A 65,045-nucleotide genomic window follows, 5' to 3' on the forward strand; every position below is an offset into this window, starting at 1 on the left:
GTGTTTGAGACGTGTGACAGTGGTGTAATTAAAATCCCGAATCAGTATTCACATTTATAAGGGCGAAATCATAACATAATCATTACAATATAAAGAATAAACATTATGAAATAATTATCTATATGCGTAGTGATGCAATGTTCTGCCACAGCTGCAAAATAAAACAAATAGATTATCAGTGGTATTAGTGGGTCTAGATTTAGTAGACACAAACATTATTGAGTAAATTTTGCCACACGCCTTCTGACCCTTTTACGATATAAAAGCGATGCTCTCTGATAAGACATGCAGTAAAATTTAGGCTATCGTATTTTTGCTTATGCGGGGAGCATTCGAAAAAAAATCTAAACGTAGGTATTGGCCACATAAAATCTGCGCTATTGCAGCTCTTACCAGGAATAGAGAGCCCATTGATTACATTCTTCTTTTTATTCGTTTTTATCGTTTTCCATTTCCAGAGTCTAGCCAATTGAAATTTCAACAGTCAGGTCTTTTTGCAGTTTCCCATAACGTTCATCTATTGATTTACATAGCGTACACGAGCACTTTTGTCGATTCGTTTGCGATTCACGCCTTATTGACGTGAAATCATGTGCTCAAATATGTCACGCAGTGTGAAATATCTCTTGGACAGGTCACCAACTGGCGAATTTAGAAAGTCCATCTGGCAGCGATGCGCGCAGGGTGTTTCCCTCACATTTGGTATCCTAGAGCCTTACGCGTCCCGATGATCAAAGCAAGGGATTAACGAAATAAAATTAAATGCAGTTTGGGTCCTACACGGCGTCCGGTCCTCCCTCTCTGCTACGAACGGACGGATGGGCGGGCGAACAGGAGCATCACAGCCGCAGCAGTCTGCATCAGCATCCGCAGACAAACCATGTGAGGACCCATGTGCCCAAGATTGCAGATGGCTCTCACAGGCCGGGATGGGCTCTGCGATGAAGAACAGGACTGCATGCGGACTTCGTGCGACATGCGTCAGATTTAAGAGTGCGAATGTCCCGCATATTATCAAGGCAGTGACGGAGAGAGGTGGTTTTGCTATAACATTGATAGCTACTGCGTAACTTATCACGTTTTTGCCATGCGTCAAGTTATGTAATAGCCAAGCACTGTAATGTACTGACTAGATTTTTGAACAAAAAATGAGTAGTGAGGATTTTTTGACAAGGTATTGCATTATTTTAAATCTTTACTAGGTTTCAGGAGACACCCAAGTTTCTATTGGATTCATAAATTGCAATGAAAGGAAGTTCTCGCTGAAATTAACGGTTTGAACCTCATCTATATGGAGGTCAGAGGTTATGGTGCACATACACTCTTGTATAATAAATTCATATTGTCTGAAGAGGGTATCATTGGAAAGGGTATAAGTGAGTTGTTGTGAGTTCATTAGATTAGGTAACATGACTCCCTCCTACTGGTCTCTGGTGCTTGTTCACAAGTTGCAGTGATTGTGTCTGTTCGAAGTCACATTAATGATAAAAAATTACTTTTGCAGATGATGCATTGAACAATCTGGTGAGATAAAAGAAAGTAGTCAGAATGTAAAGCTCCTCCCTTATCACTAGTGTGACAAATCAAGATTTAATCTTATATTGTTTTCATCTGCAAATGATGATGGTAGAACTCTTGCACTCATGCACACACACACATATAACCTGCAGCCTGCACCTGCATTTAAATGTGTTTCAGTTTGATTTCTGACTTTACTATTCTATTTTTTCCATGGTAAATCTTATTGTTTTACTTGTTTGCCTAAATACTATAGCGAAACTAAAACATCACAATCACTTCACATTCATCTCCGGTTCTCTAATTCTCTTGTCACTCACCGAGGCTGAAATTCTCTTCAACTGCCCAGAGCAGCATGATGCAGAAAGTAATAGTCCATTCATGAGAAATTACATCATATATCCAAACTGCTAGTCCAAGAGCCCGACAGGTGGACCGTTTTCAGCACACTGCAGGGATGTAAGGGTATTCTCAGTGTTGTTAGTGTGTTATCCTACTCCATGTGGCTCTGGTTGTGAGGTGGAGCTCCATGTAGAGTTGATATAGGCCAGGCCTAGAGGGGAGGAGTCTGCTCTGGGTTTGGTATAGTCTGTCCGTAATTCAGACCCACATGTATCAGAGTCCACTGCCACCACCTCTCTGTCATTCCCTCTTACAAATCAAAGCTGCACTTACATTTTATTTATTTCTGGCCCAGATCAAGCACAACTTAATTTTCTGCAGCACACACTAAAACATATTCTCCAATCTTCCTGACAGGTTGCTGGTATCTAAACAAACTAGCATGTTTAAACTGTAATGCAAACAGTCTTGTATATCTGTTTATTATTTATACTAGTATTCTACAGAATCACTAGTATTCTGCAGTATTTACATCTGTTGATCGATCTGAACGGGCGGCACAGTGGTGCAGTGGGCAGCATTGTCGCCTCACAGCGAAAAGGGCCTGGGCGTCTTTCTGTGTGGAGTTTGCATGTTTGCGGGCGTTCTCTCCGGGTTTTTCCCATGGCCCACATGCATTGGTCAAACTAGATTGCTCGAATATATATATTTATGACCACCTGTAATGTAAAGCATCCGTTTCCTCCTCATACAATTGTTGCACATTGCCCACTTCCATTGTGCCTGCAGGAAGGAAACATGTTCATATAATGACACTATTTGTGTTTGTGTTTTTCTAAGTTTTCCCAAATGTTTCTAACCCACTTCTGCAGGTCTGATGTGAGGCCCTTCCACACACCAATTAAGTAAAGGAGAACTTCTCTCTTCCTGCATCAACACAGATGTTCAAACACTACTGCTCCCAGGCAAGACAGAATTAATGCATGAAGGAACAAATCTGCACACATGTCCAGGTCTCCATTATAGCCCACTGGACAGACCATACAGACTTCAGCTATTTGAATGATTTGCTAAGGAAGAGGGGATATGAGAAAACAGTATCATCATGTACAGTATTCATGTACTGTATAGTGTGCTTTGTTTTGTTTCTGAGCTGACGCCTGCTCAAGTGTAAAGTACAGTATGTTTACAAAACAGATGAAACATAATTTTCTCCGATGTGGAGGAGGATGCTATAAACAAACCCTAGTGACATAGCCAAAAAGTTTAGCAATAAATATTCGTTTTTGGAGAACAAAAAGAACGCAGTGTCATCAACAGTGCTGCAGATCCGAGGTAGTTGAGCTGTTTTACCAACACACCTGTGTTGCAGCAAATCTGGAAGCAACAGAAAGAGTGTGACTAAGGCTCTCTTGCTGTACATGTGTGTGTTTGTATGAGGATTCCTTCCTATGATGTGATGTAACCTGTTTTGTCTGCCTCCTGCTCTCAGACAGACAATGTAAAATTCTATCAATCTTCAGGATGGATTGCAGGGAAGTTATTAGGTTTGGAGATAGAGATATATTTGGGTGTTTGCTGGTGATTTAATAGGATCAGAAACTTTTGAATGTGAAGATTTTCTAACAGTACGAAACGTACTGTTAGAAAATCTACTGTTAGACGTAACAGTAGCGTACTGTTAGAAATTCTATCCTGTATGCGCTGTGTTTAAAATTGCTCAGGAGGTTGATATAATATATGTTAGGTCCAGGTCAGATGTCCCAGTTCCTGACAGTGTATTTTTGGATGGCAAAACCATGAACTAATCGGATCTAAGTTTGGCTGTAGCTTCAGTTAGACTAGAGAAGCATGTCTGCGCAAATATAGACACCTGAAATTATGGTCTTATCTGTGCTGCTCTTTTAGTTATACACTTTCTATATTTTCCACACTATCCATGCATCCTTTAATTAGAATAACATCCTATGTCATCAACAAGATAAAAAAAAATATTTCCATATTTCCACGCTTAGCAGGAGTTTGACCTTTCCTTAAGGAGTAAAATAAATCTAGGTCTGATCACGTCATGGCATCATGGTCATAAAGTCATAAAGGGTATAAAACAAGTTCGAACCTTCCCCCTAATTTCGTCCACAAAAGTGGCAGGACAAAGACAGGAGAATCTCACAGTTCAATTTCTGAAAGAGCCATAAAGTTGTTGCAACATTGCAACAAGGACATGCTGTCCAACATTACGATGACGACAGAGATAGGCAGCAATAGATAGACATGAGTTAGGTGTCAAAATGATGAGTGTAATGTCTGTAATGTCAATGTGTGGTAACTTTACTCCCATGCCTGTGTCATTTGTCTCTCTTTTTACTGTCTACACGGTCTCATTACTCATAATATTTGGATTTCAAATAAGATCAAGGACATCCTGTGTGGTTATTATCAGTCCTCTGCTTTGTGAACATTTCTCATAACTCTTTTTTGTCTCCCTCTGTCTGTTTTTTTTTTGTTTTTGTTCCCGTATCAGATGTTTCCGCTGCTAATTATCTACATGTTTATAATCAAGCTCAATGAATCACTCAGTAGATTTTACTCTGGTGTTCTTTGTGAAGGCAAGTGTGTATTTGTCTGTGCTTTTGTGTATTTATGCATGTCAAGGTCATGTTGCTGTTTCCATCTAGAAGATCTGTAACTATTTTAAATTATGTAATGCTATTTCTCTCTTGTCTCAGACTTTCTTTCACACAGACATACAGTATTTCCATTTGCTGACCTTCTGCAGGTCTTGCTAGTCCCCATCAGCTGTGGCACCCTTTATTTTGCATCGGGTAGCACTGCTATGATAAACTGTATAGGGCTGGTTGGTCTCTTTTCTTACAGTGGGTTCCAGCCACAGAATAGCAGCACTCTCCATGAATCACGGCTAAGCCTCAAACACAAACACATTGCACAGCGTGCTGGCCTCCACTACTCCCCAGTTTCCCATCAGCTAACCTGAGGAAAACTACAGAGAGGTGGCTTGTTGATGTGCAGCAATAACGGCCCTGTGTGGAACACAGCAAGCCGACTGTATGAAGACTTTGGCTGATCTAGTTTAACTATCACTGGTATCAGCTCACCCTCTCTCTAGGATGCATGCAACTGCATAAAATGGTTTCCAATGCTCTGCTTGGATTGGTTATTTCCTGATCTATAGGCTGACATCACCAGGCATCTGTTGCATAAAAAAGGTGCGTTTTTGAAACAAAACTCTCAAAATGAGCTATATTGTCATTTTGGAGGTTAATATACCTACCTGGAAGAATTTTTGAGCCATAAAGTAACTGTGATAGCCTATTGACTGACCCATGTAAAGTAGCAATCCTTAACCTGTACTACAATGGAATATTGTGATAGTGCAGCAAGTGTCAAAACACCTTGCAGGCCTTCTGCACTGCATCATTCATTTATCAAGGGACACTGAGCTGAGGGTTGTTTTGCAAAAACATGTAATCCTGTACCGAGGAATGCTACAGCTCCTAGACCAATTGAGGTGTACATTCATTGGGTAATCTGGAGACCGCGTGTGTGTGTGCGCACGCAAGTGTTTTCCCAGCTGCACCACATGCTCCACAGTATCCACAGTACACTCCAGTGTGAGCTGATAGCTTGGAGCTCCGTTTTTCGGTGAATAGGTCATTGCAGTTCACTTCATCTGTGCTCCTCTGCACTGTTCAGAAAAAGGTATTGCATAATAAAAAATAAAATGGGTTTATAGCTCTTCTTTGCATTTGCTGAACACCTCTTTGCAGCCTGCATAACTCCTATCAAGAAGGATTAGATCGGGAGATTGGCTAGTGCAGAGTTCACCCAAAAATCCCTTTAAGAGCTTGTCAGAATGTGGGATAGAGGGAATGTATCATTCTCCAACGGTTATATAAGAGTGGGTGACAGGGACGACCCTAGGGTTATTTGGTGACTTTAAATTGAACTATGGGTCAGCCAACCTGGTCATCCATTATGAATTAATGGAGCAATATTGACTTATTGTGATTTAAGTGTAAGGCTCTTATCGTCATAAAATTGCCAGGCAAGTGCCCAATCCAAATTTCAATGACTATTATGTTTATAATGACCTCAACAAATATTCTTATTCAGTAGCCTCTGGACAGGGCAGTATTATAAACAACATTCTCATACTTGACATGAGACAGATAAGACAGAAATCAGTGTCCGTTTCTGTTTAATTGCATAACTTGTCTTAGTCATACATGAGCAGCTCAACTCTGTGAGCATGTTCCAAACTGTAGGAGCCGTGAGCCACCGGTGTCTGATATGGAGTTCACTCGTTGACTAAGGTACAAACACGGGGTGGTCCAGCTTGAGAATGCTAGTCACCCAGGATGAATTGTCTGTCACAGATAAACACCCTTTTTAAATTGGCTTTGGTCTGGTAAAATAAGAGACCATGCACCAGCTGTTTTAGACGTTCCTAATTTTAAAAAAGTGACTACAGTGTTCTCACCTTTAGTGATATCAAATCTGAAGGTGAATGAGCACGGTGGGAAAGCCAGAGCCCAGGGCTACGTTAGCATGCTGTCCTTCCATGTGTGTGCTGTTCTCACTGACTGTGCATGAGCAAATATCACCTAATCCCGTTTGCAGAGAGGAGAACATTTGTAGCCTAGAGACAAGTTTAATGAATAAATTTTACTTGGTAAACTACCATTGGAAGGGCCCCTGTTAAATGGAAGATGGTTTACACAGACAGCCAAAAGAGAAGCATGAAACATGCTGTAAATCATGTGGTCATTTAAATAAATGGACTGTGCTGAGGCTTCAGATGTTGTGTGTGATGGGAATTCATTCTCTAAGGTACTAATAAGGGGTCTGACAGAATGAAAACAGTGTAATCAAACCTCTCTCTGTGGCATCAGGTTGATGTGTGCAGACAAGCACAGCATCTCCTGTTTAGAGGTCAGCACATCAGAACACTGACCTCAACAGACACAGTCCGCACGATGATGCAACAGAGACAAACCTTTAGTGATGTCCAGCAGCATCGGCACACACCCCAGTTGTTGTGTAATGCATCAGCGTGGACAGCACAATGTCTAAAACTACTAGTGGTGTGTGAACCATTTTCATCATCTTTATTAGACTAATATGACAGCGGCATGTACAGTGAACCTGAGACTCATTTCCCTCTCTCCTTTAAGTGCTTTTGTTCTCATGTGCACCAATGAGCAAATGCTTTTAATCTGCTATGCGACCCCTCAGCTTCTATAGCTTTGTCTGTTGCAGCGTAGTTTTAGTTTGAGAAGCTTACGCCTGAGCACTGTGAGAATAAGAGGAGCTAAGATTTTCTGAAAAATAAAGTGGAGTGGAATTAAAGGCTGATGAAACTAATGAGGGATGTCTTATGGGGCAGACGGGTGTTTAAACCAAGGACACATGTCATAGCTACCAAGAATGTGGGTTGATTCCTCTGGGAACAGCTGTTGAGGAGGCATGGGATCAAACTCAGCATTACAGAGCATTGCCAGAGGAGAATTAAAAGAAACTTTATGGAACCTGGATATGATTAGTAAATATGTCTGTGTCATTAAGGCCATGACTATTCCGCACAACTTTCCATTTCATCATGTTGTCAGTGGGAATGACTAAGCTTGCAGGGATGGTGCAACTCAACATACTGTTACCATCATCAAAAATGCATCAATAATTACAATAGGAATGCAAAAAGTATTGTGTTTTAGTGTTTTGCAGAGACATAACGTGCGCTGAGGATTTAGTGGCCTGCTACTTTAGAGTTCAGTGAGTTTATTTTAGAATATGTGAGGAAGTCTTTAAGTTCCCTGAGGAATCTGAGTCCTCAACAGAATACACTGCCCTTCCCTCTCAGGATGGCTGTAGGGCTTGAAACACATACCGCTGGCATTTGTCAATGCAATCAGTCATTTGTCTTTACTATGGTGGGATTGAATTATTTTTAATGGTTAGTTGTAAAGAATATTGTTTGTAACCTAAATTATTTTGATATACATTTTAATGCCAAACCCCATTCACTTCTCACAAGGAATGAAAGCTTTGATAAACTGTTGTGTGTTCTAACTCAGTCTTGACCCAGTTTGAACAGCCCAATCACACAACTATTTCCTTCTGTGTCTCCACTCAAGTTCTATGTCACATTTACTCAAAGTGGGTCAGACCCAGTAAATGAGGAGCCCAAAAAGGAGGCTACACAGCAGGAGAAACCATTTCTCCCCATTTCAGGTATGACAATAGTGTGCCTGCATGTGAGTGTGATATCCATGGTGATCGTGATTTACAGTCGTGGACAGATGGACAAGCAGATGCATCTATTTGGCACACATGAGATCTCTGCTCTCCCTGCCAGTCTATTTACCTATTTGCACAACACTGTGGGGGGGTCTGGGTAAGTAATGTGAGAATAAGAGTCAGCAAAATGTTCCAGAAAGCCTAAAAATGAAAGCAGGAATAGAAACAAAGAGTTTTAGGGGGTCAATGACACAACCACAGCTGGAGTCAGGCCCCAAGAGCAAATCAGACCTGCAGTGAGTCAAGTTGCTGTAGGTGCCACATGGCCGCATTCCACCTTTCTTGCTTTTCCACAGTCTGTTACATAACCAGCCGACTCAGCATTAACAGCTATGATTACAAAACATTTACAGCAAAGAGCGGAGTATCTGCATACACCAGAGCAGTCTGCACTTATCAAATGTGATGTGAGTCTGCTTCTCACAGACACCTACAGCATTCTGAGAGTGATGGGGTGTGGAAGGGTGACTGTTACTCACCTTCCTGGGGCCTACAGGTGGGATTTTATTGTTCCCCATTTGCCCGGGGGCCTGTTTTAAGCAGGGAAGAGGTCAGGTTGAGCACAATCTCTCTCTCTCTCTCTCTGTGATTTCATAACTGCTTTCCAATAAGATGCTGCAACACACAATCAATCAACAACTAATCAAAGCAGACATTAAATAAAAGCACCACAGTAGTGATCTGTGTTACTGTATGGTAACCATGTAATAAGATTTATTCTACAGACCGATTTATTCTAGAGAGCTCTGTGTACCAGCAACTTGGTTCAATCAGGAATGATTTAATTAAAGTGATGTGCAAATGCAAAGATGGTACATTAGGCAACATACATTAGATGAAAGAGTGGGACAGACATAAGCTTTTTGTTTGCGAACCCTAGTTTAACTGGAGTTTATTGTGGGCTGTGAGTCACTGCAAGCTCTGAAATATCACAGACTGAGGAGACTGAGCAAGCACCGAGCACACGCCTGACATCAGCAGCTTTCGCCTGCCCTCTGCTCCCTTTTCTTCTTACCTAACATGTCTTCTAATTCTCAACCTTTGAGTTGTTTCCCGTCTCCTTTTACTCAAGATACACATCCTCTGGTTAATATGTATTCAGTTTGAGCACAAAAAGCAAAATCACGCTCTGCACAAGCAAGTTCAAATGACTTGGGTTTTAATGATTTTAAGTTATTTGGAAGAGTGAAGATCATCAATGCATTGCTCATTGCAACGTAGAATGACATGTTATGGTTCTGTTTAGAGCCCATAAACCACACGCTGCCAATGTGGAACTGACCCGTTTGAGACCATGTTTCGCCAAACTTGGCCTCTCATGATGCGTTCGATGCCAAGCTTGTGTCACACGGAGCGGGAGCGGTGTCAGGTCACTGTCTATTTTATGTGTAGTCACTTGTCCTATGTTAAACATTTCTTGAGATACTTCACTGGAGTTGTTGTTCTGCTACACATGCGTTTGCATTTACAATATAATAAGCAATGACTGTGATTAGAAATGATTTGAGAAGGAACAGCAAACAACTCATTACTCTGAAGCAAGATAAGAGGAAATAAGAGAAGACGTCACCGAACATAGGTCAAGCCTTTTAGAAGGGCATGAAGATATCAAGCCTTTAGCTGCTATCTTTGGCCTAATAAACGCAAATGTCACATGCAATGTAAGAAAAAAAGGGTTGGTAGATGAAAAACAAACAAACAACAAATTTTTAAGGCAGGCTTTGGTTCTGCAGAAGCTGTGCCACAGAGGGTGACCTTGCTTGTGTTTTTTAAAAATGTCTTTGTCTGTTTTTGGAAAAGCTCAAGTGTAATCTGTGTACAGAGCGGCTCACAGCTGAAAGTAACCCGTTGTTTACAGATTAAGCCCTGTTTCTTCAGCAGAACAGGCTGACCCAAATCGTTAGGGTCAGAACGGATAAAAAAAGAGATGATACTCGGGTTGCTACAGACGCATTTGTGTGCATGAACAATGCACACCTGCTTGTGCGTAGAGGAAAATGTTCCTGCTCGCTGGGCCAGTGTCATGTGTAAGTGCGAGGATCCCATGGTGAGAGTCGAGTATTGTGTTTCTATTTTATTTATTAGCCTCTTATATAAGCAACAGCAGGAGGACAGGACATACTGAGACCAGGATAAAGGGCAGCGAGGTATGAAATTGAGTCAGGGTACACTGAGTGAGACACTTAAACGCAGTCGCTTTCTTAGGCTAGAAAATGGCTGGAAGTGCATTGCATAAAAATGAAGGAACAAAAAATGTAATAGTATAGTCATAATAGCGTAACAGTGATTCTTCTTAAAGACTTTATTTGTAAGCACTGTAAAACACAGTACACACTGAACATACCTGCATCTGGCTCCAGCAACTAATGTGACCCCTGACAGGAAAACAAAAGGATAATGGATGAAAATTAAACATGAAATGTAAAAGAGTACAGGAACAATAACATGTTGTAAGTTTCCCAGAGGAAAGAACAATAACAGTATTTGTTTAATAAAGGTAATAAGGTTCAAACCCCCACCAGAGCACTTGAGTAAGACACTCAAGGGGATGGGTTAAATGCAGAAGAATAATGAGTTTCCCTGCTGTGGGATCAATAAAGTTCATCTATGTAAAGTAATACTGTATCATTATGTAATATAATTAAATAATATTTACACGTAATGACAGTGAAAAATGAAAAAGTGTTTATAAGGAAACCACTTGGTTAGTGTTTACATGTTATTCATGGCGCCTCCTATCCTCTGGACTAATTACCAAAGTACTGTATGGCGACGCCTGAGATTCAGAATGTGTGAACAAACACCCCGCTACAGTAGGAGCTTTCTTTGCAGGCTGGTCACTGGGAGCACTGGTGCAGCAGGGAGCAGCAGCTGATGTGACACTGTGAGAAATACAGGACAAAGGCTTGGCAAGGGTGAACTGCTGCAGCCCCCCACCCATGTCTGATCCCCCCTATTCAGCCAGCACTGCCCATTTGTAGCTGTGCCTCCACCTCATCCCTCCCCACTCCTCGCCTTTGGAATTGGGTTCACATAACCCACTGCAGCCTGAAAAATCACAGCGCACCACCACTGGCTACAGGTCCTCTTCCAAGGCAGCGGAGATGCACAACATTCCCACAAAGCAGCAATAAACAGCACATTTAAAGTATACATGAGCATGTGCACTACTAGGAAGGGTTTTACTACATACGCACGCATGCACCAGCCTGTTCTAGGTAAAAGCTAATTCTGAGTAAAAGCTACTGGGTGCAGCTTGCCTCCAGGAATTAGAGGCTGACTAACAATAGGCCTCCATCCAAGCATCTTCATTATGAATTTTCAGGGAACAGAGCTCTAAACTCTAAAGTGCTCCCATTCCACCATTCAACCATGTAAACAACTCTAAAGAGGGTTTCTACACTCTCCCCCTGCACTGACGGTGAAGTCTGTGGCCATGTCATAGTTTGTGTGTGTGTCACAGAAAGGCCGTTGTCAGGAGAGAAAATGCAGACATTTTAACATTTTATGTAAGTCTTACTTAATCACATTGAGTTTTACCAGCGTTGTATTCTGGGTGGCTACAGCCAGTTCTGCCTGGTTGGGGCTGAGGGTGGAAGGGTAGCAGGGGGAAGGGGTCAGATTCAGAAGACGTTGTCTACCCCTGGGAACGACGTTTAATACTGTGTGTGTCTTTGAGTGTTTGGGAGCGTGCGTCATCAGGCTGGTGAATTTCAAACAGAATCCGTTTCGGTTTGAAATTCACCAGCCTGATGATGTTGTTGTTGTGTTGTGCATTGTAACAGTCTCCGTGATCGTTACAATGCTCAACACAACCTCAATGGTTCAATGGGAGTCTCTTTTTTTTGAGGGGCTTTTAGTTTGCTTGTACTTCAGACTGGACACATATAAGACGTCAAACTGATACCAAATGCATGAAAAGACCAAAACAACAATAATTCATTCCACTACAAATTGATTGTTGTCTTCCTCTAATCTTGCAGTGTTCGAAAAATGAAGTTGCGTTAAGCCTAATGTCAGCCCATCACTTGAATCCAGATTAGTAGCAGGCATTGGAGCTTAACCTAAAACTGGTTTTGCTGTAGGTTTTCCCCATTAAAGGGAGTCTCTGGTCACCACTGTTACCCAGCCTTTATGTTAACATGCAAATGAGTTAAACTTATGGACACATACCTATGAATGACTGCATCCCTGTTGATGGTATTTGTAGCCTTGTATCCATTCGTGTCAGATCTGTAATGTGAGTGAACAATAATATTATATGCAAGTTACCAGATTAAACCTTCCACTAACAGTTGTTTGGAAACTAGACTAATCATTATGTTTCATAATCCCAAACAGCATGAATCATGTATATGAATCATGCTGTTAAAAAAAAAAAAACAAACCTTAGGAGCCACTGGTTACATAAAGAAACAAATTCTTTATTTCTCACCTCTGCTGTACACAACATCAACAAACACTCATACACACACCCACACGAGTCTAAAGAAAATATACAAAACAAACTATAGCTGTTAATATGCGATGTAGTCTGGGGACTGATAATATAGTAGCATGATAAAAAAAGAAATAATTATTCAACGTCCTCTTCTTCCTCCTCTTCGTCGCTGATGACATATTTCTTGGCCTTCTTGGTGGGAATGTCCTCATCGTCTTCTGCTTTTCTCTTGCCTGATCCCTCACCCTCCTGTGCGGGAAACAGATGGTGAGAGATGATGCAGTGATACAAGGTGTTTAATCTGATGACGGCAGTGCAGCTTCTCTGAACTTTCTGCTTGTGCAGCTGCCAACATTCGTAATTCTCCAAAACACTCACAAGCATAAGTTAATGAATGTTCTTTCGAAGGACTGTTTCCTGTCCTGGTCACTTCACATGAAAGTGAGGTTGTTACAATCCACTACACGCCACGCTGCCTCACAGTGCCCCCTGTCACTTCAGCAGAACAGTGCACCTACCTCATCACTGTCTAGCTTTTTGGCCTTCATCAGCCTTTGGGCTTTATCATCATCAGAGCCTTCATCACTATCTGATGAGTAGATCCTTGCACGTTCCTCTGGAATGAAATATTAAAAAAAATGACAAGCATTAGGCTTAAAACACTTATTAACAGATAAAAAAAGAAAGTGCCTGTGGTGAATGTAACATCTATTTGTCCTCACCTCTGAGGCCGCCTCCTCCCTTGAATTTATTTTTGATGGCTGCCAGGCTGATTGCCTCCTCACCCTCCTCCTCATCGTCATAGCGGTCGGGCTCCAGGTAGCTGCTGCTCAAGCCCCTCTGGTGCTGCTTCTCTCTCATCCTCCTCTGCTGGGACTCTCTGCGGATAGAGGCTCGCAGACGCTCCTCTTCTTTCTAAGGGAGACACCAGTAAGAATTTACTCGTCTGCCGTCCTAAAGCTTAACATTAGTTTTTAACGGTTGCTTATTTAATGCGTCTGCAGCTCTTTATTACATTTATTACTATTACTATTTTGACTACCTTCATACTGTTTGTTAGTTGCAACACTGCAGTTTGAACAACAAAAGTTGAATTATGGAAGTGCTTATTCAATAAAAAGGGAGAAAAGGCGATTATAGGTAAAATATACAAACTTGGAAATATACAATACACAAGAGAAATTTAAAAAAGAAATGGAAATATTGTGTTTGAACACTTGGGCATAATAATTCATTCTTGTCCCCAAAATATCTCTAAACTTTACTCCTTTATGGGTACAAGTTATTGACCAGTGTCAGGTTCACTGTCAATCAGATTGTGCAAGTTTCTAAGTCCTCCTTAACCCACATAAGACACATTACATTCAACTGTAATTAACACACTCATTTGATCATGCTGAATCTGTATGACCTCTCAGTTACAGGAGCAGAAACGAACAAAAGCTTTATCAGAAAGAGCTGATTGAAAGAAATACACCAGCACACATGGACGGTCAGAGTGTTACCTTAATCATTTCATTCCGGTGTGACTCGGGATCTCGTCCGGCCATTGGCAGGATTCTGATCTTCTGCGTCTTGGAGCAGCGGTCGGCCAGAGACAGGGTCATTTTCCTGTGGGTGGCGCTGTCTGTGGAGTGGGGTCTGAGAAAACACAATGTCACTGCATTAAATGCACACTCCAAACAATATGATTATTTGATTGTGTCCAAAGTCAGGACTATGAAACATTGTTTTTATGTGATTCATGCAAATAGACCCTATGATGCATAGACCTTCCAATAGTCTTATGCTGTGGCTGGAAATTAGTAGCAACTATGTGTCCGCAACTTTTCCAACCTTTTTTATACAATGTGAAATTGCCTGTTTAATTTCTTGTACGTTTGGATAATTACGTCTGAGTTATAGTACATGGGCAGAAAAACAGGTCTATGCTCTTTCTTTAATTTGTTTCTTTGTTCTTGATGATAATACTCAAGCTGAACAAAAGGCAAACAACACAAATGTTGGGAGGTGGAGGGCTGTTGTGCATAATAGCAGCTTTGGCCAGTGTCCTATTACTTCCATGTGGTCTGAGAAGGGAGAACATCCAGGTGGACTTGAGGGAGCTAAAAGGCTTACACATTTCTTGGTGGAAGAAACCCAGGTAGTTTGCACAAGGTGATCCAAGGACTTAAAACAAAGAGTGCATTTCTAGATGGAGCCAGAATTAAGGCTGTTGTTGTTGGGAATAAGAGGCCGTCTGGGGATTATTTGGTGCTAGAGCGAAAAAATTATCCCTAGCAACTAGTTTTTAGATCTAGTGAAAGTGTGCCTGTAGGAGAACATGGCCTCCCCTACAGAGTGCTTCTGTGTTACCTAAAAGTGAGTTTGGTTTTGAACACAGCCTGTCCCTGAAGTCCAGTGCCCTGTCTGATGAACAGATGGTTGTGGTCACCCTGGAGAGGAGCTTTGTAAACATCAAACACTTCGTTCCCCAGGTGCAGGGACATGCTGCGGGAGATGAAAATGGAGCATTTAAAACCATAGGAAAGCACAGAGCATGTCCAGAACAACTTCACCAAGCAGCCTGATGTAAAACCCACCTGCCGTCAGACCATTTTACAATGCGTGCATTGCTCTCTCGAGTTTCATTTCCCTCCTCATCTCGCTTGACTCTCCATCGAATTGTGTTCTCCACCTGTGAAAGAGAAGGATAAAATCTCTCCAAACCTGTAATCAGCCATCAAGGATTAAAAACTACAAACAAGGCTGATGTTCCGATGTTGTGGAGTACATACCTTTAATTTGAGTCTGGTCCGTCCCTCTTCATCCAGCATTTCTTCATCCTCAAATTCATCCTCATAGTACTGAGGATCGAAAGGTCTGTAAAAGCCAATTCAGTAAAACAATCTTAGACACAGTGTTTGACCCTTCAAAAATGTTATCATATGCACCTGTTAAAAAAGAAGAGTTATATTGTGATTATTGATTGTCCCAAGGTTCTGACCTGGGTTCCACAGATAAGAAGTTAGGTAGCTTCACAAAATAAAGGTCAGATCCAAGGTCTGTGCTGACTTTTGGGATCTCCACTTCAATACGTGTCTCAGGTGCTGGCTCCTCTTCTGCCTGTTCGCCCTCAATTCCATCCTCGGCGTCCTGGACACGCACGCAAAGAGTACGTTTGAAAAGAAAATTGATATCATCTGTATGACTCAACAACCCATAATATCAGAAGGATCAGTTCAGAAGGGCTTAGAGATAGATTGAGAAAAAAAGATTTGGAAACATATTGAAAAAAAGGACTGTGAACCATTTAAGATACTGGATGATCAGAGCAAGAAGGGAGTCAGACTCAGACACGTACCAAGGGCTGTCCTGGGGTTAGAGGTTTCTCTGCATCACTGTCTGAAGAAATGTCATCCGCCTCTCCAAACAGGTCGTCTGCTGCAGCTTTCTTTGCTGTTGAAGAGTTAAAATTTTAAATATATGTACGTTAGCAGCAAAGAAAAATATGGCTGCTTGCGCTTATGCTTACGTTTCCTTGATCCAATATCACTGTCCGAGTCTGAATCGGACCCGTGTTTTGGTTTGGTTTTCTGTCTAATGAAGTCATCCTCACTGTCACTGCCCTTTGCAGACTCTGAAGACAAAATCAAGTCACAGAACAGTGTGATTTTCTCAGGACACTAGTGCACCTAAAGCTAAATCACAAACATCATAACCCTTTGAAAAACATTAAAGCACTAAACTAATCTAAAATTTTATATTGTGTAATTAGATATGATAGGATCTGTTTTGGTGTGCAGGAAAGACTACTGAGTCACTCAGGTAATCTCAGTTCTAAAATTTACCTCGGAGCTCAGGATAAAATTTTCACGTAAGGCTTTTAATCCTTTTCCACAAAGTATAATGTATCTAGATTATCACAGGAGGTTGGCTCATGATCCGGTACATGCACAATATTCACTCAGTAATTAACAACAGGATCTGGCAGTACCCGATTTCCTGTTCCTTGGCCCTTCATCATCAGATATCTCTCTTTCTTCATCAGAGTAATGTTGTTTTTCCTCCTCATCCTCTGACTGGTCGCTCTTAGCTCCTCCTCGCCATTTCTCATCGTCCGATTGGTTTTCTCTGCCAGAAGCTTCTCCGTCAGAGTGCGGAGTGCCAGGTCCTGACTGTGGTGTTCCAGGGTCACTGTGGGGACTAGTTGCAAACAAACCCACCATGCAGGGCTAATTAGTAAAAATCTAAAAATCTAGGAGTGGCATCACATCCTATATATGGTGGACTGCATGGCTATACCTTTTGTCTGAACGGACACTGCCCCTGTCAGAGTGAGGGCTGCCCGCACCAGAAATCCCACTGCCGGCCGGGCTTCCTGCATCAGACCGGTGGCCATCCTCCTCGTCCTCATCCTCATCTCGATGGCCATGCTCTGAACCGCTGTGCTGCTCATTGTCAGAGTGATACACGTCGCCCTGGTCTGAGTGTATGCTGCCGTCCGTCTGGTTCCCTGAGCGTTCAGACTGGTTGTCACTTCCACTGTGTTGGCTGTGTTGCTCATCTTCACTATCGTCTCCAAAGAGCTCCTGTTATGTAGAGGAAAAACACAAGACGCTTTGATGACGACAACTGTTGCACTTGTTACACTGCACAGAAACGGTTGCCGATCTCTTGTTTGCATTGCAAAATCTAGCAATCATCAGTCAGACATACCTTATTCATACTGGGTTTTCCCTGGCCTTCATCGTCATCGTCATCTCGCTCCCTCTCACTGTCACTGCCGCTCCCTGAGGCGTTGCTGGCGTATCGGGGTCTCTCCTGCTCGGAGTCTGACCCAGAGCCAGAGCCAGACTCTAAAAATAAAAATTTAGGGTGCCATACCATATCACAATATAGCGCTTAAAATTGTCATATAAATGTGTACAGTGTTAACAACATTTTTAGTAATGACTTGCAGGAGTCTTCTATATGCACCCTTAATAACACAGGTACTATTAGGTTATTAGGTCGATTAGGTAAATGCAGCTGTCTGGTTACAATCATTTGTTTTGTTTTTTTAAAAAGGTGAAAAAAGGTCGTTTTTTATTATACTCATCAGTGTAAACTAAGCAAACTAACGTTAATCCCAATAACTCACGTACAGCCAGCTAAACTAAAAAGGGAACCAAATTAAACTTAGAACACACTCACGCTTTAGTGTCAGGTCATAAACATCGCTTGATGATCAAACCACCGTGAAACGTTCGGGTTCCACTGTGCTCGATTATCGTTCAGACAAAGCTAATTTCCGCTTTGCACCAAGAACTTTTTTTCGTCCTCTTAACATTAACCTCCGCAAAAAAGAGCTCTGTACCTTGCTGATCATTGTCGCTGTCTCCATCACTCCCGAACAATTCTTCCATTTCCGCCATTTCTTCCAAACTGCGGCGAAATGTGACCCACAGGAAGAAGCCGGTCGCCGGGGTTTGATGAAAGCTTGTGTTTCCGGGTTCAACGAAGAGCTGTGGCACCGGAGTAGTGACCTCAACTCTCCACGGAGCGGCATCATGAGTCAGGTCTGCCTTTCGTTCAAAGACAAAGTCAACATAAACAACCACAGCTCCTCCAAATGCTTTCCTTCAAGAGTAGTTAAAACGTTTTCCGGGTCCTGCAAGACACAATTCAAATGTTAATGTATATATGGATATTAGTCGACATTTATGAATTTCATGTTCTGACCTCAGTTTTACAGTAAATTAGTAGTAGGTCTGTAAATCCTGAACGTTGTGTAGCAGCTGTATTTTTCACTTGTACAATCACTTGCAAAAGATTGATAATCATTTCATGGTTTTTCATCATCAGTGCCAATAGGACGTTTGACATGCTGGTGGAAGGCAGTGCAGTTAGGGGTTGTCTCACCCACCTCAGAATATGTGACGTTAAATGGAGACATTCCCTCTTCCACTTACATTTAATAACAGCAAAAAGGCAAAAAAGAGCAGGGAAGAGTGGGGGGCAATTACACACGAAAGTGTTTCACACAAAACTCCAGCTCAGCTCAACTAAACATCTCGATTGCAGCAGTAGAAATAAAACTTAAAAGCCCAGGTACCCGTATGTCACTTTAAGCTGAAAGTAACAGAGTAGATAAATGAAACGGTAATAATAGCAACACACGGTCTTAAATGCTGGGAATCAAAGAAAAGATAATAATAATGATAATTTAGAAAAAGAAATAATGAAAATGACAATAAATAATAATGATTTTGTTCAGTCTGGTGGAGAGGGTTAAGTCAAATAAAGGAATGTAGTCTATAAAGGCAAATTGGCCTCAGCCCCATGGTTGGTTCCCAGCTCCTAGCTCCTTTTTCATTATTGAACATTACTAGAAGTCATTTTTGACGCTTAGGAGAACACAAGAACACAAGAAGTAGATCTCAAATTAATAGAGGAAGAAACAGAGCTAGTATGCCTCTGTTATCACTCTATCATGTAGCCATCCAATATCTAAATGAATGATTGTAGTGCAGTGTCGTAATAAGCACATTTAGACAATATTTAAAGTATTTTAGCCTGTGCTTAAGAGCTTGTAATAACTTTTTTGAGGTTTGGTAAATATCCTGGAATCCTGGATGTCACAGCAAACAAACTGACAAACAAACTTTGGAAATTAATGATGTGGCTGCAATGTTCTATAGCTCTGGACTGTATCCATATTGGATAATAGTTTAACCATAAAATAGCATTTGATTGATTTTTCCCAGTAAAAGTATTTTTTTTATAATTTAATTTGAGATCCGTAATGCTTCTTTGAGACAGGAAGTAATGTACTGTATATCAAGATAAAGCTGCTGGCTATAGACTTTCAGCGCATGAAAACTGACTACACAAGATGTTGGCTCTTAAGTGCTTTGCTACTTTCCATTACTGTCTGCATGTCTTGTTGCACAGACAAATATCTGCTTTAGGCTACAAGCACATTTGTTTGTGGTAAGAATCTTTTCAAATGTTTGAAAAACACAGTAATGTTGCTCTTTGTATATTACCCATTAGCCAATTACTCTTTTTATCTGATTATAGCAATGTACTCCCGATACATGTAACAGCACTCAAGCTGTCTAGAGTTTCTGTATTACATGCAAGGCATCTTGTTACAGGGCATGTACTGTGTGAACTAAAGGTATACATGAAAGTCTATCTCTACACTAGTTTATAGCACAGTGCAACAGAAAAGGATGAGGTCTTTGGGTTATTTAGATTCTGGATAAGATTATTTGTGAAGGCAAGGTTTGTGTATTTGTATGTGTTGATGTTTCATGTGGAAAGGAGGTCAGGTATTGTCATTGTAGGTGCAGCCAGAGACACCAGAATAAACAATGATAATAATGTGTATGAGCCTTGTATGTTCATACAGATGCCATTTTTATTAATGGATTTATTGATAAGATAAGATAAGATAAGATAAGATAAGATAAGATAAGATAAGATAAGATAAGATAAGATAAGATAAGATAAGATAAGATAAGATAAGATAAGAACAACTTTTAATAGTCCCACATTGAATGAATCAAATGGTAAAACACAATTACTTTTTAAAATTACAAATGAACAACTAAATACAAAGTAAAAGTAGCATATGTAAACGTTTGGACAGGTTATAATCTGTTTTGTGGTTGTGTACACACGTCCGATTGGTTCCTCTACAAAGGCGGGCGGGTTTATATCGTCTATTTGGCGGACTCTAATCACACACATGGTCTATTGGTCCATGTAGACGTCAGTCAGAGGATGCTTCTCTCTCTTCCTGTGTTACCGCCCTTGGACCGAATGAGAAATCATCCAGTGAAGACGTCGGATTCATTGGCAGGACTTGATATTTAGAACTCATCAGCCCCAGGTAAGACATTCAATTTATCGTGTGCCTTTATTAGTTTAATGTAGATGGTAGTCGTGATATTCTTGGAACATACATTTACTCACATATGCGCGCCGAGCTGTCCCGGTCTAGCTAAACTGCTAGCAACTTAAGTGAACTGCACGCTAGCGCCTTAGCCGCTAACTGTTCCATCGCCTCTGACTAACGTAACCTGGTCAATTTACCAAAGCGTACGTCACATAAACGGCTTGGTCTCTAGTTAACAGTTTACGTATATCGTCGCGAACGCTGCTATGCCCATTACGATCTTTCTGTCAGCACGAAAACATTAATCATAAACATGTCAGTAACGCGTTAGCTAGTGTTAACGCCATTCCGCAACCCCGCTATTTGTCTGCAGGAAATGTCTGAGCAATGAAACCAGGGCACCGTAGTTATGCATCGCGAAATATAACTTAATTCGTGAGTTATTACAGATTAGTATGGATGTGCAAAGTGACATACTGTGTAAGTATCCAGTGTCATCTAATGATTCTCGATTAATATACGCATTGCAAGTTCACTCAAGACTATGATGGTCAGATCTGCCCATCCCTTTCTTTCAACCACTGCTGAATGAAACCTACTGAATCAGTGTGTTTGACTAGTAAAAGTTTTAGTGTGTTTAAGGATGTTTTTTGCGACATGACAGCAGCGTAGTTAGGGGAATTGCATGAGTACTACTTGTTAGAATGGGTGCAGTTTAGGAGGTAATCTGAGGTCTGTGCTCTCACAATTGTGGTTTGACCAGTAGCGCTCAAGCATGAATGAAGGGTGTGGTCCAAGTCTTGAGATAGACGTCTACTTGGGGAAGTGTTGTTTACCCTATAAGTAGAAGCAGAGGTCCTTTATTACAGCCTTTAGGTAGGCATTGTAATGTCCTGATGACTGCTAACATGGCTTTATTAGGTAATACTGCCCGCTGTACCTTATGCAGTAAAGTGTTGCAGATCAGCAGGCTCCTCAGATACAGTTTGTTTACCTGCATACCTTTCCCTGTTTTGTGAAACCTGGCTAGGAGTGCCTGCTTTCACCTTTAGCGAGTGAAACAGTGACTGTTAGTAGTGACGCAGGAACAACCTTTCTTGAATTATTCATATCCCGTTCCCGCCGAGCCCTTGCTATACCTGTAAAATAATTGTAAGTCAGAAATATTTGACCTGATAAACTACATAAACTTTAATTGTTTTCTTTAGTGACACACAGGTTTGCTAATTGAGAAAAGGATCAATGTCAGTGACTATGCATTCAACACCAGCATATTCTCTTGATGCTTATCTATTCTTGTTGTTATTTCTTCCAATGACTACATCTATTTTCTTCTCCTTGTATTGAGATAGAAAAGGGGAGAGAATAAAACAGCAGGAGAATAGTTGAGAAGAGGAAGCACAGAATCTTGTTCTATGGGCAACAGAGCTGGGTCAGTCTAACTATAGTCTGTGTGTTGGGGTGGTGTTCTATAATAATGCCATAACCACATAGTGTTTCCTGCTCATCTCAGTTGTATGTTTTATTATTGCTCCAGCTTCAATGTGGGCTGTGATCTAGAGCAGGTGTTTTCCTACAAATAAAGATTATTTGTAGTTTAAGTTTATGATATTTACAGTTTCCTATTTAGCAGAAGACAAAGCCTCATTATTAGACGTTGAACCACTGAGCTGCAGAGACAACAAGCTATATACAAATGCAAATAATAATGGTACCAGGAAAAGACTCTAACATTTGTAGAGTGTTGTTGTTTCCTAGAATGTGTATGAATTTTTATAGTAGATTTATGAACTAAATATCCATTTGCCTTCAATTCATTGCAATACCAGAAAGAACCCTACAGGAGAAAAAAAAACGTAAACTAAAAGATACTATATTATGCCTATGTATGTTAAGGCTAACAGTGTGAGTACACAGGTCACTCAAAAGCTCAAGGACACTGTAAGAGTTTATGCAGGTTTACAGTATTATTGGCTTTAAGCAATCTTTTGTTGTCTTGAAAAAAATCAATCACAGTGGACGAGTAGCCTATCAATTTTTCCACTTTGGCCTCAACCAGCCACTTGCCAACATTCCTGTCTGCATGATTCACTTTTAACTGGGGCTGTAAACTGGGGCTTCTGTTTTTATTTAATGTAATCAGAAATGTGAGAACATTTGGTTTAAGTCAGATGTGAACATGAAAGTTGGTGCGTTTAGACCATCAGTTACATTTATAGACTGTGAAAACTTGGTAAGCTGTGAAGCGAAAATAAAATTTATAATTGCAATACATTATTATGACATATTTTTGGCACTAGTTAGCAATGATACTTTAGAGTTTTGGTTCAACTAGTGAAGTACTGTACAATAGGCCATTAGGGTGAGACTGTTATTGTTGGTCATTATATTAATACGTTTTTATTAAGGCCATCAGTGTTGACATTTTAGCCTAACTTTAACTGCTGGCACCCAGGCTTTAAATCGTTAAATGTCTGTGCTATGACTATTAAAATGATTTCAGAGTTACAGTGGGGTAGTTGTAGGGGACTAATGGACCAGTCAAAGATAACAATTAAAGTTAAACAATTAAACACACACACACACACACACACACACACACACACACACACACACACACACACACATGTTTGCCAATTTGCCTTTATAGACTACATTCCTTTATTTGTGTGTGGGTAGAGTATCTGACTCTTGATGAAAATCCTCTGAACAGGGGCAGCTCCACGGAAATGGCACCAAATGTTTCAAGAATCTTTGGCTAAACGACAGATTTAAAGATTTGTGTTTCTGCTGTGGGTTTAAAGGCGGTGCATTTCTAGGTAGCAATTGCAGACTGTTATTTAAACTACCAAAAAATACTAAGGTTGCTCGTTTTATATTAATAAGAAAAGGTTTTCACCTTTTACAGTTTGGTTGATTTGTTTTGTGACAAAATTAACGAGTATGCATTTTGTCCAGGGGGTTTTTTTAATCTGGGAGTGTCTTTTATTCAATAGTATAGAGTAGCTCACTTACAGTAAACTACTGGTGCAATTACATACTTATACTTGTTTATTTTAGATGAAGACTTATCCCGCTTGCAGAAGATGTTTTTAAGTTGAACTATAAGTTGAAAGAGCAGTGTGTACATTTAACTGATAATGATCTGTGGAGCCCTACAGGATTTTTTGAAATTATGAGGTCATTTTGGGTTTGGACTGTGGCGTGGGAGAAGGGATTGAAGGCTGAAAGCCTTTTCATTTTGTTTGACAAAATACCAACTAGCTCTCCTAGTCCTTCACTTATTAAAGATGTATTTTATCTTAATTGTGTCCTATTTACACAATTGTTCTCCTGTTTATTATTAGTTCCATAGTAGATAAAACGTCTAAAAGACTATGCAACAAGCCAAATGTCTTCATATGCTATATTCAAGCTTGTAGTGTTTACTATCACTCTTAAATTGGGTTTCATAAGAAGCTGTTGGTGATCCTCATACGAGCGATCAGGTTAAATTCTCTGAGCCTGAAAAAGTTCTTCTTTTGTTCCAGCTGTGTGCGCGTTGTGTCATTGTGTCACTAGTCATTGTGCTGACCAGATGTGTTCACCTATTGTTTCACAGTGACTAGACAAACAAGATTCTGTCTGTTATATTTGAATCCACATCTACAGCAGAGTGTTTATTTAAATTTTGTTGTTGTTTGTCTCCAGGTAGCCTCTCACTGATCTGGAACAGTGTGTCTAAGAAGAAGCAGTGTGGCTGTTGTCTGCTGTTCTCCCCTGCTTACCAAGCTATAGCCAGCACCAATGGCATTGTCATACAAGAAGGACCTAGATAAGTACAAGGATCTTGATGAAGATGAGATCCTCAACAAACTTTCAGCAGAGGAGCTCAAGCAGCTGGAGTCTGCCCTTGAGGAGATGGATCCTGAGGTCAGTGGGAGTTGGAGTTCCCATAGCTCTGTGTTAGAGTTATTGTGAAATATAAATATATAAAAGATTTCATGCATTACTGAAATGTTTGCAGTCATAATGGATAGTATATTACTAGAATATCAGACAGCTCACAATTTTCTACACAATTACACCTTACTTTGGCCTGGTACCTTGGTCATGCCTGTTGTTATCCCTGGGCATTTCATTTCTGTTCTGTGTGACACCCTATATGATGACAACACAAGGCCAAAGTTGTTGCTGTTGTCGGCAATATTGGTATATATATGTCTCAATTGGTTTAAGGCTTTTTGCAATGTTGATATAATTACTTAGAAGAATAAAAACACGTACAAAAAAAAAAGAAAATTAAGTGGTTTGGTGACATCAGGTCAGTAAGTTTATTGTCTCCCCAGAATGCTCTGCTCCCAGCGGGTTTACGCCAGAAGGACCAGACAGCTAAGGAAGCTACAGGACCATTCGACAGAGAGCGACTCCTTAAATACTTAGAGAAGGAAGCCATGGAGTACAAGGACAGAGAGGACATAGTACCTTTCACTGGGGAGAAAAAAGGTGAGTGATATGCTTGTCCAGCTCTGCCTAATAGCTTCAGCTGTGTGGCACCTTAACATCTTAGTATTGTATTTCTCAGCAGGGAGATACATTGCGTGTGTATAAGCAAAGACAGCAGAACAGAGTAATCTCTGTTCTGCTGTCTTTGCAGGTATTATTAATGGATGTCTGTTCTTATGCAACATACAGCTGTGTGGGGGAGTATTTGTACCAGGGGATGGGAGGTAGGGAGTGTCAAAGAAAAGGCAAGCTTAGAATTAAATGTCTAAATGTTAATGTAGGACAATAGTTGTAATATATTTTTTTCATCAGACCATGTTGCGGAGATTAGTAAGCATTTGCCTAATTTGATTAATGCTGAAGTAGAGGGTGTTATGCAAATCTGACCGTAAACCATCGCTTTTTATACGACCGAGAGTGAATTCCCAAGGTAGAGTCTGCTTTGCATTGATTGAAATGTATATATGTGTATATATGTATATCCAGGTGGGTCACTGGGTAAAGATGCATATTGTTTGTTCTACTTAGGACCTCATCCCACTTTTTAACTATATAAAAAATTACTACAAATTCTCAAAACGCCTGCTGCATTGGCACTTAAGGAGTGAACGAACTCCAGACATTTAATAATGGGTGCGTCTTGGATTTTTTTACAACCTAGATATATGTGCCAAGACATCTCACTCAAAAATGTGTATGATACAAATTACTTAGGTTTAAGTCTAACTGCAGAGGAAATTTGGAACTGACATCTTCCTCCTGACCCTGCCCTGCTCTGTTATAAATTATATTTCCTGTGTGCGTGCGTGTGTGCTTACACCAGATTACAACATGGAAAACTTGAATCACTCTGGTGGTTGTGTGGAATGTAGCTGTTATTCTTCCCCTTGTTATGCTCACCCCCTGCTGATAAATAATGTGGTCATGAGTTTGTGTTTCCTTTCAATAATGCACATAATGCCTGAGGAAAACAGCCTGCCTAAGTGTCCTGGCCTCCACTGTAGCCTAATATAATTCATTGTTTTTAGGGCTGTGGGGCCGTTACACCAGTGAAAACACACATCTGCATTGGTCAGTGTTTCTTCTAAAAAACTTTCACAGCTGAAGCAGGAACCAACTAGGACTAAATTGTGCCTGCCTCACTTCTATAAAGTCGGCCAAAATTTTCTAGTGATGTGGTAAACGTATTCAGTATTTGCCTAATTGTATATGGATAGGAATCATTTTTCTGGGAGATTTTCCTAATTTATCTTGACTGACTTGAGTTACAGTATGTGCTCATAAATTTTAAATAACGGGGCTAAACTTATTTTTTAATATATCACAGCTTGCATGACAAGTAAACATTAGTGTAGGATAACATTTTGTAAACACACTGGCTGTTAGAATTCACTGAACACATTTGCGAATTTGGAAAACAGATTGTTAGTATTGACGGGCTCATAATTCTAATTACAGTAATATTAAATTACCTTTTTGGAATCAGTCCCACAAAAGCAACTCAAGAGAAATTAGTGAACTATTATCATAACCCAAAGACATAATTTGAAAAACTGCTGTGCTAGAGAAACAAAAAAAAAATTATTAACATTTCACTAGGTTGTGAACCCACCTAGTGTTTCTTGCTCAGTGGGATCATAATACAATCCAGTGGTGACATAAGGTCAATGGGTTTTTTGTAATGCTTCTGAGAGGCTGCATGTTGTCCCAACGGAACTGGCATAAGAACCTGCCTGACAAGTTTATTTACTTTTTACTTGGTTACAGGAAGTGTAGAAGCCCCCACTAGGGACCAGTTTGAGCTGCTTGACTGAGTACAGAGAGGCCTAGGGTTTTTTAATTCTAGAGACAGAGAGGCAGCAAATGGCACCCAATGAATGGCCTCCCCATCGCCTTTAGTGAGGCGATTTAAATTTGACTCAAGTCATTGTTCCATGACTTCCTTCACTTTTTCTGCTTCTTCACTCGGGCCGGTTACGATGGCATTGCCATAATTATCAGATGGTCATGGGTGGAATGGGTTCAGCCAATCTGGACCACTGATGATTTCAGAATTTTGTACATTAAAGCAAAGGGCCCATGATTTCTATTGTCCAGTCATCACCTTATGGTTAAAAAAAACACTCACTGTAACACTATACTATGACACTATAAAATTTTACAGAGCTCCACTTCAACAAGGGCAAGAAGAAGAAAGGAAGATTTTAACGATTTAACGATGCGTTTTTTTCCATAGGTAAAATATTTGTCCCTAAGCAGAAACCAATTGATTCACTCAAGGAGGAGGTCACAACCCTTGAACCGGAGTTAGAGGAAGCCCTGACCAGTGCCACAGATGGAGAACTGTGTGATCTAGCAGGTATTAAATATAAATATAAGTGTGTGCTTGCGCATGTGCGTGCGTGCGTGTGCATACACACACGGAAACTGTACACACATTGTTGGAGTTGCGAGAAACATTCAGATTACCATGTGAGCTCAGTCTCTGCTGGGATTGCTGCAGGAACACAATTTCTTTCTCCAGCTGCTTTTCCCATGGTTTTGTCTGCTACTGCATATACCGAAGGGGGAATAAAGAGAGGTTCCTCACAGAGCAAAATAAGGCAGCTTGTCTTCTGTGACCTCTCAGTTTGGATTCCCTTCATTCACTAACTGTTTAAATCCTGGAAATACATGCATATGCACTGATTCCTGCTCCATGGCTACTCAATCTATCCCCCTTCCCCCCCTTTTTTTTTGTAGCAATCCTCGGTGTTCATGCTTTGGCCACCAGTAGGCAGACATATGATGGTACAGGAACTAAAGAGGGTTATAACAGTAAGTAGGAATTGAGTTAAAAAATGTAATTCAATACCAATCAATATGACGTTAAATATCTTGACCCCTGCATTGTTTCTTGTACAGATGTGATTAAAGGAGAGAAGATGAACCCAGTGTTTGATGAGCCTCCCAATCCCACAAATGTAGAAGAAACTCTACAGAGAATAAAAAACAATGACACCTCCTTAACAGAGGTCAACCTCAACAACATTAAGGTAAATATAAACACAAGCTTCCAAAGTGCACTTATGCATTTCTATTGTTTTTTTGCTTGCTCTATGTGTTGTGTATGATTGTTGATTTTTTTCACCACTAGAACGTTCCCATTCCCACACTGAAGGACTTTGCCAAAGCCATGGAGAAGAACACACATGTCCAGAAGTTCAGTCTTGCAGCAACGCGGAGTAATGACCCAATAGCTATGGTGAGAGGGAGCACAATGTGAGCTTTAAGCTGATGTGTTTACACATAATAACTACATATTCGCTGTATTTCTTCTTTCACCCAGGCGTTCAGTGAGATGCTGCGGGTGAACAAGACGTTGCGAAGTTTGAACTTGGAGTCCAACTTTATTACGGGTGCAGGGGTCCAGGCTTTAATTCATGCATTGCAAGAAAATGACACACTCACAGAGGTCAAGATTGACAACCAGGTAGAGGATGTTTGTGACACGCAGGGTATCAAGTGAGCCAAGTGTATGATTAAAGATTTCAAAAGCATGACTACTCAGGAAGCCTGAGCCTCTGTTGCATTTCACACACATGTTGCGTTTGTATTGTGTGGCATGAATTGGACTCTTGTCATATATGTTGATCTCTGTTGCATATGTTTGCATTTCAGAGGCAGCAGTTGGGTACTAATGTAGAGATGGAAATAGCTAAAATGTTGGAGCAGAACACCAGCATAGTGAAGTTTGGCTACCACTTCACTCAACAAGGTCCTCGCTCCAGGGCAGCTGCAGCCATCACAAAGAACAACGACCTGGGTACGTCACACACAACAATTTGGGATTATATTTCATTTTTAAAAGCTGGTTGAGCTGTTGCTCATCGCATTACCTCCCATGCCATAATTTTTGAGATTGCTTCAGGGCAAATTGTAGCTGTTGGATTTGTTGGATCTCAGCAGTCTATCTGGCTTATCTGAGAGTCTTCTGTATTGCTACAGTATGCAGTGATGACCTTGCTCCTGTCAGAGCTGCGGTTACACAGGTCTGATGCATGGGTTTGGTTCCATGTGTGTCATTGTATCAATGATAACAAGTATTTCTTTCACAAGTGTATAAATGTTGAAACCACCGCATTAACACTATGACAGTTGACACAGTGTGATCTTACAACTTTGAGACTTCTTGTTTCTGTACGTGCTGTGAAAAAACCTTGACCACATTGCACATAATAACTCACTTAATGTTTTCATAATAAACTAACAAGCCTGTGGAGGTGAAAGCTCATTCATATAGAGTTTATTCTGTTAATCAATGTTTTTTCTCACTCCGCTCTTAATCTGTAGTTCGCAGGAAGCGAGTGGAAGGGGACCTGTAGGATCGCAGCCCCGCTTCCCCCCAGCCAATCCAACTGCTTCATCTCACCATGTGGAATAATTTCAGCCAATGTCCTGGTCTCATCTCACTGAGTGGAAACTTTTGTCTTGTGCCAAACTGTGGGCAAGGCGCGCTTAACCAGAATATACATCTGAGAAGAAAGGGATATAACTGGAATTGCCCTCTACAGTATACATGTTCATACTTTTGTTTATTATATTGTTATTGAAGGTGTAAATCTAATTAGTTTCTCATTTCATTCCTGTTGCTCCTTGTTTGAGCATTTACATGATCTGTCCACCCTTTTTGCTTTTTTCTTCTTTTGTACTATGTCATTACGCGTTAAATATACCTAAACATTACCAAGTAACAAACAAAAATAATGATGTGAAAATAATTAACTGTCCTCTACCACGCCATCATGTATGCTATTTCTTTGCTATTTAGGCCTAAAACAGACGGGTTTAAATTGTACTGAATGGTCAGAATTTTACATTGGAGCTGAAAAATAGTGACGCTTTTATCTGCCTAAACTCTAACGTTAGAAATTAACATGTCAATGTAAAGTTAGACAGAGCTGTTAATATTCCATCTTATTGGCAACTCATACATGGCCAAAGCGTAGCCATAGTGACTTCTAATGCTCTATTAAAACATGTCTGACTGTACTACTTGTTTTAATCGGCACCATGCAGTGGTTCTGACTCATGGTTCCTAATGTCACAGTAAATGTCTGTTGTACATTTCATGGGCTGAGGTGTTGTTTATTGCAGTTGCCTTGTAAAAGCCAGCTTGAATGCTGTGCTGGTTTCTATAATAATATGTACAAAACGTTTTCTAGTGGGAGACGGCCTTGTACTGTGGGCGGCCTAAATAAATGATAATAGTTGCTTGACTGAAATTTTTTTTTTTTTTTAAACTAAACACATGCACCTGGCTCAGGCCCATATAAAGTATATACTGTAAGTATCACTGGATAATGGTTAATGTTGCTTTACTGTTGATTCTAACTAAAGATCTTTAACGGCGTTAAATGTGAAATTTGATGTCCTTATATTTTGGCTCTAGTTAAAGCAAACTTGTTCTGTAAAGTGTATGTTAAAGAGACCTAGAGTTGCTCCCCTGAATCACGATGTAAATAACCTCTCAGCACTGGCTTTCTCTGATGCATAACCATGCCAAAGACTAACACATACAGTGCTTAAGACCTTTAGACCTAATGTTCAGTGCTTCAGGTTTCTGCATTTGGACATTTTTATATTTCTTATTTTCCTTGGCTTTCTTTTGGCCATTAAAAGCAATGTGTTCAGAAAATACTTTGCAATGTAGAGTTAAGAGTTGGCAGACCATTTAAAAACTAATTGTCAAGTGTTTCTGCAAGCTACATGTGAGGTTGAAAGTTATGTATCGAGTTTATGTTTCACTTTTCCCACTCCCTCACACGGACACCTTAACTTGTTTCTGAGTAGTAGCACGTCCTTCCGTTATATACCAGATAGGACGACAAGCATTGTGTGCCTAACACTGAACCTGCTGAAGAGGGAACTACAGGACAAATTCAAGAATTACTTGAAACTTGTAAATACTGTTTATTTGAAATAGGATCCATATGGTGGCATGAAGTCATTGCTTGTGGACATCATGTTTGTAATATCCAAAATATGTGTCTTTAACGGCCTCACCTTCTTCAACTAGATCTTTATGGCCAAGTTCCTTACTTTGGATTTTATGTCCGTATACTTCCTCCACAATCTTATCTGTAAGTTTTCCTCCTTCAACCATTTTGTTTTTACTTCACTGCGTTTTGCTGATGGACAGTCGTTTAACATGAAATCTGCTTACTTGGGCTTGTTAATAATTTTTTGTGATTCACTATATTGTATGTACAATATATTCATTGTAAAAATGCCATCTCACTTTCAAAGTACACACTTTCTCTCTTTCTCATGTGTGTACCACATATCTGCACAACTCACTGCTGAGATTTTGTACTCTAAAAACGCAGCTGTAGAGTTAATTTAAGAAATCCATTGCTATTGTAAATCCACAGGACTGGTGAAATGCACTGCTGAATATAAGACTTCAACAATAAATGTTTTTACGTACAGTACTTTGCCTACATGCCATGTTTTGTTTTTATTTTAAACATAACACTTGCTGCTTACCATCTCTAGAGCTAAGTTGGTAAGAATATGTTTAAACATGACTCTGGGCGTAGCGCTAAAATGCAGTTTTAAGGTTGGCTGTGGCCAAATCTTAATTTCAGACAGAGTTTAATGGATGATGGGTATTTTGGCTTGGTCACAAAGCTACATGGTATACATACCCTTTAATCAGATCCAGTTTTTGAGATTGTTTGCACATGCCTGAGCGATTATGTCATGCATATGACTCCATCGCTCTCTGGGTATCCTTAGTGCAAGCTGCTGTCAGAGGAAACTCTGCATGGCTGGCAGTGAACTGTGGTGGGTGTGGGGAACTAATGACTCAAGAGTTTCCACTCTAATACGGAGAACAAGAATAGCAGGTTTGTGTTCTGTTCTGTTAATCCTAGGAGAAAGCAGTGATTCAAAGAAAAGATCCAAACCTAGAATCTGACTGTAGCATATAGTGGCGTGCTTTTGTAAGTTAAGTACAACTGTTTCCTTAGACAACTACTACTGTATGAATAATCACTGCTCGGCATGTGAAATAATAGCCTACATGTATATCGAACGAATAGCTTCTAGCTGTCTGTCGGTCCATGAAAACATTTCTACAGTTTAAAGTGACAAGTAATGAAAATTGTCACATACAGTACAGATAGCATACAAAGCTGAAGAGACACATAATGAATTAGAGGATATTCCTGCTTTAGCACAGGAAGTCTGATTGCCTGAGATGGTAATGCATTTGCTTGTCAGGAGCCTGGATTAGGTGTAGGTCAGGTAGTTGACTTGCCTCAACTTGAAGCTAAGTGACGTAAAAAGACAACAGATGTTGTAAATTACAGTTATAAACTATCCTTGTCATTGATTAATCGTACATTTATGTGACGTATTTTGTTAAGAGGGTGTGGTATCTGAGAACAAGTCACTTGATTCATATGTACTTTAATTTGTTTTACCCTGAAACGCTGCCTTGTGCCCTTTGTGTGTTTCTCTCCTTGTTTCTCATGACATGCACTCAGTAAACAGATGTTCATAGATTTAGAGGGAAAGGATATAATCAAAAGACACAAACAAATGTATGACAAGTTATCCAAAAACTGTTACTGTTTTTCCTTTAGTATCTCTATATCCCACATCTCTTGATTCTAATAAACACTAGACATCGGTTTGTCGTTAGCAGGTTTGCATAGTATCCAGAGTAAGTGAAGCATTGTGATTATGTTGTCCATCGATCTTTGTTATTGGCCCTATTTGCTCCAAATAAAAGTGTGGTTCAAGTTTTGTAAAGCATCCAGGTGTTTCTAAATGCTCCAACATCAACGTGTGATTAAATATCACCATCTGGTGGGTTGAAAGAGACTTAGTTAATCTGCATCCCCAAGCAATTGCATTGCCAAGACAATCCTGTAGAGGTCGTAGTATGTAGGTAGATGTAATAATAAATATAATTAAGTTTTATTTAATTCATTTAATAATAGTTTTATTTAATTCATTTGCGATCCATAAATATCAGTTTAACACTTCATGAAGAGAAATTACCACAGGCACAACAAAAAGGTTAATTAAATAAATTAATCATTCATGTCATGAACGTTGTTTTCCAGCATTTGTTCTACAGTGAGCTGGCACAACTTGTGCAGGTAACAAGGTAACACCTGCAGCATTAGTACTCCTTGTAATTTACATTTCATTACCTTTCACCCACACTACATAAAAATGTATTATTTCCAGCACAATAGAGTAAGGGCCTGTATTAGGTAGCATTATTGTTCTAATTTAATATAGAAAATACCTGTGTCAGTTGCGCAGTACCAACCATCCAGAATACATTGACTATCACAGAGTGTGGTTAATTAACTGAGATTGTCTCTTTTGGCTCATTAATAGTCTTTTATTTGCCATTCTATCATAACGGATTACCTACTTGCACCTGGGCAAGATGAATACAAAGTATTTATCTTATTCCATCTGTGTCAAATTTTATGTAACTTGTAGAATCGTTTTTTCTTATAGGAAAGCTTAATATACATTATTTTGTGATTTCGCAGCTTCAGCTTTGGTTTCAACCTTTTGATTTTAAAATTTTAAATGTATAGTTAAAATTTGTGTTTATAGTTTTTTAACAGTGACTTCTCATCTTTTATGGCTTTACTGTGTGGTTAATAAAACCCGTGGTTAAACACAGCATTTTCCTGCATGGGCTGTCATGGGATTGTTAACCAGACTTTTCGCACAGATTTAATAGCAGAGAGTCCAGATGTCACATCCAGTGGTTAGTGGTCACAGAAACCTGCTGAATGTTCCACCACCACCATGTGAAACATTGTGAAACAAAAACGTCTCCACTTCTATTAGATTTTCAGTCATATAAATCTTTAAGAAGGACATTACATACTTGTCTTGCACACAAACTGCACTTTATTTCTTCATCGTTTGATGAATTTGACCTTTAGTTCACAGTTATTGTAAACTAATTATTATAAATAAAAACAACTTAAAATAGTTTGTTTAAACTTAAAAACAAGGTTGTCTAAAAACAAGGTTGTCCAAGCGATATCGTTAAAAGGTTTGAGTTACTGTAATCCTATGTTTATTATTTCTTTCAATTCCTACGGAACAAATTTATTAACATTATTTTGATATAAGACACAAGTAAAACCGGAAACAGTATTGCTGTACTTCCGCCTATACGTTTCTTACGTTCTGTGCGTGTTTACGTCAGCATAACGGATATATGACAAAAGCGAGCAGTGAGGTAGTGGTCCCTGAAACATTTACTTCCCCTGGGCCGACAAGTAGGAGATGAGTGGGCATGGGGCCGTCCCTGTCCCCTGAGTCCAGTCACGCCATTACAGCGAGTCGGTTGCAGCGTTAACGGGACACACAGGGGCAACTCGCCTCTATATTTATTACAGAGAAGATGGCGGAGTTCTCGCCTGTATTGCCGATGCGGGATGGAGGAGGACGAATTGGCCAGCCCATCTTCCCTCGGTCCAGGTCCGGTTCCGAGTCAGAGAGCGAACTGTCCCAGAGCCTCGCACGGACCAAGATCCGTTCGTACGGAAGCACAGCCAGCGTCACGGCCTCTCTGGGGGAAAAGTACATAGAGCATCGCGTTACAGACAGCGACACCCTGCAAGGGATCGCTCTGAAGTACGGTGTCACGGTAAGGCTGCTGCTCGACTGGAGGATGTCAGAGGAAATCAGTTAGTTCATTTTTCATCAGGTCTCACCACTGAGCGCCAGGGCTCGACTTAAGTCATCATTCACCCTGGCCTAGTGCTGCTACTCTTTAGCATCCTACAGTCATAAGAGAGAGCTGTGAGCCAACAATCATCTGCTAGTTTCACTTCAGCTGAAATTACTAAATAGTTTCACCATTGCTCAGCTTTCACTTATTAGTTTTCCTTATTCTTGTAAAACAATTGTGTGTCTTTCTAGATTGTATCCAAGTGAAAGTAGCCCAGCCGAAACTAGTTTTACTTCACTTGGCCTCAGCCTTCAACCCGTTTTCACAAGGAGCCTTCAGATAATTAAACCTGGGCTGGATGTGCAGGTGTCTCCTGAATGGGGAGCATTAGTTCCAGGTTTACTGTGTACGTGTGATGTATGGATTTTACTAATGAATGACCAGTTTCTGATTATCTGATTGTGTTGAAGTGTGTTGAACACCCAGGCAATAGGTAAAAAAATAGTACACTGCACTTTTCTCTTCCTGTTTGCCAGATGGAGCAAATTAAACGAGCGAATAAGTTGTTCAGCAATGACTGCATCTTCTTAAAGAACAGCCTCAACATCCCGGTGGTGTTGCAGAAGCGCTCCATATTTAATGGACTGTCTCTGGAATCTCCTGATGGGGACAGTGAAGCAGCGTGCCAGGGCGCAGATATGCCCTGTATTATAACACAAGACATTGAGGGGCCGTCGCCACCCCCCTCCCCACTCACTGAGGATTCTAAACCTCCTCAGCCCCAGTCCCAACCAGAGGAGCTGTCAGCCAAAGACTTCTTACACAGACTGGACTTGCAAATTAAACAGTCAAAGCAGGCTGCATGCAGACTGAAAGAGGAGGAAGTAAGGTAAGGTGATGTGGAAAAAAAACACTAACTGTCTCTGTGTTTGTTTGTGTGTGTGTGTTGATTATGTGCTATTTTAGACCTGGCTACCACTCAACACTCAACTATGATATTGTTAATGCAGAAGTAGTCTTGGGTGAAGTGGTCAGAATGAATATGAACTAGTTCAGATTTCCATGTGAATTCACAAATGCTTGACTAAGGTTGTGGCTGCCCTGAGCTCAGTAGGTGAAATTCAAAAGTCTGTATCGGCAGAAAACTGCTAAATGGTATGTTAGGCATCAATCTGGTATTTAGTACTTCAGCCTAGCTTTCACATCTGCTCAGTAGTGGATGTTTCACATTCATGAAACGCGGGCCTTGTTACTGTAGTACTTCTCACTCGAGCCAAGACACTCTCCGCAGTCACACAGTTTTTCTTCAAATTTTAGACGTTTTTCCTTGTAACATTCTGTCGAACCTCCTGCAGCTGTGGTTATGGTGGTTTCCCTCCTGCTGGCCTCACTTTACCCGGGTGTTTTGCTACTTTTACGCTGCATTACTTGGTGTATATTTGAAAACTTGAGACATCACTTGACATCGACATTATTATCATCATCCATCTCTGGCTGCTGGTTAATGATGCCAGTAACCTGTGTTTTGTTTTTCGTCAGCACAAGCCTTGTGCAATGATGTAAGTCAAAGCTTTTATTTGTCTCTGTGGGCTGTGTTTACTTCCTAAGCTAAACTTTGTGTGAAGCCCTGCCTCTAATTCCAGCCACATCTAAAGGCCATGGGGAGAGCTGCAGTGTGTTAAGACAAACATGGGCTCCCTGCATGTTCACACATCCCAGAGCAAACACAGGCCCGTTTGCTTTCTGTAGGATGAATCTAACCACAAACCTGTATTCTTCATTACACAAACTAAATCCACACTGTTCAATCTTTCTGCTTAAATTGAGATTAGGTGTAGAATACTTAATACAATACTACCGTTAGGATAATGTTTTTTCCTTGTGATAACATTCTCATTTTAAAAGTACTTTAAAGTAAAGTACTTTAACAATTATTAATTATTAATTAATTAATAATTTTATTTAGCCAATTAAACAGGCTGTAATCTGTACATAGTGCCCTGGCTGTATTTGGCTGTTGTTTGGACTGTACCAGATCTCCAACTGGTAAATGGAAATATGCAGGAGATGGAGACAGATGGTCATTCCAAAAGGTCCCCTACGATGCAAAATTCCCTTTTAGACATTCTGGTATATTTATATGACACTAGGGTGCACATAGACACACATTAAGTATGTTAAAAGTGAGCTTCCTCCAATTTTCATATTTTACTATTAATTAGTCTGAACTTAGTTCTTCACCTTGTCAAAACTAGGGTCAATCATCACACTGCTCTACTTCAGGCTGCTCATTGCTGCTGACTCGTTTTGAAGAGCTCACCTGACTGCAATAGAATCAACATGACATGCAACGATATTTTTGGCTCCTTGAAGGCAGTGCAATGTACTGTTCATATGATTTAACTCTCCTAAGGGTAAAGGATTGATCCTGTTGTCATTGGGGATGCATTTTACCAAGAAAAGAGCTTCATCTTGATACTTTACCTTCTTCTGATTCTCCCTTCAGTAGAATTTGAGTTGAATTTTAATTGAACCAAATTATTTGCTTAATGGACATTAGAACCAGCTGCTTGGCTTGAATTTTAGCTTTTTCGATATCAAGTTGTTGATGATACTTTGGGGTGTTGTAGTGTCAGCTTCTTCTTGGCACAGATGAGCCTTGAGCTGTGACCAGTCAACCTCATTCATTATTTAGACTCACCTAGACACTCCAGAAAGAAAGTTTATTTGTCATTATGTGTTCCAATTCATTTTTTATTGATTAATGCCTTTTTCATTTCATTTGCAGGAGCAAAGAGGAGAACTACATGGCCCCCACAACATCATACCAGTAGACATGAAGAGGCAGCCTATTGCTGCTGGAGCCCTGTCTTCAACATACGCTCACACACACATACACAAGCACTACCACAGCTTAGACTCTTTGGTATTGACGTTTTTTTTGCTTTTACCAAACCATGATGAAAAAAAGTGTCAGTTTGCCTTTTATTTATTGAGATGCGGTTACAAAGAAGAAGAAGAAGAGAAAGTACTGTTCATCCACATCATCATGTACTTACGGAAGCTGCTGTATAGAAGCACCTGCTGCGCGCACACACACACACACACACACACACACACACACACACACACACACACACACACAGCATTAAGCAGTCCCAGAAGGATTAGCTTGTTAGAATAGAAACTGCTTTTAAATCCCCTCCTGGAATAGTAGCATCATTGTACAGTATATCCGGGCCTTCTTCATCAGTGTTTGAGCTGATGTGTGAGCCCACGTGTGGAGGATGGACTCAAGCCTTTGACTACGTTCCTATTGCCTCATTTATTTCCAGGGGACAGGAGACTGTTTGGAAATCTGTGCGTAATAGCTGTTTTGTTGTGCTTTTTAATTATATTTAGTTTTATTTGGGGCGGTTTGTTTGGAAAGAATAAATATGTATTTAAACCAGAGGTATCTGAAGTTCTTGTAGTTCAGCATTATTATTATAGTACATATGTAAAGAAAAGGCAATGTTTTAATCGCTTTTACATTCTACGAAACAGTCACAAATATTTACATTGAAAAATACGTCATCTTATGACCTGAAGTCTCCCTAAAATGGAAATGTTGACCTCACAAAGACGTGCAGAGAACTGATGATGAAAATATCGCCCACTACTGGGCCAGAGAAAAAATAACAACAGAACAGAGCGGTATGGAAAGCACAAACTGATAAAATGATATACACAACAAATATATTTTTGGTAAATAAAATGCAAGACTATATCAAAGTTTTACATATGTGGCAGAAAGAAATAAACCTAATAGACTAACCAGGTAAAACCTAATGAGTATATATGCACCAAAAAACAGTTGATGACAAAGCTACAGCATCAAACCCAACATTAATTGGAGTCATGTTGACGTTATCTCTAGCATTTAGTTGAACATAAAAGAGTTTGCTTCTGCTTCGTATGATGTAGTATGTGATGTATTGATTATTACTCTGCAGTCTTACTTTGCAAATCCTCCGTTAAGTACACATAAAGAAAACATTTACTGTTTATAGTTAGTATTAAATTTGATACTTCCCCAAAGCAGGTAGTTTTGAATACACAGTATATACTTTTCTATGCCAAAAGAAGGAAACTTTAAATGATCAGGGTTTGGTTTGAGATCTAGCGTCAGATCCAGTATTCTGCGTTTTAGGCCAATGATTTGTTGAAGGACGGACAATTACAGGCTGCTGTAGATCCTCTTGATAGTGTCCCCTTCATCCTTGGCGATGATGCCCTTTTCAATGTAGGAATCAACTTGCTGGTCCATGAAGTCCTTCAGCTTAGAAAGGTCATAATCTAGAAAAGCAAAAAAACCCAAACAAAGGGCTGTGAGGCTACGGGGGTAGGGTTATACGTCAGATATACAGAATCATAAGATCACCAGGCACTCTGGGCACACCCAAACAAGATCTAATCTGGCCCTGAAATTGTAATCAAGCAGGATTAAGGTCAGAGTTAGCGTGTGTGAGACACCGCATTGAAACACAAAGAAAAAAGAGCAAAACATGACAGCGTGAACACCAGAGCTGCTGCATGCTGCCTTTTCAGATGAATTAAATTAGTTTATGTTTGATTTTTTTGAACTGAAGAACAGGAGGATAGGGGACATCCACAGAGTCCCACCACTTACACACATTTGCCTTCTTGTTACCACACAAGACCTGTGGGATTAACAGGACGTGATTAGAGGCAGCTCATTCTTCACCATCAGGAGCCAAGTGCCAGAATCAGGATTTTGCCTCCATGTACATCTGCTCCTCTGGCTAATCTGTGAGGTTTGTAGGTGTATGTGCGCACACACACACACACACACACACACACACACACACACACACACACACACACACACACACACACACACACACACACACACACCGAGCCTGCTGAGACTGTCCTAATGGGTGCTTTTTCTAGAGTAAACAAAATAAATGGTTTGTGGTTCACTCTGTTTCTATGACACTGGTTTCTGTTCACCTCCCTCTGTGTCTGAGCTGAGGGAGAAAATTTAGAGTTAATAGGGACAAGGAGAAAAAACAACCCCTTTACTGTGACCTGTTTTTCCTTCATGTCTCTTAGAAGACCCATAGGGAATAACTTCATTTTGTCTTTGGTGGGACATTTTGTGTATGTTTGGTGTGAGCTCACCTATTCTGACGCCCTTATCTGCTCAGATCACAAAGGGGCAGGCGGGGGAGGCCCCTGTTGTCCCAGACAACCCGGGCTTACACCAGAATGCTAATGAAGCGTGCTGCACAGAGCTGGGTCAGAGACGAGCAACAAACAAAACTTCCCTGCTGCTTTTGGCCTCTCTGCTTCTCAGTGCTGTGAACCCAGCTTTTGTGCCTATTGATCATTGATTAGATCATCCCAATGAGCATTAACAATAAATAGAAATCTGACCCAGCTTTAACTTTTGTTTCTGTATGACCTTGTTTTTGCAATGATCACCAGTGGACGGCTGGACTGCATAGTGAGGACTTAACATTTTATCTTCCTCCGCTTAATTAGGTGCCACTGGATATTTTGATTTTACACCGCGGAGAGCCCAGCAGACGGTGTCTCCTGTCAGATGACTACACTGCTGGGTGTTAATCCGCTAGAGCGTTAACAGCTCTGCAGACTGGTGCAGTTTCTGGGTCATATGCTGCTTCTTAACAAACGCCAATTGCTAGTGTTGCGTAGCTATTACATGCTTAAACAGTGTCCATCTGGAGGAATCAGCATGACTCAAAAGACAAACGTGATGACCGTTTCATGTCTTTCTGTGGAGTCTGATGTCTTAGAGCTATGTCTCCCTTTCACACACTCACAGATTAACGGGACCAATTCTACAGAAGCAGAAACAGGTACAAGGGCTCTAATCAGCAGGACAGACTGGTCAGAAATAATAAATATTCATGAGGTTTGAAATGAAGCATCTTTGCTGTTATCCCACAATAATTGCAAATTGAGGCCAACAAAAGAGGCTTAAAACTATCTTTGTCTGTAACCCACTAAGCGTCAGCAAAGAGGCAAGGGTTCGCTTGTTCCGGCTCTTAACGCTCAGCAAAGAGGAGTTAAAATGATAAGTGCATTCACTCATAATGATCCCCCGTGCCCCCTGTTAAGAGGACAAGTAGGACTCAGGCCTGTGTTTGGGTTCTGCAGGAGACGTCTCACCGTCTTTGCCTTCCTCTTTGTTGTGTTTCTTCAGCCACTCAATGTTCTTCCTGATGGCTTCCAGATAAGTCTGTGATTTGCCAGGCTGCCCTGTGGTCAAGACAGACAAAGCAACACACATAGAGAGAAATCACACAAGAATCATTGTATTACAAAATGATAATAATATATTTCTCTTTGCTTTAATGCAGTTCAATATTCTAGTAGTAGATCCCATCGCCACCCCTGCTCTCCTCGACCACGCCAGTGGAGAGTGAACCCCTGTAACCTGAAGGTGCTTCCCTGGGTGTCCTGCTCTAAAGCCCGGTTTCAAGCTCCAGTCAGGATCGGCCTAGTGAACGCTAGATCGCTGACCAACAAAACGTTTATCCTGAAGGATTTCTTCAGCTCCAATGGCCTGTATTTCCTCTGTGTGACAGAAACCTGGGTCGGTATTGGTGAGTGCAAAGTGTGAACCTTGCTGGTTCTGAATCTTTCTTCCCTCCCGGTCTCTCTGGTCAGCTGACCAACTTCTCCTGACAGTACCAAAGTCCAGGCGGAAAAGACAGAGCTTTTGCCATTGCAGCACCTGAATGGAATGTCCTACCACTGCACATTAGGCAGTCACCATCATTGTTCATTTTTAAGTCCTACTTGAAGACCCATTTTTATTCTCTGGCTTTTAACTGCGCATGAGAATCTGTTCCTATTTTGTTTTATTTTTGTGTATTTATTGTTGTTTTTATTTATTTTGTTGTTTATTTATTGTTAAGTAGTAGTTTTTAATATTGTCTTACCATGTACAGCAATTTGGTCAGTCAAGGCTGTTTTAAAGGGCTTTATAAATAAAGTTGAGCTGAGTTGAGTTAAGTTGAGTTGAGTAGTTTCTGGGTATGGTCCAATTTCCATTGTGGAAGAATATTTTCATTTCTCTACATTAAACAGTTTGATAAATAAACAGTTATTATTCACAAATTAGGATGTCATTCTTGCTAAATCATGTTAATTTGGATTATAACACTTTTCTACATGAATGTTACATAATGCAAACTAGTTAACACACAAATAACAGAGTTTAGCTGACATCGGTCGGGATTTACTCCATTTCCTGCAGAGACTCTGTGATAATCTACTCAGTGTGTCGTTTGACTTTCTGAAACCCGTGTGTGTCTGCATGTGTGTACTTCAGTGGATTATAGTGGGAGGGGGCACAGTGCAACATAGAAGGACAGAGAATAATAGCAGCTGTGCCGATCTCTCCTGCGAGTGATATTGTACTGGCCTAGTTCAGGGACAAGAGGATGTAACTAGGATGCCCTGAAAACAAAAAGTCCTAAATAGACCTTTCATCTTTCACATCACAAAACTGGTGATTTGTGAATCTGCTCCAATTTGAAATCTGACAGCGAGGTAGTGCACTGACTGGTCTCAGGAGATTGCTGCTCCTCCTTGGTCGAGTCTTTCAGGTTTTCATACTCCCTCTGCATCTTGGCAGCCTCAGCCTTAGTGTTGTCATCTTCATCTAAATTTTTCCCTACACAGGGAAACAACAGTGGGTCATTTATAAAACACTGACCTCAATTTACCAGTGAGCTGTAAAGGATTCAATGGATGGTTTTTATTTTTCTAGAGCAGCTGTCATTATTCTAGTTTAAAACATTTTACTGACTGTAGCCCTCACAGGCAGATGTGAGAGCACATATATGAAGGTACATTCAAGGATTAATGCTTGTCCTATGCAATTAATTATTATTTACTATATTATACTAGAATGATTTACATATTTGCAGGGTAACAATAAAGTATGAGGATGTTTACCAGTGGGTGCTGTGAAGTCAGGAAGTCCAAGAGATTTGCCCAGCTTGCTCTTGGTCTGCATGGCTATCATAGCATCCAAATTCTCTGCAGAATGGTGAAAACAGACAGAACAGGCAATTAGAAGGGATTATTTCTACTCAAATGTTAATGTTAATTTATGTATTTATATATTAAATACTAGAAAACAGTTCCTACACACTTCAGTTAACGGTATCGACAAGCTTCTAAACCTGCAGACCTAATAGTGTAAAACACCTGCAGAAATTTTATTAATGACTAAATCTGTTAGTGAATGGCACAGTAAGTTCATGTGATGATCAGAGACAATTGATAACAACTGGTCTAATGGATTGAAGAGGTAAAAACCACAGTATGTGTAAAGACAAAGGAAGCAGGTGTTCTAGGAACAGACTGAAATTTCATCCTCTCTGGTTCTGGTAACAATTTACTTTAGTTTGTCCAAGAACCTGTTTTCATTTGGTGGGTTCAGATTTTAAAAGTGATTTCTATTGTCACTAATAATTAGATATATGGACCCTAACAAAAGCTTCAGCTCCGTACGTCAGAATTATGGAGACGTACGGTTTCCTCTTTCTTCCACATTTGCTCCAGCCTCCTTTTGTTTCTTGTTATTTAACCATCTGACTCTGCTTTGTTCTTTCCTTGCATGTTCAAGTTGCTTCCTCCCACCTGTGGCACAGTGAAAGCCCATTTTTTCATCTAGTCCCTCTGCCCACACACATCATCTTTCTTCCTCCTCCACGCTCATCCTCTGCATCCCTCTATTTTTGTCTATCCTGAGGCCCGCGACACATTGTTGCTGATTGACAGCTGTGTGTACTCTGTCGTGGACCTGGGTGACTCATTGTCATTCGATTCATGATAGACATAGAGAGAGGGGGCATAAACATGTTGCTAGGAGATGGTGAAAGTCCATCCTATCATCTCCCTGCAACCTATGATGTGTAAAGCCAAAGGCGCTGCCTAGGAAACCCACATCTTGTGTAATGTGATACGTCTGCTTTGTACTGGCGTGTAACACTAGCAGTGGTCATTTGCTCGGCTGTGCAGTAACAATGCCCAGCTGCTGGTAGTATTGATTATTATTGATTCCGCATGAACTCAGCTCTTGTGTTGTTAAATTAATGTGTGGATTGACATCTTTTGTCTGTTTTAGATCAGTAAAAAACTTTCCATCTTTAGACTTAAAACAATCTGCTAGGTAATAAACCAGTATGAACCCATGTTGATAATTATTAGATGCTGGTTTTAAAAGCACATTAAATGTACTATTGTTTCCGTCCCTTTTGTCTAGGGCTGAATGGAATTTTTAGACAAATAAAGAGAGAGAGATGCTGAGATGACACCCGTCTCTAGCAGGTGGCCGACCTTACCGGCTACTCATGTGCCAGCCGTCAGCATCTTTATATAGGATGCCCCTAACAGTTATATACTGGCTAAGAGGCAACATTGGCAAGGCCGAACACACATATAATACTGGTGCACATGATGTTGAGGCTGTGTCAACATTCAGAGCTAAAGAAAAGATCAATTACTCTATTGTTATATATGTATTGATGAGTATTCTAATATGTCCCAGTTAAAAATATTGACAACCAACTGACTAACTTTGTAGTTGACTCTACAAAAGGTTTTGTTTCATGGCTCACCCAGATACGACACCCCCTCCTCCGGCGTGATGGTGCCGTACTTCACCATCATCTTCACAAAGTCAATCAGTGTCTTCATGATGGTAATCAGTGTCTCTCTCTCCTGAGTGTCTTGATCTGAAGCAGCAAATCAGAGGACAAATTCATTGCCACCGTCTATGGCAGCTACTAGGTGGTGTTGGTGTAACCGTGTAGGTGCAGGAGGGTGACTGCAGGGGGGGGCATTATAATGGGAAGGTCAATTATCTTTTTGTGTGTGTGTGTGTTTCATGCACACATACAACATTGACTCATGTCCCCATAGCAACAACTGCTCCCTAGTCCTGATGTTGCTCTGAAGAACTACTGTACAATCTCTGGAAGTAGCTAAAGTATTTCTGTGGCTATGATGTAATCTGCCACCGCATCCTCCAGTTTAGTTTGAGGTTCTGTTTTTACCGGAGTCGAGGCTTCTGAGCAGAAGGTAGAAGTTTGGGAAGTACTGCAGGTCCTGGAGTCCGTCTTCGGGGCTCACCTCGTTGCCCTCGTCACCTGCATTGCCCCCCTGAACCTCAGCATCTTTGTCTGCCTCCTCCTCTACATCATCATCAGCCTCATCTCCCTCCTTGTTGCTGTAGCGACTCCTGGGTTGCTCCCATGTGTCCTGGAAGTTTAAGAGTTTAAGTGGTCATTGCTGCCAACTTTATTGCTACCGATCTTCTCATCTACCATTAAATATTTGCATTGCTTTACCGTGTTTGTGTCAGAGCCCTGGTCGTCCTGCTGTTCCTTGGTCTCCCGATCATTGCTCTCGGCGCCTTCAATCTCGTTGTTCTTGGCGTTCTTGGCGATGAGGTCCTGGAGCGCCTCGGCTACCTGGTACTCCAGAGTGTCTGCCTGACTGTCTGTGATCTGCAGAAAAACACAAAAGAAAAGAGTTCTATGTGGTAACACTGGAAGGCGAGCTGCGTAGTGTCAGTGTGCAATCTGAGCAGTGGCAGACTTCATGTAGTCTCCTTATTGGGTGTCAGAAAAGTAATTTTACAACTGAAACGACAGAATGAAACACAATTCATGCGTCTCTTCTCCTACCCATGAAACAGGCAGTACAGAAGGAGGGAGCTCCTGCGGAGAAAATGTCACGCCACACGCTGTCAAATCCAAGCTTAGAACCTACCAGGCCGAGTTTGAGCAGCTTGGAGACGATTCTGTCAAACACCCCTCTGTCGTCCTCCTCATAGATCTTGTTTGCGATTTTCTGGACAATGTCTTCTGCTGTCAGCGGAGTCCCATCAACCTGACGGAAGGTTTCTGGGTCATCTGAGTGGAGACGACAAGTCATCATAGCAGAGACTCTGTAAATGTGGTTTCAAATGTGTTTTTTTTTATATAAATTTGTGAATAACATCACAAACTGTATGAACCATTTTGTGTCTTTTCTGCTGCTTCTTTGCTTCCCTATTAAGTAGCTAGAAACACTCCTTCTCTTGTTAGGCAGGAAAAGATCAGTAATAAATGATTCATACTCTCTTTTCCTCACATTCAATGTATCAATATCTGCACCACAGAGTTGGAAATGTGCAAATATTACAGCTTGACTGTTACACAACTATCTCTGCTGCTTCCAAAAACGAGTGCGAACACACACACACACACACACACACACACACACACACACACACACACACACACACACACACACACACACACAACCTGTTGCAAATGCCGGTATCGATGGGTTGAAACGTTTGTGAAGTACTTTACTGTATGTTCAAATGCTATAACTACTTCTGCCTCTGCAAAAAATAAGAACTAAAATTCAGAGCTGCTTGTCATTGACAGGCTTGACAGCATAAATCGATGGAGTGGAGCACTCAGCACTTTGTGTCTGAGTCACCTCACCGCAGAGGCTCAGCTCAATGCTGACAGCTGGGTATCAGATTGCATCCATACAGTGAAATGTATGCTGCTGTAATGAACACCATTGCAGGTAAAAAACAATATTCTTTAACATGAAGTGGACATTGGGAGGTTAAATATCTAAGCCATGCTTTTACTTGTTTTTTCTAAATAAAACTAGATGGAGGATAATCTTTTCTCCTGCAGGCACGTGTCCTCTCTATCTGCGTGTCTCTGCTTATCCTCATCATGAGCACATGATTTCCCTGCCTCCTCTTTCCCAAAACTCTGCCTGGTGGCCACCCAGTGACAGGCTGAAGCCCGTGGCCCTGCCCTCAGTCACACAGCCAGATGGACTCTGACTCCATCAGTTGTCAACAACTTAACCTACTGTACCTTAAGGCTTCAGGATGTTAGCACAAGGTGCTCTGCATACCCTGGTACTTGCCGTTGTCCATGCCATTCTTGGTGGAGTCATAGTCCTCCACCAGACGCCGGCTCTTGGTGGAATCAGACTCATCGGGGACATACTGGACCCCCTTGGCTGACACCTCTGTCTTCACCTGTGTTTTCTGGCCATCCGCCAGTGACTTGAGCAGAGTCAAGCCGTCACGGTCCTGCTGTGACTCTGTGACCTTGGAGCTCGTGGGGCGCTTGCTCTCTAAAACAAAACGAATCAGACCAGAGAAACACAAGCGGTGAAGAAGCATTCAATGTGGTTGGAACAACAGTTGATCATTTCTCTGTACACACAAAGCCTGTGTTACTGGAACTGCTGCAACAATAACCCACCTGACAAGCGAAAATAAAGTCTTTAATTGACTGGCAGTATAATGTTTCCTCTTACCGGCTGACTGGACCGCAGCCTTTACGCTGTCCGCCTCAGCAATCTCGAGAAATGACAAACATTAAACCAATCATCTCTCTGACACTGGATGATGTGTGATACACTGTGTTTGCACAGCTAATGACAAGGCTGTTTAAGAAGTATAAAATCAATTTGCCTGGAATACTGGAAAAGACATGGGTCACAGAAACAGGCTCACCTGTGCTTGTATAGGCCTTTCTTCTGTCAGCTGTCTGTTGTACACAGTTTTATCTGCATCAGGAAAGAAAAAAATACAACAGTACATTATTCAAAGCAGACTTTTTTCATTCTGTGAAGTGAAAAAAGCTGCGTGTCACTACCTACTTTAGACTTTTGGAATACATTTCTTTTTAAACTTGCAGATTTATGAGGTCGTTTCTGCTGTTTTTGCTGCTCCAATTTACCATAGCAGAGGCAGAGCTTAATCGGATTAGCAAACAAAAGATTAACCTGAGGCGAAAATAGAGCACAGGCGGTTAGAAACCCCGTCAGTCTCTGCTGAGCTGCCGCTGAACTTTTTGAAAGCACTGCTTCACGTTATGTTTTACTAGTCAGCAACTTGATAGAGAATTTAAGATAGTAGCTCCCTAAAAAAAAATTATAAAATCTCAATCCCCTTTCACTGTCCATATAGACTGGAACTGTTCTGCATTAGAGATTTTATTTGATTCTATGCTGCATGTTGCAGCGCATTGTCTCTTCTGTGTGTGCGGAATGCAGTTTTATGACCTTCTTGTACTTTCTGACATTTTTACTGACTTGTAATATTTCTAAAACGTAGACTATGGTAAACATATTACATCAGGTTAGAGGCCAACTCACCATTTGTTGAGGCTGTAGGTGTGGGAAAGGCAGATGTCTGGCTCATTACGTTCAGGGATACAATATGGAAAAAGATGAAAAGGCCAACGTATTTTGACGCCATCCTGATAAAACTTGTGCAGGTATCTCCTGAGTGTCTTGTCGTGAGTGGTCTGGTTCTCTCCTCGGCATGCGAAGTGCTGAATGTGTGGACAGCTCCGCTGCAGCCGACCGCTGGTGCTGAAAGTGCCGTGGACGCGGCGCCTGTGGGTCCCGCCGTTCGGACGCACCGGATCTTGGGAAGTATTGGCTTAATGTTAGCGTTGAAATTGAGCTGTTGACGCGCCGCTGTGCTGAAACCAGGTCACCGCTCTGCAATTCTAATCAGATAAGTTAGGAGGCTTTTCCAAGCCCCGTGTGAGCTATAGCATCACCTGCAAAGGGAGTAAATGCTCTACAAGAAGACCTGCCCCTTCTGTCTTTCCAGGGGAGGCGGAGAGGGAAAACGAAGAGGATGGGAACACTGCAAAAAGTGTCCATCTAAGTGAGCGACTGTTAGATAAGTGTTGCGTTGCTGATCTGCTAACAACACAAATGAGCACCAATTTTGCATATACATAATATCACTTGCTTAAATAATTCTAGGATTAAAAAAAAACATTTAAAAAAGTATACTGCAGTAAATTTCTATGAATTATCCCTCAAAGTAATTAATTATGTCTTCTGTAACGCTAAAACAATATATAAAAAGATGCAAATCATTAACTTCACCGCTGACCCATTTCCCTTTAGTTCGAAGCGCAAATCAAATAAAATCAATCTTTGACTATTTTTTGCAGCGTTAGGAACAGAAAATCCGCCCATTTCGTGCGTCACCCACAACCTGCGTCATGGTTGTAGATCCACAGCGCAGTAAATAGCAACGGTTATTAAAACGGCAAACAATTAGGCACACGAACAAGAAGGGGAACGTAAGGCCCGTTTACTGACCACTTTGCTTTGATGAGATCAGAACATCTGCAATTAGATGGCAAATCACGCGTTTTACACAGGACTCTGCAGCTGTTGTGTTGATTTTCCAGTGACCTATTCAGGTTGTGCCTCCTCTTGAAACGATGGGCTTTTTTCATTTTCATATCAGACCTTATGCCACAGATAGAATGCAGACGGTCTCCTGACCTATAATAGCAATATGAAGGTTTGTTCTTAGCACTGGTTAAAACGTGACAATATAATCCCTCATTACCGCGGTGAAGTTAGTTTGACGTTGGACATTCAACAGACATTCGACCGAAAATACCTCCAGACAAGCGGTCCGTGTTTGAACAAGCGATCCGCATTTCGCGTTCGCTACGCGGACACAGAACGAGAACGCTCGGTACACGAAGACGTTGACTTAGGGACCGTCGATAAAATATTTGAATTTTCAAGAAATTAATAATTCAATAGCGTCCAAACCATATGACCTACTGGTCCAAAACCTGCTCCAATCTATGTGTCCACATCCCCTTCACAGGGCAAAACCATTTATATGAGGAAATAGTCATGTTGCATATTTTTCTATAATATTTTTGTGTAAATATTACTGTAATTTTTCAATACCATCCACACTATATGACCTACTGGTTCAAAACTTGCTCCAAACTGTGTGTCTACATCTCCTTCACAGGGCACAACCTTTTTTTTTGAGGATCAAATCATCTTTCACATTTTTCTATAATATTTTAGTATAAATATTACTGTAATTTTTCAATACCGTCCACACCATATGACCTACTGGTTCAAAACCTTCTCTGAAATATTCATCTACATCTCCTTCACAGGGCACAACCATTTATATAAGGAAATAGTCATGTTGCATATTTTTCTATAATTTTGTGTAAATATTACTGTAATATTTCAGTACCGTCCACACCATAGGACCTACTGGTTCAAAACCTGCTCCAATCTATGTGTCTACATGTCCTTCACAGGGCACAACCATTTATATGAGGAAATAGTAATGTTGCATATTTTTCTATAATATTTTAGTATAAATATTACTGTAATATTTCAATACCGTCCACACCATATGAACTACTGGCTAAAAACCTTCTCTGAAATGTTCATCTACATCTCCTTCACAGTGCACAACCTTTTTTATGAGGATCAAATCATCTTTCATATTTTTCTATAATATTTTAGTATAAATATACATGCATGCTTATACATGCAACGTAAGCTGTCCCTCTGATGAGCTCGTTCCTGATTCTGTCAAATCTTGTCACTCCTAAGCTCAGCATTTTCATCTCCGCTACCTCTATCTCTATCTCTGCCTCTTGTCTCTTTCTCACTGCTATCATTTTCAAACCACAGAGCAGAGCTGGTCTCACCACTGTCTTGAAAACCTTTCTTTTGAGTCTTGCTCTAACCTCTTTTCAACACTCCCCATCACACTGAACTGTTGACCCCAAGTACGTGAACCCCTGCACCTTCTTTACCTCATGGCATCAGTGGTGCTCTTACGGGGCATCAAACCATACTCGACACCAGAACGCTTCTCCTCCATTCTTCAGGCATCTTCTCCCAAACAAACTGGTTGGAAACTCCACCGCTGTCTCTTCTGGACACTTTCACACCTCTACAGGTACGTCGTCAGGACCAACATCCTTTTCACTCTTCATCATTCTCATAGCTTTCTCATCTGTTTCTGTTATTTCCTGCCCCACAACATCCACATCTTCCTCCATTCTTTCCCTGTCATTCTCCTCATTCATCAGCTCCCTAGAATCCTCCTTTTAGCTTCTCTGCACACTCTCCTGGGTTGTTAGCACCTTTCCATCACTGTCTATGATCACCCTTATCTGTTGCACATCCTTCCCATCTCTACCTCTCTGTCTGGCTAGTCTGTACAAGTCCTTCTCTTCTTCCTTTGTATCTAACCTGTCATACAGCTCATAGTAAGCTTTCTGTTTGGCCTTTGCCACCTCTTAACTCTACTCTGAGCTTCATTTGTTGTCCTGTCTACTTTCCTCTGTTCTTTCTACATCCCACTTCCTTTTATCCAACCTCTTCCTCTGGATGCATTCCTGTACTTCCTCATTCCACCACCAAGTGTCTTTATCGTTCCTCCATCCAGATGACATACCAAGCACTTTCCTACCTGTTTCCCTGATAACCTCTGCTGTAGTTTCCCAGTTACCTGGGAGGTCTTCCTGACCACCTAGAGCCTGTCTCAACTTCTGCCTTAATTCACAGGTTTCTTCATTCTTTAGCTTCCACCACTTGGTCTTATTTTCTGTCATCTTACTCACCACCATGCGGTGCTGTCTGGCTACACTTTCTCCTACCACCACTTTGCAGTCACTAACCTCTCTCAAATGACCTTGTCTACATAGGATGTAGTCTACCTGCATGCTCTTCCCTCCACTCTTGTGCGTCACTCTGTGTTACTCTCTATTCCGGAAGTAAGTGTTGACTACAGCCATTTCCATCCTCTTAGCAAAGTCCACCATCTGTCCTTCTAGATTCCTTTTCTTTACACCAAACCTGCCCATCTCCTCCTCATCACCTCTGTTCGCCTCACCAACATGCCTATTGAAGTCTGCTCCAACCACTACCCTCTCTCCTCTGGGTACACTCTCTATGACCTCATCTAACTCACTCCAGAATCTCTCCTTCTCTTCCAACTCACAGCCACTTGTGGAGCATACCCACTGACTACGTTTACCATCATCCCTTCAATTTCTAGCTTTAGGCTCATCACCCTGTCACTTCACCTCTAGAACATTGTTCACAACCTCCCCTTCAGGATCACTCCTATCCCGTTTCTCGTTTCTCTTCCTATACACACCATGGTAGAACACACCACTTTCCCTGTCATTGCACCAACGTTAAGAGTCTCTATTCTCAGATCTATGCTCCTGCCTTTCCTCTTCTCTCTCTGTCCACAACCCCTTCTGTCTGCACTCCTTCTTTGACTAACAGTAGTCCAATTTCCACCAGCAACCTTTAGGTTAACAGCATCGGTTGTCGTTGTTAACCCGATCCAGTATGAAATTCTTATGGACGATTTACATAGTTGTTATTGGCAAGCCGGATGCCCTTCTTAATGCAACACCTTTGATCCAGGCTTGGGACAGGATCAAAGGTCACTGGCTTGCAATCCCTGTGGCTAGATTACATAGTCATGTTGCTTATTTTTCAATAATATTTTAGTGTTAAAACAACAAATATGGTTGTGCCCCAACAAGGAGATGTAGACACACAGTTTGGAGCGGGTTTTGAACCAGTAGGTCATATGCTGTGGATGGTATTGAAATATTACAGTAATATTTATACTAAAATATTTTAGAAAAATACGCAACATGACTATTTACTCATATAAATGGTTGTGCCCTGTGAAGGGGATGTAGATGAACATTTCAGAGAAGGTTTTGAACCAGTAGGTCATATGGTTTGGATGGTATTGAAATATTACAGTAATATTTATACTAAAATATTATAGAAAAATATGCAACATCACTATTTCCTCATATAAATGGTTGTGCCCTGTGAAGGAGATGTAGATGAACATTTCAGAGAAGGTTTGGAACCAGTAGGTCATATGGTGTGGACGGTATTGAAAAATTACAGTAATATTTATACTAAAATATTATAGAAAAATATGAAAGACGACAATTTCCTCAGAAAAAAAGGTTGTGCCCTGTAAAGAGGATGTAGATGAATATTTCAGAGAAGGTTTTGAACCAATAGGTCATATGGTGTGGACGGTATTGAAAAATTACAGTAATATTTATACTAAAATATTATAGAAAATATGAAAGATGACATTTTCCTCAGAAAAAAGCTTGTGCCCTGTGAAGAGGATGTAGATGAACATTTCAGAGAAGGTTTTGAACCAGTAGGTCATATGCTGTGGACGGTATTGAAAAATTGCAGTAATATTTATACTAAAATATTATAGAAAAATATGCAACATGACTATTTCCTCATAAAAATGCTTGTGCCCTGTGAAGAGGATGTAGATGAACATTTCAGAGAAGGTTTTAAACCACTAGGTCATATGGTGTGGACGGTATGGAAAAATTACAGTAATATTTATACTAAAATATTATAGAACAATATGAAAGATGATTTTATCCTCAAAAAAAGGTTGTGCCCTGTGAAGGGGATGTAGATGAACATTTCAGAGGAGGTTTTAAACCAATAGGTCGTATGGTGTGGACGGTATTGAAAAATTACAGTAATATTTACACAAACATATTTAGAAAAATATGCAACATGACTATTTCCTCAGAAAAAAGGTTGTGCCTTGTGAAGGGGATGTAGATGAATATTTCAGAGAAGGTTTTAAACCAATAGGTCATATGGTGTGGACGGTATTGAAAAATTACAGTAATATTTACACAAACATATTTAGAAAAATATGCAACATGACTATTTCCTCAGAAAAAAGGTTGTGCCTTGTGAAGGGGATGTAGATGAATATTTCAGAGAAGGTTTTAAACCACTAGGTCATATGGTGTGGACGGTATTGAAAAATTACAGTAATATTTACACAAAAATATTATAGAAAAATATGCAACATGACTATTTCCTCATATAAATGGTTTTGCCCTGTGAAGGACATGTGGACACGTAGATTGGAGCAGGTTTTGGACCAGTAGGTCATATGGTTTGGACGCTATTGAATTATTAATTTCTAGAAAATTCAATTAATTTATCGACGGTCCCTAAGTCAACGTCTTCGTGTACCGAGCGTTCTTGTTCTGTGTCCGCGTAGCGAACACGAAATGCGGATCGCTTGTTCAAACACGGACCGCTTGTCTGGAGGTACTTTCGGTCGAATGTCTGTTGAATGTCCAACGTCAAACTAACTTCACCGCGGTTCCCTCATTTCACATCTCACAGGATGGGCAAAGGCAGTGGAAAGTGAGACTCATTCACAGCAGGCTGTCTGGACGGATACAGGGAGCAAATCATTAGTAGCATTAGGACTTATCTGTTTATTCCTAAGTGAAATTAACCTTTTACTTTATGTGTGATGATTGATGGTTTTAGGTAATCACATAGTCCACAGTCCACAACACCCTATGATGTCAGTGTCTTTTATTAGTTTCAGCCCTTTTCTTTTCTGAACTTGTTTTGTTACAGTATGAGGCCTAATCTTTTGCCTCATTTGTAAACATTTATGTCAAAATGATGATTATGGAAAACATTAATTAGCTAAGGACAGTTGTAATTGATTGAGTGTTTACAAGACATTTTTGTTGTTTACATGTTTACAAGAACTTTGTATAGGATAGAAAAAGCTCTTGCATCCTTGTTTGACACTATTATTTATCGTTTCTATTCTTATTTAATTTATTATTATTATTATTTGTGATACAAGTCAGAAACATTGGAAACGTTTGGCAGATGCTGAGAGTGAGTGTGGAACTGATTCTCCCTTATGACAAGTGCCAACTGTAGGATGGACTGTTTGCTATGCTCTGTGGGTTGTCTGTACTGTCCTCTGCCTGTCTCAACAGAACAGTAGCATTCTGCAGAAGGAGGCCTATAAGACACTTGTCTGCAAACGTCTACAAAGGACAGATATAACAGATATAAATCAGGAAAGGGGAGGCTGTGATGATGGCATCACCATTTTCATTCATATTCATATTCATAGTGATCCTTCATGTTTGGTTGTTTTCTTGATCCCTTTCCTGTCATTTCATCACCATGTGCTTGATGTGCAGCAGCTTAGCACATCAGCACATCTTCTGTTTACTAGCGGTTTTTACAGGTGTAAAATCCTTTGACAAAAGCTGTTAAATAAAATTTAAAGAAAATCGAACAAGTGTTACCACAAATGTTGGTCTTTTATATTTATTAAAATATTATCAAATTATGCCTTGCATTTTAAACATCCTTACAAGAACTTGGTATATGTTTTTTTATATTCATATGCAGAGGTGCCTATTCCTGGTCGGAGCTACTGCCCTGCTGGTTTTCCAGCTAATACTGATTACCTACATCATTCAGTCAATCAGCAGCTGACTAACATACCTGGTTAAGGTAATCAGCAGAGACAGTTGTCCAGTATGATTGGAATGATAAAATCGCTGCTAGAAAAGCACAAACTAAGTAATCTTTACCTACAGTAGTTTGTGCTGTTCTCCTCTGCAGTCACAGGTCGTTCTGAAATAAATTTGAGTGAAACTCTTATACTATACTAACTATGGAGTTAGTTAGAGTGTTAGTTATGCAGTAAATACCACGTATTAGCCTGATTGTTTTCATTACAGTACAATAAATCTTCTTGTCCATGTGATTATGTTATGCAACAAACACAAAGGGCTTCCCAATGAAGAACTGATGGGCCTCAGCCAGGCTGGGGAAGCCTAGAGAATGCATCATAAACAAATCTGAATAAAGAAGAGAGAATCAAATTGAGAAGAGGGTACATCTCAAACTGCCACAAAATTATAATGAGGCAAAACTGCAAATACAGCATTATTTACATAGAGGTAAACTACTTACCTTGCTTGCCTTTGTTGCTGAATATTATATGAATATAATGCAGGGTCGCAGGTGGTGCTGGAGCCTATCCCAGCTGTCTTTAGCCGAGAGGCAGGGTACACCCTGGACAGGTCACCAGTCCATCGCAGGGCAACACACAGACAGACCGATAACCATTCACACGTACACTCAGACTTCAGAGTGACTAATCCACCTAATGCATGTTTTTGGTCTGTAGGAGGAAGCCGGAGAACCCACGCGTACACAGAGAGAACATGCAAACTCCACACAGAAAGGCACCTGGGCCATCCCAGGAATCAAACCCAGGCTCTTCTTACTGTGAGGTGACAGTGCTACCCACTTCTTCAGTAATTGCATAAATACCGATGTTTGTATGAATTAAAAGTGCAGTGTTATGTCTATGCATTTTTGAAATTCCTGTTGTGGTTGATGTGGGGTTTGTAAAGTAATGATAATTCAATAATCCAATAAGTTTTATGGAGAGCAATTATTACATTCATCTAAGTTTTGAAAAGTTACCCAAAACACATGTAATAGTATAAGAATTTAATTTAAATTAAATTCATTTAAATTATTATTATTATTATTATTTTTTTATATAAAAACATAATTCAAACAGGTAAGGCACCATCATATCATGAGAACGTGGCTTTGCTAAAAATGAAATATAAAAACAATTCAAACTCGAATATTTGCCCTCATTGTACAGGTAATACAGCATATAGATTCCTACATGGATTCTGGTCATGTTCACCTATACAGCAATTTTTTCAAGGAGTATGCAAACACCTGGTTAAGCTGTCCAATCCCAGCAGCCCCTGCACTTTATCTTTTAGGAGATCTAAGTGGGCTTGACCTAGAGACAAACTCATCACACACACTTCTTTCTGCCCTCTGTGTCACAAAGGAAATCACCCTCACGAACTGGAAAACTAATAAGAAATTAAGCATCACTCAGTACTTGACCAGCTTTTTAGATTACACCACCTTAGACACATTGTCTGCTTGTTCAAAGTTTTATGGAGAGCAATTATTACATTCATCTAGGTTTTAAAAAGTTACCCAAAACACATGTAATAGTATAAGAATTTAATTTAAATTAAATTCATTTAAATTATTATTATTATTTTTTTAAAATATAAAAACATAATTCAAACAGGTAAGGCACGATCACATCATGAGAACGTGGCACTAAAGTAATGTGAACTTTCTTCTAGGAGAGATTGATGGCTGGAGTTGCGAATTACTGTGAAATTGTCAGTTAGACGTACCTTGTGTAACCACTTCAACAGTCTCCTATTCGACTTCAGAGTTAGATTTTGGATCAAACGTATGGTTGAACTCCACTACAAGGACGAGGTAGCCAGTTTCGCTGTTACAATGGATTCAGTGAACGTGACTTTTGATCTCTGCGGCAGATCACGGCTATGCGCTTCCTCAAAGGGGTGGGGGGATCAACTTCGCTTGCGACACACCCCTAAAACAGAGCGTTGTGGACGAGAGCTTAAAACACACATTTTCAGACGGCCGTATGGGCGATCTACAGAGCATTTTGGCATGAAAAGTTACAGACACCTTACTGAGACATCAAGGTCCAATTCTTTAGCATTGTGTAGCATGAAAAAAGAGTGTGCATGGACCTTTAAGGTCTTTTAAAGGTCTCTACCACACTCCACTCAGGGAACATTAAATATGTTTTTTACAAGGCATTGAATTGTCATCTAGTCTATCGGAGCTGATCTAAACTACAACCCATTATTAAAACAAATAGAAGCCAACCTCAAAAGATGCCATTTCACTTATGGGAAGAATTGTCACCATAAAAATGATGATCCTGCCAAAAACTAATTACATATTCTCAATGATTTTGACTCAGCCAGGCCAGGTGTGGTTTAAGACATAGATTCATACATCATACAGTTTTTGTGGAAAACCAAGTAGTTTAAAAACTCTAATTCCACGACTACTTTTTGGCCAACAGACTGAACCACGTCCACAAATGGATAAAACCCATGCCATCAGATTCCTCCTGGATAGACATTGAACAAACATTTTGCGAAAATATTCAAGTTGCAGATCTACCAATTATCAGCACAAAAATCAAACCCCATAGTTGCTACCACAGCATTAGCATAATAGCATAAAAATGAAATAAAAAAACATAATTCAAACAGGTAAAGCACCATCATATCATGGGTGTAGACTAACTGACTTTACAACATTTGACATATTAAATAACTAAATAGCATGCAGAGTATAGCAGTGCAGCAGCATTTTCAACATGGCTGTAATGTTTTCACACAGTTGAATCTTTTGACTTCTACTCAGCCAATAGAAAGTAGGCAGAGGCTAGAACAACTGGTGGAGGATCTGCACTTCCACCACTGACTTATGGAAGGAAGGAATTCCTGGAGGGAGTTCATCAGAACCAGTCACTCCCCAGGATACAAATGCATTGGTAAAATGCAAGAGGCCTACCTATATATTTATTTTATTACATAGGCTACTTTTGATATATCCATTAGAGTCTGGGTTGGGTTCTTTGTTGGTCTTAACACACTCTGATGGTAATATATGAATCCTTCTGTCACTCTCTCCAGCCGTCAATCTCTCCTAGAAGAAAGTTCACATTACTTTAGTGCTGCATAGAAGTGCTCCTGTGAGTGTGTAGTGCATGCATTGAAACAAGTGTATAGGACATACATGTACTTACCACAGTGTAGCCTGTTACTTAGGGTTGACACACGATATATTCATGAATATATGAACAGAGCCGGGCCACTTGGCCTCCACGTTTGTGATATGTGCAGCATCACATTTGATCTTGGTCATGAAAACAATTATACGTCAGTTACAGTGATTATTAGAAAGAGTAATCAGTGTACCTGCCCATTTTTCAGTTTATTTCAGGTCACAGCAAGATGTTATTAACTGATCATCACTTTTCATATTAGCCTCTCTGAAACGAATTAAACACCACATACCTGCAATCCTGTGAAACTCCTCTTTAATGGCTTTAAGGAGTTTGTGTCAAGGAAAGCGCTTGAGGTCCAACTTTTCTACATACAGTGGCTTTACTAATGTGCTCAGCATCTCCAATGTTATAAAGAAAACTACCTACCAAAAAATCTTGTTCGGATGTAAAAGCACGGCCACGATGAGTGATGTGTTTGACGTATGGGTGAATAAGATTATTAATATATGTATGGGGTCTCGAGAAAAATGGTACCGCTAAAATAAATAGGCACGGCGATATGACATGAAAATTAACTCGTGGCGTTAAAATCCTCTCGCGGCGTAAATTCAATGCTGTGTGAATTAATATATCGTCCTCATCTACAGGATCCTCTAGAAACGGACAGATCAAACGAGGTATTTAAACACTGTTCACTTTAAAAAGGGGCGGGTACAAAAGGAAACTGGGTTTCCCGAATAAAACCTGCTCCTGACCAGGTTAGGTTCACAGAGTAAGTTGCCATAGTAACTGACTCTGAGTTTCGATTACCTCGCTTCTTGAAACGGGATTAAATTTACCCCGCTTTGGGGGTTCAAGTAACCTGGCTTTCTAAAACCGAAAACCCGAAATGAGTTTTCCTCATTACGGGGTTAACAAACTCAGAGTTTCAACAAAACCTCCTTCTCAAAACGGGCCCCTGTTCCACTCCAAAAACTATGCTTTCAACATAACTATGAATCCTACCCATTCATTTTGTGGTCTGCACATTAAGCTGTGAAAGTTGGCTTTGACTATTGCTGTTTCACTGAACTATTTTTTGAGGGAAAAGAGACAATTGTTTTATAATATTTCAACTTTTATTGAGGTATTGCCACAAAAACAATAATTTGGGTATTTCACAGGTGGTCTAAGTACAACATAGGTGCCTTGTCCCTCAGGAAACACTGCCCTGATCCAGACAAGGAAAGGTAGGATGACAACTTGGACTGTTCGCCCTAGAAGTCCCCAACACCAGGTGTCAAGACTTATAGGCTAGATACCTGCAACAACTTGAGATACACACAGACATAGTACTGAAAAAAACAATAATTTCTATTAGTTATATATTAGCACTTGATATATCATACACCTTACTAAAAGCAATTAAAAATATATTAGGTCAATATGTATTTAGAAACAAAACTAGGTTTGTAAACCAGAGTTCCCAGGTACGTTATGATAAATCTGTAAATAGTAAAATGTTCTGAAATTGTTTATGAATTTCTGAGAAACTGATTTATTCCATGCATGTGTACATGTGTGATATACTGTACATTAAATGTGTTCGTAATGAATACACATTCAATCATACTGGCTCCAATCCTTGATCATCAACTATACATGACAGTAGGTTTGGCAACTGGTTCAGGTATCTTGAGGTAACTTGAATTTTAATTTTAAATACCATGTCACATTAATAAAAGTATTAAACACATGCAATATCTTGACGGCAACAGTTGTTGTCACACCATGCCTCTGTAGGCATTCACCGTTCCCACAGTGGCACTTAATTACAGACAAATACGGCAAAATATAAGCTTCAGCTGAAGACCCCATTATGGAAAAAATATTTTGACACAGAAGCAGCACGAGAAAGAAAAAAACATGTTAAAATTAGTTTATATTAGTTTATCGAGCTATGCTCCCAAACAAGCTGTATTCGTGTTATGAATATTCTGTTGTAATAATTCAGGCTGCTTATTGGCAACCATTAGTATTAGGAGCTAATCGAGTTGCGAATTAGTGTGAAATTGCCAGTTAGACGTACCTTGTATAACCACTTCAACAGTCTCCTATTCGACTTCAGAGTCAGATTTTGGATCAAACGTATGGTTGAACTCCACTTCGAGGACGAGGTAGCCAGTTTTGCTGTTACAATGGATTCAGTGAACGTGACTTTTGATCTCCGCGGCGGATCACGGCTATGCGCTTCCTCAAAGGGGTGGGGGGATCAACTTCGCTTGCGACACACCCCTAAAACAGAGCGTTGTGGACGAGAGCTTAAAACACACATTTTCAGACGAGCCGTGTGGGCGATCTACAGAGCATTTTGGCATGTAAAGTTACAGACACCTTACTGAGACATCAAGGTCCAATTCTTTAGCATTGTGTAGCATGGACCTTTAAGGTCTTTTAAAGGTCTCTACCACACTCCACTCAGGGAACATTAAATACTTGGGCATTGAATTGTCATCTAGTCTATCGGAGCTGATCTAAACTACAACCCATTATTAAAACAAATAGAAGCCAACCTCAAAAGATGCCATTTCACTTATGGGAAGAGTTGTCACCATAAAAATGATGATCCTGCCAAAAACTAATTACATATTCTCAATGATTTTGACTCAGCCAGGCCAGGTGTGGTTTAAGACATAGATTCATACATCATACAGTTTACAAAAACTGTATGATGTATCTATGCAGTTGATGTACAACTGCAGAGAATGTGTGTAGGTCTGGGAGTGAGGCCAGCTGTGGCGATTGCACAATAGACATTTAGGGTTGGGGGACACTGTCCGGGGGTCACACCCTCAGCCAGCGGTCGTGCTCCTGGAGGTGTCCCCCACTTTCAGTGCACTTTAGTTGCACACACTCACGTTCAAGCTGGGTTGCAGGGTTCTGGGGTGCCTTTTCCGCTGCCCCCTGCTTCTCCCTGCTTCTCCCTGCTTCTGGTGGGTGGGCTCGGGAAGTGCAGCGGTCCTTGCCTCGGGCCACGTGGGCAGCAGGCCAGAGAACTACCCTCCCCATGAATGAGAACAAGCGAATGGTGTGGGTGTGAAAATGTATCTGAGAGTGAGCCCCACTCTGCATTGAGGGCCAACCTCTGCCCAGGGCCCAATGAAGACCGCAGCCAGAGTAGCCTGCCAGAACCCCCCCCCCCGCGACAGGCCGGAGCAGTTACCAGAGGGTGTTGGACCACTAGGATAGGCAGCATCCCAGGGGAGAGACACCCCTCCAGGCACAGGCCCCCCCAGGCACTGGTAGGGAAGCCCGCCTCCGCTGCCCTCAAAATGGCCCTACTCCGGTACCAGACTGTCGGTCCCCCACTAGGGGGAGTGTTTGCCCCTGGTTCTCATGGGGCGGACAGCGTTGACCCACGATGGTCCACTCTGACCTCTGGTGCTGTCTCTGTGGCTGCTGCAGCTCTGCCTGGGGGGGTTCTGTGTGGGCTGCTTGGGTCACAATACCTGCCCTCCTAGAACTGAAGGTGTGTAGGCTCCCTGTCTGCTAGGGTTCTCTCCTGCTCGTTGGCTGGGTGTAGCGGCCGAGCTTCTCACATCACCCTGGCTTTCACAAGAGGCATTGTTCATGCATCAATGTCTGCCTCACCCTTTGGGTGAACAATGTTAAGCTACAGCTTTACTAACCTTGTAGTGGGACACTCAACTCCTGAGCTGATAAACAGGCTTTCTAAACCTAACTGTAAGTATTACTGATACTTATCACTACCAATATCAATAATGTGTGAATATGGAAGTTGTGATGTTGTATGTCATGGCTATTATTAAGTAGTATGAGATTATGTATAAGAATGCACATGTGTACAGTATGTATACATGTATGATACGTATATGTACATGTTTGTACAAGTGTGTGCACATACCTTAACACTATTATTGATAATAATATTAATTTAAAAGGTAAACCACAGTACAGCAGTTGTTTAGTTATGAATGTGTTAGCCTAAGGTGCATCCCTACTTATTTATTTTGCACCGATTGTTTGCTTAACTGATTTGCTTGGTTTCAGCAGCTGGTTGCACAAAGGCTGGACAGGTGACTTGAGGTGATCTTAGAGGGAACCTAGGGAGGGTGTGGAGGGCGTGTGATATGGCAGATATTTATAGCTTTTCCAAACCACATGTAGGAGTTAATTTGTTGAATATTTTCCAAAACACCCTCTGGTTATTGGGAACAAACAGCCTTTGTGTGGACACACATTCTTAACCTTGTTCAGATTGTTATCTTTGATCACCAGGCCTGTGTAAATAGGTTCCATTTGAAAAACTTTAATTTTGAGCAGCAGTTTTAAAGCAGTTTTATAGAATAAACACAACAAAATCATGTCCATAACGTTTATGTGAATTCTGATTTGACATTCTGATGACATTTGCCAGCCTGTGAAATTTCAATCTGCACCACTAGGGGTCAATAAGACCTTCCTCTTCAACACATCAGAAGGCCAGGCAGCCCAACTTGTTTACAAGCAGATTCATTTAATTCAGTTTAATTGTGGGTGAAATGCCACAGCACATCTGCTACAGTACACTGCCAAATGCTGGTTGATAATTATCTTTTTATATAATTGTTGTGACTGGCTGTACCACCTCCAGGCTGTCACATTAAATAAACCACCGGGTCTCTGAGTTCTTTAAGGACACGTCCTGCAGAAGAGGGCAAGCATGTGACATCTCACAACGTCAGCTCTTTTAAACACTACCTGCTCAGACGGTTATCACTTTGTTTTTCATATAATTCTGTGATTGTGTTGTTCAGATTGTGAAAATAAACGTGAGCTACTTTAGCTGTTAGGGGTTAAATCTAATTGAAGGCTTTCTGTAGGATTTTTTGAGTTTAGCTGAGTAAGTTCTTAAACCTTACCTTGTAAAGTGCCTTGAGATAACCTTGTAGTGATATGGGGCTATATGAATAAAGTTGAATTGAATTAAATAAATTAAACTATTGGTATAGTACTTATTTTAGGTAGTGTGGACATTATGCTTGAGTCACTGTAGGTACGAAACAGTCATGTTCAGGTAATTAGGTCATCAGTGGTTGACTCTGCCATCTTGAAGATGTAATGATGTTTTGAATTGTCTGTCTAATTGGTACTCTTGGCAGCTGGCCTGACTCACTGTGAGGCAACTTAGGGTTTACTGTCTTGCTAAAGTAAGCTTTGACATACAGTATACTGTACCAGGTGATAATGATGAGTAGAACAAGTGGAATTAGTTAGATGGCCGCTGGGACCACTTGATACCACTATTAGTTATGTATTTGGTGCTATATAAATGAAATTCAATTGAATTTAAATAAACTGAGGCAGGGGGTCCCCAAAATGAATTAGAAAAGAAAAAATCACACTGCATTGGCTGGATGGTCTTTCTTTTTCATATGTGTTGTGACTCGGCTTCCACGCCACCAGGGGCAGCCTGGTTTCACCCTTTTGGTTTTGTGTCCTTGTTTCCTGTCTTGTGTTTGCTGTATTAGTTTGATTGGGTTCACCTGTCTTGTCTGGTATATAAGGTCTCAGTTTGTGCACAGTCTTTGTTGGTGGATTACATGTTATGCATTATGTGTTACGGTGCCATCGTGCTCTGTCCAGGTTTGTGTGTTTGTTGTTTGCTGATGGTGTTAGATACTGTTGTTTGCATGTTTTGTGTTTTAGGATGGTTTAGTTTCCTGCTCTGCAGTGATCTTTAGTTTACCTGTAAGTTCTTCTGTTAGTTTTGTGCTATTTAGGTTTTGAGCTAAGATACAGTTTGCATGTTTTGTGTTTTAGGATGGCTATTTAGTTTCCTGCTCTGCAGTGATCTTTAGTTTACCTGTGAGTTATATGTGTTAGTTTGCATTGTTTGTTTCTGACCTATCCTGCATACGCAGTGTCCTTAGTTCGTATTGTCCTCTGTCTGTATGTTTAATATATTAAATCATTTATTGCCAGTCCTGTCTGTGGGTCGTGCATTTGGGTCCTCCCTCCCAGTTCAGTTTGTAGGTCATTGTAGCCTGTCTCCCCGCTCAGGGAGCGTGTTTTAGCCGTTCAGTTCAGTTCGACCCTTGGTTTAACAATAGTATACCGTTCAGTGTAGTTTGACCCCCGCCCGTAACAATTCAATTTTATTTATATAGCGCCAAATCACAACAAAGTTATTTCAAGGCACTTTACAAAGTAAGGTTTAAAACCTCACACAACTAAACCCAACAAATCCCACATACAGCAAGCATTTAATATGTCTATAAGGACAAGAGACCGGATGCTAAATAGTTCAGCTGGAATAACCACACATTTTATTTCCTGGACTGGCAAGTAGAACAAACCAGAGGGCATCCAATGAACTAAAAATTATATATCACTGATTTTCCTGCTAATTTTGAAATAGTCTTGTTGACTGTTGAGCATGCGAGTGAAAACTACAGGTTTGTGGCTTCTTTATCATTCTGAATGCGGACTCAAAGGCTTACAGAATATAGGTTAAACAAATGTTTAATACAACAATAAGAATTATGCCCTCATAGAGAAGATTGACACAGATATAACACACACACACACACACACACACACACAGAAAGTCAGGGCTGATTTTACCATAGCTTTCAAAAATATTCAGACTTCTTTACCATTTACACACTTTTATTGTGTTCTGGATGTCATTTTATATGAATACAGTTGCCATTTCTGACCATAAATCTAGACCTAGTAACCCATAAGTGACAATGCGTCCTTGTAATGTTTTGCAAATTTATAAAAAAATCAAAAACTGAAAATTATGATTTCTAAAAGTAATATTGCACCATCAGTTCAGTCTTTTGTACCTTGATGCACTAGAGGCCAAAGAAACTCTGGAGTGCTGCTGAGATGGTTCTGCTTTGGCAAGATCTCCAAATAAAGAATAGGCATATTCATGCAAAGTATATGTAGACTAAAAAGTCAAAAGATA

General features: G+C 40.5%; 6 protein-coding genes across 10 annotated transcripts in view; 2 read left to right on the forward strand and 4 right to left on the reverse strand.

The window, feature by feature from the left end:
• mapk6 (mitogen-activated protein kinase 6) overlaps positions 1-2,026 on the reverse strand; it is a 12,348-nt gene extending 10,322 nt beyond the window's left edge. Inside the window, exon 1 of one of the 2 annotated variants that reach the window (XM_029144207.3) lies at positions 1,839-2,026. The gene's annotated coding sequence lies outside the window, so the exon portion shown is untranslated. Of the gene's footprint in view, positions 1-393; positions 822-1,838 lie in introns of those variants that run through there. The other variant, XM_029144208.3, reaches the window with a different exon arrangement.
• A 10,552-nt stretch (positions 2,027-12,578) lies between these two features.
• On the reverse strand, positions 12,579-18,108 carry leo1 (LEO1 homolog, Paf1/RNA polymerase II complex component). The gene is made up of 14 exons (XM_029145198.2): positions 17,955-18,108; positions 17,315-17,454; positions 16,901-17,187; positions 16,593-16,801; positions 16,131-16,235; positions 15,960-16,054; positions 15,603-15,751; positions 15,394-15,478; positions 15,199-15,293; positions 14,972-15,106; positions 14,122-14,257; positions 13,339-13,531; positions 13,135-13,232; positions 12,579-12,865 (listed from the first exon to the last, which is right to left on the reverse strand). Exons 1-14 carry the CDS (start codon positions 18,010-18,012, stop codon positions 12,752-12,754), a joined length of 1,899 nt encoding a protein of 632 aa, XP_029001031.1. The 5' UTR covers positions 18,013-18,108; the 3' UTR covers positions 12,579-12,751.
• Positions 18,109-20,319: 2,211 nt separating this feature from the next.
• Positions 20,320-31,441, forward strand: tmod2 (tropomodulin 2). The gene is made up of 10 exons (XM_029144704.3): positions 20,320-20,477; positions 24,174-24,395; positions 24,812-24,968; positions 27,205-27,327; positions 27,711-27,785; positions 27,873-28,003; positions 28,105-28,212; positions 28,297-28,440; positions 28,629-28,773; positions 29,301-31,441. The coding sequence occupies exons 2-10, from the start codon at positions 24,270-24,272 to the stop codon at positions 29,330-29,332; spliced, it is 1,041 nt and encodes a 346-aa protein (XP_029000537.1). The 5' UTR covers positions 20,320-20,477; positions 24,174-24,269; the 3' UTR covers positions 29,333-31,441.
• Positions 31,442-34,185: 2,744 nt separating this feature from the next.
• lysmd2 (LysM, putative peptidoglycan-binding, domain containing 2) lies at positions 34,186-37,655 on the forward strand. The gene is made up of 3 exons (XM_029144440.3): positions 34,186-34,647; positions 35,208-35,560; positions 37,460-37,655. Exons 1-3 carry the CDS (start codon positions 34,402-34,404, stop codon positions 37,503-37,505), a joined length of 645 nt encoding a protein of 214 aa, XP_029000273.1. The 5' UTR covers positions 34,186-34,401; the 3' UTR covers positions 37,506-37,655.
• A 516-nt stretch (positions 37,656-38,171) lies between these two features.
• On the reverse strand, positions 38,172-49,136 carry scg3 (secretogranin III). 4 transcript variants are annotated; one of them, XM_055507414.1, is made up of 13 exons: positions 48,877-49,136; positions 47,908-48,266; positions 47,264-47,316; positions 47,065-47,107; positions 46,654-46,878; positions 45,496-45,638; positions 45,072-45,230; positions 44,778-44,982; positions 44,340-44,456; positions 42,670-42,753; positions 42,275-42,385; positions 40,873-40,962; positions 38,172-39,009 (listed from the first exon to the last, which is right to left on the reverse strand). In XM_055507414.1, exons 2-13 carry the CDS (start codon positions 48,008-48,010, stop codon positions 38,891-38,893), a joined length of 1,452 nt encoding a protein of 483 aa, XP_055363389.1. In that variant the 5' UTR covers positions 48,011-48,266; positions 48,877-49,136; the 3' UTR covers positions 38,172-38,890. The 4 variants fall into 4 exon arrangements, with proteins under 4 accessions (XP_055363389.1, XP_029000272.1, XP_029000271.1 ...); XM_029144439.3 differs by lacking the exon at positions 48,877-49,136 and having other exon boundaries at positions 46,666-46,878; positions 47,908-48,774; XM_029144438.3 differs by lacking the exon at positions 48,877-49,136 and having other exon boundaries at positions 47,908-48,772.
• A 15,236-nt stretch (positions 49,137-64,372) lies between these two features.
• Positions 64,373-65,045, reverse strand: part of tnfaip8l3 (tumor necrosis factor, alpha-induced protein 8-like 3) — a 25,263-nt gene continuing 24,590 nt past the window's right edge. Inside the window, exon 2 of the mRNA XM_029144623.3 lies at positions 64,373-65,045. This exon is cut by the window's right edge and continues 1,073 nt beyond it. The gene's annotated coding sequence lies outside the window, so the exon portion shown is untranslated.

This window comes from Betta splendens, chromosome 3 (genome assembly GCF_900634795.4).
Source record: "Betta splendens chromosome 3, fBetSpl5.4, whole genome shotgun sequence".
NCBI classification, from domain to species: Eukaryota; Metazoa; Chordata; class Actinopteri; order Anabantiformes; family Osphronemidae; genus Betta; species Betta splendens.

Excerpts from the sequence above, each read along its gene's own strand:
- scg3 (XM_055507414.1), bottom strand. The coding sequence starts at position 48,010 with ATGGCGTCAAAATACGTTGGCCTTTTCATCTTTTTCCATATTGTATCC. Across the intron at positions 46,879-47,064 it reads GGCTGCGGTCCAGTCAGCCG|AGAGCAAGCGCCCCACGAGC; the intron begins GTAAGAGGAAAC and ends GTTTTGTTTTAG. Across the intron at positions 42,754-44,339 it reads GGAGGGGGTGTCGTATCTGG|AGAATTTGGATGCTATGATA; the intron begins GTGAGCCATGAA and ends ACCATTCTGCAG.
- leo1 (XM_029145198.2), bottom strand. The coding sequence starts at position 18,012 with ATGGCGGAAATGGAAGAATTGTTCGGGAGTGATGGAGACAGCGACAAT. Across the intron at positions 15,479-15,602 it reads TTCTTATCTGTGGAACCCAG|ACCTTTCGATCCTCAGTACT; the intron begins GTCAGAACCTTG and ends TGGCTTTTACAG. Across the intron at positions 15,107-15,198 it reads GTAAAATGGTCTGACGGCAG|CATGTCCCTGCACCTGGGGA; the intron begins GTGGGTTTTACA and ends CATCTCCCGCAG.
- lysmd2 (XM_029144440.3), top strand. The coding sequence starts at position 34,402 with ATGGCGGAGTTCTCGCCTGTATTGCCGATGCGGGATGGAGGAGGACGA. Across the intron at positions 34,648-35,207 it reads CTCTGAAGTACGGTGTCACG|ATGGAGCAAATTAAACGAGC; the intron begins GTAAGGCTGCTG and ends CCTGTTTGCCAG. Across the intron at positions 35,561-37,459 it reads CTGAAAGAGGAGGAAGTAAG|GAGCAAAGAGGAGAACTACA; the intron begins GTAAGGTGATGT and ends TTTCATTTGCAG.
- tmod2 (XM_029144704.3), top strand. The coding sequence starts at position 24,270 with ATGGCATTGTCATACAAGAAGGACCTAGATAAGTACAAGGATCTTGAT. Across the intron at positions 24,969-27,204 it reads TTTCACTGGGGAGAAAAAAG|GTAAAATATTTGTCCCTAAG; the intron begins GTGAGTGATATG and ends TTTTTTCCATAG. Across the intron at positions 28,441-28,628 it reads AGGTCAAGATTGACAACCAG|AGGCAGCAGTTGGGTACTAA; the intron begins GTAGAGGATGTT and ends TTTGCATTTCAG.